Source organism: Hypanus sabinus, chromosome 1, assembly GCF_030144855.1.
Source record: "Hypanus sabinus isolate sHypSab1 chromosome 1, sHypSab1.hap1, whole genome shotgun sequence".
In the NCBI taxonomy this organism is placed as follows: Eukaryota; Metazoa; Chordata; class Chondrichthyes; order Myliobatiformes; family Dasyatidae; genus Hypanus; species Hypanus sabinus.
In genome coordinates this window covers 70602010-70674098 of record NC_082706.1, presented here as the reverse complement: position 1 = coordinate 70674098, position 72089 = coordinate 70602010, and the positions used below count along the sequence as shown (strand labels likewise).

Genomic DNA, 72089 nt, shown 5'->3' with positions numbered 1-72089 from the left:
GGGGGGATTGATGTCGGAAGTGGAGTGGTCCTGGGGGAGAGATGTCAGAAGTGGAGTGGTCCTGGGAGAGAGATGCCGGAAGTGGAGTGGTCCTGGGAGAGAGATGCCGGAAGTGGAGTGGTGCGGGGTGGAGATGCCGGAAGTGGAGTGGTGCGGGGAAGAGATGCTGGAAGTGGAGTGGTGCGGGGTGGAGTTGCCGGAAGTGGAGTGGTCCTGGGAGAGAGATGCCGGAAGTGGAGTGGTGTGGGGGGAGAGATGCAGGAAGTGGAGTGTTGTGGGGGGATTGATGTCGGAAGTGGAGTGGTCCTGGGAGAGAGATGCCGGAAGTGGAGTGGTGCGGGGTGGAGATGCCGGAAGTGGAGTGGTGCGGGGAAGAGATGCTGGAAGTGGAGTGGTGCGGGGTGGAGTTGCCGGAAGTGGAGTGGTCCTGGGAGAGAGATGCCGGAAGTGGAGTGGTGTGGGGGGAGAGATGCAGGAAGTGGAGTGTTGTGGGGGGATTGATGTCGGAAGTGGAGTGGTCCTGGGAGAGAGATGCCGGAAGTGGAGTGGTGTGGGGGGGATTGATGTCGGAAGTGGAGTGGTCCTGGGGGAGAGGTGCTGGAAGTGGAGTGGTGCAAGGTTCTGAGCTGGACTGGTGGTTTTCCCTTCTGTTTTCTGCTGCCACATGTTAGTTCTTGCAGAAACATGGCTCCAGGATAACATCCCAGGTTATCAATCTACAGGCTGTGATACTCAGGGACTTGGGCTATATTATTTTGAGACGGGTTTCTAACTTCTATCTTAATTATGTGTGTTGAATGTGTCTTGTGCTCCGTGAGTGATAGTACTGTGTTTTGCACCTTGTCACCAGAGAAGGTGACTTGGTTCACTTGGCTCGACTCATGTGTATGGTTGAACGACAAACTAAACATGACCTGGCATGGATGCTATGTCTCCTCTTCCCTGATGGGAGTTGGACAGATTGTCCACCAGCACGGTGTGAGAGATCCTTTATGATATTTCTGGTATTTTTCTAGCACCCTTCCTTGATGGTGGACAGGCTGGTGTTGGAGATGTGTTGGGCAGTTTTAACTACGTTGTAGAGCCCACCTGTCTGTATGTACAGTATGTCCATGATGGCCAATAGGCTACTTTCATTGATGCATTGGGCAGCATCGGTTCCACTCTTCTAACTCAAAAGATATTACTTTTTCCTTGTGTAGATTAAAAACAATCCAATATTCATAACTGCTAAATATTTCAAAATGCCCAAAGAAAATTGCAGCAAGTGTTCAAAGTCCCCACAGGATACTATTGAAAACTTGGCTCAGCCACTGTTGGCCTTTTACATTTTGGTGCATCTTTCGAGTTCACTGCCTCAGCAGATGTTGATAAATTCTTGATTATTAAGGGGAGAAGGTGGGAGAATGGAATTGAGAGGCATAGTAAATCAACCGTGGTGGAAAGGTGGAGTAGATTTGATGGGCCAAATAGCCTAATTCTGCTCCTATGTCTCCTGGTCTTAGGTGCCAGTGTTAGGTTTTGGTCCAATTTACTGGCAAATATTCAGCTAAACTGTTGGTTACTTTTATCAGTCTATGGGTTTTTTTTGTAAAGACACAATCTCTCCTGTAAAAGTTAAAATATCACCATAAACCATGTCATCCTGCCCTTAAATTCACTTGGTCCAGACACTGCCATCCTTTTTTTCGATCTCTCTGTTTCCATCTCTGGAGGCAAACTGTTTACCAACTCCTTTTATAAACCTACTGATTCCTACAGCTACCTTGATTATATTTTCTCCAACCTTATCTCTAGTAAAAATGCCATTCCCTTTTCTCAGTTCCTTCATCTCTGCCTCATCTGTCCACAGGCTGAGGCTTTTCCTTCTAGGACATCAGAGATGTCCTCCTTCAAAATATGGGGTTTCCCTTTCTTAACCATTGATGCTGCACTCAACCCCACTTCCCGGACATCCACGCTCACCCCATTTTCCCACTGCCTTAACAGGGATAGAGTTCCTCTTGTCAGCCTCTACTATCCCATGATTCTCTGCATCCAACACATCATTTTCCACAACTTTCACCACCCTCAATGGGACCCTATCACCAAACACATGTCTACCTCCCTCCCTCACTCTCTGTGATTCCCACTCTTCTCCCTCCTGGCACTTATCCCTGCAAAGTGCTACACCCATTCACCACTTAACTCCTCTTCATTCAGTTCATCCAGGCGAGGCAACACTTCACCCGCAAACCTGTGCCTATTGTATCCAGTGATTCTGATGTAGCCTCCTCTTCGTTGGTGAGACCCATCGTAAATTGGGAGATCACTTTGTCAAGTACCTTCTTTCCATCCACCGGAAGTGGAATTTTAATTCCTATTTCCATTCCTGTTTCAACATGTCAGTCCTTGGCCTCCTATTTTGCCACAATGAGGTCACTTTCAGGTTGGACGAGCAACACCTTATATTTCAGCTGGGTAGCCTCCAACCTGATGGCATGAATGTCATTTCCCCTTCTTCAATTCCCCACTCTGGCCTCACCTGCCTTTAACCTACCCCAGCCCCCTCCCTCTTCCCCTTTCTCCCATGGTTCATTCTCCTTTCCTATCAGATTCCTTCCTCTCCAGCTCTTTACCTTTCCCTATCACCTAGCTTCACCTATCACCTTCTAGCTAGCCACCTCCCCCTCCCCCACCTTTATATTCTGGCACCCTTTCCAGTCCTGAAGAAGGAAGGGTCTTGGCATGAAACATCAACTGTTTACTCATTTCCATAGGTGCTGCCTGACCTGTTGAGTTCCTTATCCACCTTTAGCTGTACCTTGTCTAACTTGAATTTTATATCCATAAGTCCTTGAAAGTGACGTCACAGTTGGATAAGGTCATAAAGAGAGCCTTTGGTACATTGGCCTTCATAAACCGAAATATTGATTACAAGAGTTGGGATATTATATTGAAGTTGCACAAGACATTGATGAGACCTAACTTAGAGCATTATCTACAGTTCTGTTCACATACCTACAGGAAATATATCAATAAGATTGAATGAGTACAGGGACAATTTTTAAGGATGTTGCGGGGACATGAAGACCAGTTAAAGGGAAAAGGACCAGTTACAGGGAAGGTTTGAATTGGTTAGAAATTTATTCCCTGGAGCATGGAAGAATGAGAAGAGACTTGATGGAAGTTTGCAGAATTAAGAGGGTATTGCAGGGTAAATGCAAACAAACTTTTTACATTGAGGTTGGGTGAGACTAGAATTAGAGGTCTGTTTTAAGGGTGAAAGGTGAAATGTTTAAGGGGAACATGAGGGAGATCTTCTTCATTCAGAGGGTGGTGAGACTAGAATGAGCTGCCAACAGAAGTGGCGGATGTGGGTTCAATTACAACATATAACAGAAGTTTGGATAGGTCCATGGATAGAAGGAGTATGGAGGACTATGGTTTAGGTCCAGGTCAATGGGATTAGGCAGAAAATAATTCAGCACGGACTAGAAGGGCCGAAAGTCCAGTTTCTGTGCTGAAGTGTTCTAAGATTCTATGATTCTTTTGGATGATGTGAGTTTGCAGTCATGCCTTCCTAGTCACAGCTCAGCCCTGTCATCATATTACAGTCTCTGCAAACCTTTTCCGAGCAGCTGGCAACCTGTTCATCCAGTCGCGCTGCTGTGTTTTGCAACACCATTTCACAGATGAAATGACGAGGGAAGCTTTGTGCTCTCAGCTTGTCGTGCGTATATCTCTCTTCTGTTTCGAATGTATTCTGAAAACTGGCAGGTAGATAAGTTGCATTCATTATGTAATAATCATTGCAAACTATCCCATACAGGAAACTACATGTTGACATTTCTGGATATTCACAATCAATTGGCTCACTTTCATATCACCCTTTTCCCTCTAACCATACAATTTAGGTCTGTACTTGCAGTAGTGAAGAATAATCTGTTAAAAAAACACTTTTATTTTTAAAATTCTTCATTCATTAGTTTATACTTCCAACTATTGAGTTTCTAAGCAACACACGTGGGCGGCTTTAACACCTACATCATAACAGGAAGAAAATAATCCAATGAATCTAAATATGGGAATTTATTTGATTTAATTTCATGAGGACAGCTGTTATAAATGGATGTAGTCTTGAACTGTTATGACTATTTCTATAGACACAAGACTGATGAAGGATCTTGGCCCACAATGTTAACTCTTTATTCCTATCCATAGATTTGTCCATATGAAGGGTCTTGGCCTGAACCATTGACTGTTTATTCTACTTCACAGATGCTGCCTGAATTGCTGAGTTCATGCAGCATTTTGTATGTGTGTGTGCGTGTGAGTTACTCACTGTTTGTATAGAGTTGTGCTTCTTTTAAATTACAGCAAAAATTATGTTTTCATTATATAAGTCACCATTTTGAATAAAAGAGCTTTAATCCAAAGTGTACAGTTTATAGGTACGATGATGAAAAATTCAGAGTCAGAATCAGGTTTAATATCACTGAGATATGTTGACAAGACTTTGCCTTAGCAGTACAATGCAATACATAATAATAGAGAATAAAAACTGTGAATTACAGAAGGTAAATATATATATATATATATATATATATATATATATAATTGCTAAATCAAATAAGTAGTGCTAAAATAGAAATAAGAAAGTAGTGAAGTAGTGTTCATGTGTTCAATGTCAATTCAGAAAGCGAATGGCAGAGGATAAGAAGCAATTCCTGGATTGTTCAGTGTTTCCCTTCAGGCTCCTGTACCTTCTTCCTGATGACAGCAATAAGAAGAGGGCATGAACTGGGTGATGAGGTTCCTTAATTATGGATGCCAACTATTTGACACATCGCTCCTTGAAGATGTCCTGGATGCTACAGAGGCTAGTCTTCATGACAGAGCTGACTAAATTTACATCTCTCTGCAGCTTACTTCAATCCTGTGCAGTAGCCACCACCATCACCCCGCCCACCCCATACCTGACAGTGGTGCAGCCAGCTAGAATTCTCTCCAGGGTACATCTGTAGAAAATTTTGAGTGTTTCTGGAGACATACCAAACCTTCTCAAACTCCTAATGAAATATAGCCACTGTTGTGCCTTCTTTGTAACTGAATCGATATATTGGGACCAGGTTAGATCCTCAGAGATATTGACAGCCAGGAATTTGAAATTGCTCAGCCTTTCCACTTCATTTCAAATATATTGATATGTCATTAGAATTGAAATATCTTATTTAGCATTAAAATAGTTTCAAAATGGATTTTGTTCACATGAGAAAAAGCCTTTATTTTGCATGTTTCTCCTATGGTTTTCATCAATAATATGGCTGAGGTGTTTTATGTTTCAGAAAAGTCATAGCAACTCATTTATTGAACACCAAATTTGAACACAAAATGTGCTAAAAACCCTTTACGTAATAACATAATCACATCACATCAGCCTCTCAAAGTGAAACCCCAACTCAATTTCAGTGGTTGCGAATTGTGTACATTTCTCCCAAATACGTTACCTGACACAGGCCTTCCAGAATTCACTAAAACCAGCCTGTCCAGAGCTCAGATGAGCCACCTGGCATGGGTCCTGTATTCCATTGGTGGTGGAACAGCAGATGCCTCTGGCTCATCCAGAGATGTGTTGTCACACTCATGCCATGATGGCAGGGGCATGGTAGCGGAGTCCTCCAAATCTTGTTGGGCCTGTTTAAGGCAATCAACTGAAACACACTCAGGTTTACCCTTCTTATCTATGATAAAAGTCTTTTCTCTCCATTCCAAAACACAGAATGGGCCATTGTAAAGGGACCTAAGAAAATATTGGTGAGCATTATGGCAGACGAAAGCAAACGAGGTAGAATGTAGGTCAACAAGAACCCAAGAGTGTTGCACACCATAATGGGAAGCAGGAATAGATGAAAAAGAACTGAATTTACTGAGGATGGTGGAATGCTGTTGAGAGGCCGACCAAGTGGTCCTGGCATCAGGGATGAAATCACCAGGCACTCATAATGGCTGCCCATATACCCTCAGCCGTGGATGACCGCAGGTCCTCCTTTGGATCAATTCTAAACCCCAGCAGGACAAATGGGAGATGATTGTGCCAACACCCATCCATCAGGGATGCCCTCAGAGCAGCCTTTAAGGAGCGAAGAAACCACTCACTTAGGCCTTTGGGCTGCAGGTATGATGTAGCCTAACACTGAGGTATGATCCATCACAGACCAGATATCTGATATGAATTGGGGAGCATGATCAGAGGAAATATCAGATGGGGTACCAAACCAAGCAAGCCAGTTGCTGATCAATGCCCGAGCCACATCTGCAGCCGTCGTCGATGCTAGAGGGATAACCTCTGGTCACCTGGTGATACAGTCCACCATGATAAGGAGGTATGTGAAACCATAGTGGGGACCAGCAAGTTCCACATTGACATGGTCAAACCATTGTTCAGGGACCTCAAAAGGTGCCAATGGCACCTGAACATGATGATTAATTTTTGCCCGCTGGCACCCTACAAAGGCTGCAGTCCAATCATGCATGTCCTTTCTGAGGCCATGCCACACGAACTTTAGTGCAACCAATTTCTGTGAGGCCTTCCGGCATGGATGCAAGCCATGTATGGAGTCAAAACAGTCTACCTCCATTTTGTGGGTACTATGGGGCGAGGGCAACCAGTTGAGACATTGCACAGGAGAGAAACCTTAGCTTCCCCAAAGATAATATCAGTCAATCACAGGAATGTGACTGCTGATCTGTAAGCCTGAACCTCTGGGTCAGTAACTTGGTCGGCAGCCATGCCAGCCTCAACAGCTGGCTGTGAGAGGCAATCAGCCACAGCACTATGTTTCCCTTTGATAAATGGTATATCAGTTCTGAACTCTGGTAGGTAGGCCCAGTGCATTGCAGCCATACAGACGAAGGGTCTGATATTTTGGCCATCTATCATGTGCACGAGGGGTTTGTGGTCAACAAACGCTGTGAAATGGCAGCTCTTAAGAAAAAAACAAAAATGGCAGACAGCCAGATAGAGACCAAGAGCTCACGGTCAAACGTGCTGTGCATCCTTTCGGGGGAGATGGATCTGCTGGCTGAAGAAGGCGAGCGGCTGCCACACATCTCCAACCAACTGTTCGGGCACAGCGCCCACTGCATCATCTGAAGCGTCAGTCATAATGGTAATAGGTACACTGGGGAGCAGATGGGTCGCATCGGAAAGAGCTTGTCTGCTATCATCAAATGCCCTGGTCATGTCCGTGACCAGTCAAGCTCTTAATTAGGGATATTGCCTTTAAGTGCACTATGCAGGAGAAGCAGTGTTCAAAGCAGACTCACTACTCTAACAGCCATGGAACTGTTGAACAACGCTACTACATAGAAATATTTGCTGTTATTGGTGGAGATTTCTCACAGGGTAAACTGGGCCTCAACTTATACGAACCAAGCGATGGCATTTTGCTCCCAAAACTCTGGCAGTTTCAAAGTGACTGCAATAACTCCGGAATCATCCTCGAGCATTGAGGTCAACAATGTAGGATTTCACAAATAAAATGGCGGAGGCTGTTTATGTTTTAGAAAAGCTGTAGCAACTGATTTATTGAATACAAAAAAAAACTGAACAAAAGCCACTGAAAACCATTTAAGTCATCACGTCCGACCAACCTCTTAAAGTGAAACCTGGGCAGCAGCGGTATCTGCATGGAAGAAAAAGTTGGGAATCTACTTCTGTATCTTGCCACGAAGCCCTGTGGACAATTACAATACCCTTAGGGTTGTCATGAGTTGCCGATAACTCAACCACACTCGACAACAACATTACACTACACTCCAGCCCAGCCAAAGAAATACTTTTCAAAGTGTATTCTCTGTTGTGAGAAACAACTAACAGATTGTGTATAGATGTATTAATATTAATATTTACACAAATATTAATATAATCACAGAAAATAGCATTGGGTATTGCCAGCGTAGCCATTAGCTCATTGATGATCCATAGAAGGTGAAAGATGTTTAAAGATTAAATTGAAACATACAGTGAAATGTGTCATTTGCAACAATGACCAACACAGTCCAAGGATTGTGCTTGGAGGGAGCCCACAAGTGGCACCACAACTCACTAAACCTAACCCATATGTCTTTGGAATGTGGGAGGAAACCAGAGCACTAAGAGGAAACCCATACAGTCATGAGGAGAATGTACAGACTTCTTTCTTTCAGACAGTGGCTGGAATCAACCCCAACTGGTGCTTTAAGACATTGTGCTAGCCACTTCACTAATAAGATTAATCCTGTTTCCTACATCTGCACATCCAGACTTTCCTACCTTTTGATCACTAGACTGCATTTTGGGAAGTCTGAATATTTGGCTGTTCTCTTCCTACCCCCATGCAGGCAGATACTAAAAACATGATCCGATACAGTCAGAAGCTAAAAATTCTCTTTAACTCTTGCCTTGTCATTCTGAGACATCCGCATGCTTTAATTATACTGGTACCTAAGAAAATGTGGTAACCTGCCTCAATGATTTTCACTTACATCTATAATGATGAATTGTTTTGAGAGATTGGTGATGAAACCTATCAATTTCTGCCTGAGAAGTGACTTAAATCTACTCCAGTCTGATTATTGTCACAACAGGTCCATAGCCGATGCCATTTCATTGACTCTTCATTCAGCCTGGAACATCTGGAAAGTGAAGATGCGTACACCAGGATGCTCTTCATTGACTACAGCTCAGCATTGAATGCTATCATCTCCCAAAACTAATCAATAAGCTTCAAGACCTTGGCAACTGGATCCTCGATTTCTTCACTTGCAGACCCCAGTTCAAATTGGCAACATCTCCCCCATTATCTCCAAATGCACAAGCCCACCAAAAGACTGTATGCTTAGCAATCTGCTCTTTTCACTTTCTACCTATGGCTGAGAGGCTAAGCACAGCTCCAATTCCATATTTATGTTTGCTGACAACACCACATTTGGCTGGTGACAAATCAGAATATAGCAGGGAGATTGAATGGTTCCATCATGGTATCTGAGTGGTGTCAAACTCAGTTGCAAAAGGAGGAGGGTTGGGCATGAGGCAAGTAGCCCTAGAGCTACAGAAACATGTACAGAAGCTCTAGAGACCTTATCTCTGTGAGAGGAAAGATGTTCACCTAGAAGGCATGTTGTGGGGTGAAAGCAGAAGCCATGGGGCTGATTACATTTCAGCCCAAGACACGGGAATCTGGTGAGCTGCTGTCAGTGACCTATGCTCCAGTACAGGTGACAGACTTAAGAAGAAGAAGAAAGTGCCATAACAACAACCTCTCACTCAATGTCAGCAAGGCCAAGAATCTGATTATTGATTTCAGGAGGAAACCAAAGGTCTGTAAGTCAGTCCTCATCAGGGGATCAGAGGTGGAGAGGGTTAGCAACTTTAACTTCCTCTGTGTTATTATTTTGGTGGAACTGTCTTGGGCCCAGATCATAAGTACAATTACGAAGAAAGCACAGCAGCACCTCTAATTTCTTAGAAGTTTGTGAAGATTTGACATGTTATCTAAAATTTTGACAAACTTCTATAGATGTGTGGTAGAGAGTATATTGACTGGTTGCATCATGGGCTGGTATGGAAACACCAATGCCCTTGAATGGAAAAGCCTATAAAAATTTGTGGATTCAGCCCAGCTCAAACAGACTACAGGGAGTTAGGAAGGAAGTTGAGAACCAGGATTGGAAAGGTAGTAATCTCAGGATTGCTGCCTGTGCCACGTGACAGTGAGTATAGGAATAGAATGAGGCAGAGGATAAACATGTGGCTGAGGGATTGGAGCAGGTGGCAGGGATTCAGATTTCTGGATCATTGGGATCTCTTTTAGGGCAGGTGTGACCTGTACAAAAACCGCCTCTTCCACAGAAAGCTATTGCAGGCTAGCAGCATCCATCATCAGCGACCCCCACCATGCAGGCCATGATACCTCCTTGCTACTGCCATCAGAAAGAAGGTATAGAAGCCGCAGCACACTCACCACCAGGTTCACAACTGTTATTACCCACAAGCATCAGGCCCAGAGGGCATAACTTTGATGAACTTCACTCACTGCATTACTGAACTGCTCCAACAATTTTCAAGGAATTTTCATCTCAAGTTCTCAATATTTATTGCTTATTTGTTTGTTTATTTATTCCTTCCTTTTGTATTTGCATAGTTTGTTGTTTTGATTTTGCACACTTGTTATTTGTCAGTCCTGTTGGGTGCAGTCTTTCATTGATTCTATCGTGTTTCTTATATTTACTGTGAATGCTTGCACGAAAAAGAATCTTAGGGTTGTATATGGCGAATATAAGTTTTTGATAATAAATTTACATTGAACTTTTTAATGGTGAGGTTTTACTCTTCTACCATCTAATAACTGACATCCTGCTCGTCCTTGGGTGAAAAAATCTTTCTTCTACTCATCCTTCCTCCAAATTCTTTCAACTTTTGTACCTGTGAATTGAGCTCACTGATACAGGAAATATTTTATTCATGGTTACCTTATCTAGGTATCTCATATTCCTGTACCACTTAATTAATTCTCTTCCATTCTAAATAAACAATTCTACACAGCCATATCAATCTTTATAACTAATATATTCCCTAGCAACATCCTTGTAAATCCCCTCTAAATCCTCTCGAGTGTTATCATATCTTTCCTGCAATGTGGTATAATAGGTCACTCATACTGCCTGCTCTTCTGCACCTTAACTAGGTTACCTGGATAGTTAAGACTTTTCTATGCCTTAACTAGGTTATCTGGATTTTCGAATCATGCAGCTTCAACATCTGTAGGAATCTATTCTGGGCCCAACATATTGATATAATTATGAAGCAGGTATGTCAACAGCTATACTTCACTAGGAGTTTGAGGAGATTTGGTATGTCTCAAAGACTTCAGCAAATTTCTACAGATGTACTGTGGAGAGCTGACTGATTGCATCACTGCCTGATATGGAGGGGCACAGGATTGAAGAAAGCTGCAGAGGGTTGTAAACACAGCCAGTTCCATCATGGACATTAGACACCCCACATCGCAGACATCTTCAAAAGGTGATGCCTCAAAAAAGTAGTTACCATTGCTATGGACCCCCACTACCCAGGACATGCCCTCTTCTCATTACTACAACAGAGAAAAGGTACAGGAGGCTGAAGACACACATTCTACGTTTTAGCAGCAGCTTCTTCCTCTCCACCATCAGTTTTCTGGACAGACAATGATCCCATTAACACTACCTATTTTTAGAAACATAGGAATATAGAAAACTTGCAGTATAATACAGGCCCTTCGGCCCACAAAGTTGTGCCAAACATGTCCCTACCTTAGAAATTACGTGGCTTACCCATAGCCCTCTATTTTTCTAAGCACCATGTAACTATCCAAAAGTCTCTTAAAAGATCTTATCATATCCGCCTCCATCAATGTTGCTGGCAGCCCATTCCACGCACTCACCACTCTCTGAGTAAAAAACTTACCCCTGACATCTCCTCTGTACCTACTCCCCAGCACCTTAAACCTGTGTCCTCTTGTGGCAACCATTTCAGCCCTGGGAAAAAGCCTCAGACTATCCATACGATCGATGCCTCTCATCATCTTATACACCTCTATCAGGTCACCTCTCATCCTCCATCGCTCCAAGGAGAAAAGACCGAGTTCACTCAACCTATTCTCATAAGGCATGCTGCCCAATCCAGGCAACATCCTTGTAAATCTCCTCTGCACCCTTTCTATGGCTTCCATATCCCTCCTGTAGTGAGGCGACCAGAACTGAGCACAGTACTCCAAGTGAGGTCTGACCAGGGTCCTATATAGCTGCAACATTACCTCTCGGCTCCTAAATTTAATTCCACAATTGATGAAGTCCAAAACACCATACGCCTTCTTAACCACAGAGTCAACCTGAGCAGCTGCTTTGAGCATCCTATGGACTTGGACCCCAAGATCCCTCTGATTCTCCGCACTGCCAAGGGTCTTAACATTAATACTATATTCTGCCATCATATTTGACCTACAGGAATGAACCACTTCACACTTTTGCTCCCTTTTTACGTTACTTAATTTAAAAAGTTCAAAGTTCAAAGCAAATTTATTATCAAAGTACATATATGTCATCTTATACAACCCTAAGATTCAGTTTCTTGTGGACATACTCAACAAATCTATAGAATATTAACTGTAACAGAATCAATGAAAGACCACCCATTTAGGGCATTCAACCTGATGTAGAAGACATCAAATGGTACAATTGCAAATATAACTAAATAAATATCAAGACCATGAGATGATGAGTCCTTGAAAGTGAGTCCATTTGTTGTGGGAACATTTTAATAATAGGCAAGTGAAGTTGAGTTATTGCCTTTGTTCAAGAGCCTGATGATTGAGGGGTAATAACTGTTCCTGAACCTGACAGAACGATAGAAAACTATCCCACATAAACAGGCTTTTTGGCCCTTCTTGGCTGTGCTGAACCATTCTTCTGCCTAGTCCCACTGACCTGAACCTGGTCCATATTCCTCCATACACCTCTCATCCATGTACCTGTCCAAGTTTTTCTTAAATGTTAAAAGAGAGCCCGCATTCACCACTTCAACTGACAGCTCATTCCACACTCACACTACTCTCTGTGCAAAGCAGCTCCCCCTAATGTTCCCTTTAAACTTTTCCCTTTTCACCCTTAACCTATGTCCTCTGGTTTTTTTCTCCCCTAGCCTCAGTGGAAACAGCCTGCTTGCATCCACTCTATCTATACCCATCATAATTTTATATACCTCTATCAAATCTCCCCTCATTCCTCTATGCTCCAGGGAATAAAGTCCTAACATATTCAAGCTTTCTCTGTAACTCAGTTTCTCAAGTCCTTGTAAACCTTGTCAACATCCTTGTAAACCTTCTCTGCACTCTTCCAACCTTATTAATATCCTTCCTGTAATTAAGTGACCAAAACTGCACACAATACTCCAAATTTGGCCTGTCCAATGCCTTACACAACCTCACCAGAACATTCCAACACTTATACTCAATACATTGATTTATAAAGGCCATGTATCAAAAGATCTCTTTACAACCCTATCTACTTGTGATGCCACTTTTAGGGAATTTTGTATCTGTATTCCCAGATCCCTCTGATCTACTGCACTCCTCAGTGTCCTACCATTTACCTTGTATGTTCTACCTTGGTTTGTCCTTCCAAAGTGCAATACCTCACACTTGTCTGCTTTAAACTCCATCTGCCATTTGTCATCCCATTTTTCCAGCTGATCCAAATCCCTCTGCAAGCTTTGAAAACCTTCCTCACTGTCCACTACACCTCCAATCTTTGTATCATCAGCAAATTTGCTGATCCAATTTACCACATTATCATCCAGATCATTGATATAGATGACAAATAACAATGGACCAAGCACTGATCACACCACTAGTCACAGGCCTCCACTCAGAGAAGCAATCCTCCACTACCATTCTCTGACTTCTCCCATTGAGCCAATGTCGAATCCAATTTACTACCTCACCATGTATACCTAGTGACTGAATCCTCCTAACTAACCTCCCATGCGGGACCTTGTCAAAGGCCTTACTGAAGTCCATGTATACAACATCCACTGCCTTCCCTTCATCCACATTCCTGGTTACCTCCTCGAAAAACTCCAATAGATTGGTTAAACATGACCTACCATGCACAAAGCCATGCTGACTTTCCCTAATAAAGTCCCTGTCCATCCAAATACTTGTAGAACCTATCTCTTAGTACTCCTTCCAATAATTTACCTACTATTGACGTCAAACTTACTGGTACAATAATTTACCCGATTACTTTTAGAGCCTTTTTTAAACAACGGAACAACATGAGCTATCCTCCAATCCTCCGGCACCTCAAGTGGATACCAACATTTTAAATACATCTGCCAGGGCCCCTGCAATTTCAAGGTCTGGGGGAATACTCTGTCAGGTCCTGGGGATTTATCTACTCTGATTTGCCTCAAGACAGCAAGGACCTCCTCCTCTTTAATCTGTATAGGTTGCATGATCTCACTGTTTGTTTGCCTTATTTCCATAGACTCCTTGCCAGTTTCCTTAATAAATACAGATGCAAAAAACCCATTTAAGATCTCCCCCATTTCTTTTGGTTCCATACACAGCTGACCACTCTGATCTTCAAGAGGACCAATTTTATCCCTTTTGCTCTTAATATACCTGTAGAAGCTCTTTGGATTATCCTTCACCTTGACTGCCAAAGCTACCTCATGTCTTCTTTCAGCCCTCCTGATTTCTTTCTTAAGTATTTTCTTGCACTTTTTACACTCCTCAAGCACCTTATTTGCTCCTTGTTGCCTATACCTGTCAAACATCGCTCTCTTCTTCTTTATCAGATTTCCAATATACCTCCATATCCAAGTTTCCTTATTCTTATTCACTTTGCCTTTAATCCTGACAGGAACATACAAACTCTGCACTCTCAGAATTTCTCCTTTGAAGGCTTCCCACTTACCAATCACATCCTTGCCAGAGAACAAGCTGTCCCAATCCACACTTTTTAGATCTTTTCTCATTTCTTCAAATTTGGCCTTTTTCCAGTTTAGAACCTCAATCCGAGGACCAGATCTATCTTTATCCATGACCAAATTGAAACTAATGGCTTTATGATCACTAGACCCAAAGTGGTCCAGACGTTTAACAGTATGGGAGTCCCAATCAATATGTGGATAATTAAAATCTTCTACTATCACAACTTTATGTTTTCTGCAGTTGTCTGCTACTTCTCTGCAGATTTGCTCCTACAATTTTCGCTGACTATTGGGTTGTCTATAATACAATCCCATTAGTGTGGTCATACCTTTCCTGTTTCTAAGCTCCACCCATATGGCCTTGGTAGACAAGCCCTCTAATCTGACCTGCCTGAGCACTGCTGGAACATTTTCCCTGACTAGCAATGCCACCCCCCCCCCCCCCCCCACCACCCTTCATCTCTCTGCCTCTATCACGACTGAAACATCAGAACCCTGGAACATTAAGCTGCCAGTCCTGCCCCTCCTGTAGCCAAGGTTTCACTAATGGCTATAATGTCGTTATTCCATGTGTCAATCTATGCCCTCAGCTCATCTGCCTTCCCCACAATACTCCTCGCATTGAAATAGACACACCTCAGAAGATTATTACCACCACACACAACCCTTCTATTTCTGACTTTGCATGAAACTTTAACATCATTTATTTTCACCCCGCTCCGCTATCTGCTCTGGCACTCTGGCTCCCATCCCCCTACAAATCTAGTTTAAACCCCACCCCCCCCCATAGCACTAGCAAACCTCCCTGCAAGGATATTGGTCCCCTTGTAGTTCAGGTGTAACCCGTCTCTCTTGTACAGGTCACACCTGTCCCAGAAGAGGTCCCAATGATCCTAAAATCTGAAACCCTGCCCCCAACAACAATTCCTCAGCCACATGTTCATCCTCCAGAGCATCCTATTCTTAACCTCACTGCCCTTGAAGTCCTGATTTTAACTTCCTACCAAGCTCTCCATACTTATTCTTCAGGACCTCCTCACTCTTTCTTCCTACGTCATTGGTATCGATGTGTACCATGACATCTGGCTGATCACCCTCCCACTTCAGAATGCTGTGCACGTGATCAGAGACATCCCTGACCCTGGCACCCGGGAGGCAACAAACCATCCGGGAGTCTCTGTCACAACCACAGAACCTCCTGTCTGTACCTCTAACTATCGAGCCCCCTGTCACTACCGCTCTCCTCTTCTTCCCCCCCCCCCTTCTGCACTGCAGAACTAGACTCAGTGCCAGAGTTTCAGCTGCCGCAGCTTGTCCCAGGTAAGTCAACCCCCCCCCCCCAACAGTATCCAAATCAGTATACTTGTTGTTGAGGGGAATGGCCGCAGGGGAGCCCTGCTTTGCCTGCCCTTTCCCCTTCCCTCGCCTGACGGTAACCCAATCACCTGTGCCCTGCTCCTTTGGTGTAGCTACCTCCCTGAAACTACTATCAATAAACTCATCATTCTCCCGAATGATCCGGAGGTCATCCAGCTCCTGCTTCAGTTCCCTAACACGGTTTGTTAGGAGCTGCAGCTGGATGCACTTCTTGCAGGTGTCGATGTCAGGGACACCGGAAGTCTCCCTGACTTCCCACATCCTGCAAGAGGAGCATTCCAACATCCTGCCTGGCATTCTCTCTAAACTTACTAGTTAACAAAGATGGTGCGAGTCCTGATGTTCCTGTACCTTCTTCTGATGGTAGCAGTGAGAAGAGAGCATATCCTGGGTGGTGGAGGTCTCAGATGATGGATGATGCTTTCCTGTGGCAATGTTTCTTGTAGATGTGCTCACTGGTAGGAAGGACTTTACCTGTCAGAGACTGTGCTGTATCCACTAATCTTTGTAAAATTTTCTTACTGGGCATTGGTGTTCCCATACCAGGCTGTGATGCAAGCAGTCAATATGCTCTCCACTACACATGTATAGAAATTTGTCAATGTTTTAGATGTCATGCTGAACCTATGCAAATTCCTAAGGAAGTAGAGTCACTGCTGTACCTTCTTCATAATTGCACTTACGTGCTGGGCCCAGGACAGGTCGTTTGAAATAGTAATACCTAGGAACTTAAAGTTGCTGACCCTCTCCACCTCTGATCTTCCAATGAGGACTGGCTCATTGACCTCTGGTTTATGATATATATTTTTTATTGTGATTTATAGTGATATTTTATGTATGCATTGTACAAATACCACGAAACAAATTTTGCATCTTATGGCAGTGATAATAAACCTGATTCTGATTCTGAGTCTGAAATTGTGGCTCTGGCAAACATAGGGTAGTTGTTCCCACCCTTCCTTGAAATAACATCATGTTGATTTCACCTAGGACTGCTGAGACAGACTTGTTAGTATATCTCACCTGAAAGATGTACGTTAGTGGCATTACATGTTGCTAAAAATATAGCCATCAACATCCAAGCTGACAATGAAATTATAGCATGTTGTTTTTTTCCTTTGCTCTACCAATCTTTACCTTTAAGGGGCTAATTTTTATGATCTTAAATTTTAAAGATGTTAAATGTTAAGGCTTGTACGTGAGATATGACCACTTTGAACTCAAGCAAAGACATAATGAAGATTTTAAAGATTCTCATTTCTTTTTACCCTCTTTCCATGCAAAATCATTTCTACTCAGTACTACTGGGTGGCCAGGTTCAACTTTCAATCCTCCAAACCATGAGGACAGTAATCTGGAACACACAAATTATAAACTGGATAATCCAACACAGATTTGGAATAGAACCTCAGTTCTTCCTGTGACTTAATCAAAATTTGAAGTAAGTTTATTACACCGGACAACAAAGACCTTGCTTTCTGAATACTCTTGGGTGTTTCTTGTGGATTTTGGGTTGCTGAAAATCACCATTAAAAAGTTAATTTGTTTCTCCAAATCCATACGTGATACAAGTAGTCTGAAATTATATTTGTGTTCAGTTCAACCAGTCTATCATAAAATATTAAAAAATTTCTGAGGAAACAGCACTGTCAAAAAAATTTGTTGTCCAGTGTTACCACAGTCTATATACTGTATGTCACCATATACTACCTTGAGATTTATTTTCTTGCAGGCATTCACAGCAGGACAAAGACATAAATAGAATTGACAAAATACTACACAGAACCAAAGATTGACAAACAACCAATGTGCAAAAGAAGACAAACTGTGCAAATAAAATAATAAATAAGTGTAAACATAATACTGAGAACATGAGTTGTAGAGTCCTTGAAAGTGAGTCTGTAGGTTGGGGATTGCCAATATTGACAGTCACTTGCCCATGGACCTACTGAGAACACTCAACAGTACCACTTTAAATAAATGGATCTGTGTCATCTTTGTTATTTCGTAATTTCTAGTGAATGCCAAGCAGAATTGTTAACTGCATTAGATTGCAGTGGGAAAGGTGATGCAATTGGAATGACTCATTGTTGGAACTACTTGAGACCAATCTGTTAATTATTGAAGCTTTGCTACAAACAGCATTAAAAGTAAAACTCTTCTATGTTATGAATGTGGATCAACCAGTATTTAGGATGATTCTTCATTCTGGAGTCTTCTGCATACCACTGGGGTGAATAGATACTAGGGCACATTCTCAAAAGTAAACATACAAGACACAATGACTCTCATTTTTTTTGATGTTGGCCCATTCCTGCATTGCATATAACTCCTGAGTATCACATCAAGTTGATTGAACACAGTTTATTAAGAAAATTTAAGCAGTGTTCTGATTTTGAGGTTTAATCAGAATCAGAATCAGGTTTAATAACAAAGGCATAAAAATAGTATAAAGGACAACAGGAAAAAATATATATAAAATTAATTTAAACAAAGTACAAAATGAGAGCAAAAAATAGTGACACACACAAAATGCTGGAGGAACTCAGCAGACTAGGCCCAAAACGACGACTGTACTCTTTTCCATACATGCTGCCTGACCTGTTGCATTTTGTGTGTTTTGCTTGGATTTCCAGCATCTGCAGATTTTCTCTTGTTTGCAAGAAACAGTGAAGTAGGGTTCATTAATTTGATGGTGGAGGGGAAAAAGCTGTTTCGGAAACATTGAGTGTGGGTCCTTAGGCTCCTGGGCTTTGTCCCTGATGGTAGTAATGAGAAGAGGACATGTCTTGAGTGACTAAGTCTTTTATATTTATTTATAATTTATAATTTTATAATTATTTTTTGTCTTTACCACATCTCCACAATCTGACACTTTCTTGTACTATTGCTTGCTGGAATTTCACCTAACTACCATTCTGTACATGTACACAGTGAGGTATTTTTTCGCAAGCAGAATTGTACCCAATGCCAATCTCATTCCATAAGTGTGCACTTGTGAGTTTAAGTGAGTTTCACTGAACTGTAATTCATTTCATCTGCACTTGTCTGGGATCAGAATCAGTTGTAGATCCTTCCACTGCTCGTTTAAGTAACATTTTACTTTAGTCAGAAATCCCTGAAATAGCCTGCTGCTTTTATATAAGTAATCTAGTATATGACATGAGTGACATACTGCTCCCTCAGAGGGTTTTCCAGGAGGGTTTGAGTGAAGAAGGGGTAATAGGGAAGCCAGAATGAAGAATGGAACAAGAAAGAAGGGTGAGGGGGTGAAATTACAGGAAGTTAAATTGATGTTCATGCCACCAGGCTGGAGGCTACCCAGATGGAATATGAGGTGTTGCTCCTCCAACCTGACAGTGGCATCATCATGGCAGTAGAGGAGGCTAAAAACCCATATGTTGGAATGAGAATGAGAAGTTGAATTAACACGTGTGGCTACTGGAGAGTTCCCACCTTTTGTGGTGGATGGGATAAAGAATAAATTCAACAAAGGTGCCTCCAATCAACATAGGGGATGAATGGGGGATGGAGGTAAATTGGGAAGAGGTATGAGGGTAACAAGACCAAAAGGTATGGCTTTGGTCAATCTGGCATTAGGTTAGAGTTGACAAAATGACGAAATGGTGCTATGAGGTCAAAGTTTGATGGAAAATTGTCAGCCTACCTTCTGAGGGTGACCTAGTGCCCAGAGACAGTGGATACAGAGAATCAAAGGTTAACCCTGTGAGGCATAGATGATGATAAATTGAAAACACTGCAGCGAACAAAGGGAATGGGTAGCAGTCATGGTTGTCTCCCACCAATCACGTCACTGTTAAACACACAATGTGTATAACTACCATTACATACCAAATCAAAGGACTGTGGCCAAAAAAAGTAGGAAGTCCAGTTGATTCAGCATGTGATCAATCTAGTACGGTAGATTTTTACTAGAGCAGCATAATTTGCATTCCACAACATAACATCAAAAGATCATTCTTGGAGCAGTAGGAATCAAAACTTGACATAGAACATAACAGGCCTGTACAGATCCTTCCGAGCCAACCTTTTAACTTACTCTAAGATCAATTTACCACTTCCCTCCTGTGTAGCCCTCCATTTTTCTACCATTCATGTGCCTACAGCTGTCTTAAATGCCCCTAATGTATCTGTCTCTACATCACCGCTGGCAGGACATTCCACAAACACAATACCCTCTATGCAAAAAAATGTAACACCCCTGCTACACTTTCTTCCATCATTTTAAAAATATATCCACCTCATTTTAGCCATCTTGTCCTGGCTATACACTCGATCAACTTGTGCACCCCCCTATCAAGTCAGCTCTCCTCCTCCTTTGTCCAAAGAGAAAAGCCCTAGTCCACTTAACCCATTCTCATAAGACATGCTGTCTAATCTAGGCAGCTTACTGGTAAATCTCCTTTGAACATTTTTTCTATAACGAGGAGACCAGAACTGAACACAATATTCCAAGTGTAGTCTGGCCAGAGCTTTCCAGAACAGCAACCTTACCTCGCGGCTCTTGAACTCAATCCATGATTAATGAAGGTCAACACAATCAACTTGTCAGCACAATTCCCAGTTACTTATTCTATTTCTACAGAGGTTTGTGATCCTTATGAAAATTGCAGGCAATTAGGAGATGGGAGGTATTTGGCCTTCTGCTTGCCTGGTGGAATTCTCCAATCATTAGCTTTAGCTGTCAGTAATGTAGGTTCTCACCAAATGTACTTGCATTCCACATCGCTCAGAAACTCAGCATCCTGTTATAAGATAAAGCGGAACATCAGTTCTGCTTCATAAATCTTTGTAAAGGTTTAAATCACTCAACAGAACGAAGAACATGGTTATAACCCAGACATCTTTCTTACAAGAGCAGGAATAACTTATCAAAAAATAACTTGTTGACAAAATTGTGGGATGCATTAATCAGAATCTGAATTAATATCACTGGCATACTTGGTGAAATTTGTTGCATTGTGCCAGCAGTACAGTGCAATACATAAAAATAAATAAAAACAAGTACAGTAAGAATTATAATAAGAAATATATCTAATTAGAGAGTGCAATCTCTACTACTAAGGGATGAGCTCTAAGGTAGCTCAGAGGGAAGGGGGAGAGGAGGCAGCTGTAGTGGGAGGGGATTCTTTGGTTACAAGTACAAACAGGAGGTTCTGTGGATGAGAACCAGCTTCCTGGGTGGTTTATTCCCTCCCGGATGTCAGGGTCAGAGAGATCTCGGATCGAGTCTAGTGGGAGGCTAAGCACCCACAGGTCCTTGTCCATGTTGGTGTCAATGACCTTGGTAAGAAGGGTGACGAGGTATTGCAAAATGAGTTCAGGGAGTTAGATGCTAAGTTAAAGGATAGGACCTACAGAGCAAGGACATGCCATATGGTGAAGCTAGATATAGGAAGATCATACAGTTTAACAGTGTTGATGCGTGGCCAAGTGGTTAAGGCGTTGGTCTAGTGATCTGAAGATCGCTAGTTCGAGCCTCAGCTAAGGCAGCGTGTTGTACCCTTGAGCAAGGCACTTAACCACACATTGCTCTGCAACAACACGGCCCTTGTATCAGACCTTGCCCTTCCCTTGGACAACATCGGTGGTGTGGAGAGGGGAGACTTGCAGCATTGGCAACTGCAGGTCTCCCTTGCAAACCTGCCGAGGCCTGCGCCCTGGAAACTTTCCAAGGCACAAATCCATGGTCTCTTGAAACTAAAAGATGCCAATTATTACAGTTTAACAGTCTAAGGAGATGGTGCAAGGCAGGGCTTCAGGTTTTTGGATTATTGGGCTCTCTTCCACAGAAGGTGGAACCCGTACAGAAGGGACAGTTTGCACCTGAACTGGAGGTGTACTAATACCCTTGCAGGAAGGGGGAAGGCTTGTTAATACTGCATGGGTGCATGGGGGAAGGGGATGGAGAGATTTAAACTCCAGTTGTAGGTGGATGGGAAACAGAGTGGCAGAGCAGATAGTGAGGAAAGAAGCTACTAAGCCTACATAAAAAGTCAAGAATCGAAAGGCAAAAAAAATTGAACGTATTCTCCAAAATGTTCGACCTCTAGGAAGGGCTGGGGTTTCCGTTCACTGAAACTTCAGTCCGGTGACTATCTTGTTTAAGGATGGGATAACATTAGTCAAATATTTTATTTCATGAATTAACTTCAATCTTTGCATTTATTTTAATTTTCAAGTGTCTTTATAAAATAATTTCAGCTTAAATATCTGCATTTAAATTTATTTATCTATTTAAGTTTAATGTACACACTCATCAGAAATACTGCGACTTAAACAAAAGACTACAAACAGTATGTGCTTCAAAGGTCCGGACCTATAATCTGTAAAATTCGCCACTTCTTTTTGATGTTACCTAAATTACCTTTGGCTAAATTATCCTGATACAGTATCTGGTTCGGTGTCAGATCTTGTTGATGATCAGAGCACAACGATTAAAATAGCTGCGTTAAATTTTAGGGTCTTGGATTACTTCAAATCCAACTTTCTCCATTTTTGCACCAGTCTGCTTTGTTTTCTCACGGGTAAAACACGACCTGGTTACTTTGAAATGCTATTGCACAACGCCTCAAGAAAAATACATTTGCCCGTTGCAATGACCTGGTATAAGTGCCGTTGGAGTGTCATTTAACGTGGCTCTACGTCAAGAGAGTTGCCTAGACTGGAACCTTGCGTCATTCAAGACAACCCATGTGATGGTCATGATTGTGTTGTGAAAGGAGAGAATTTACCGTAATGTATGTAAGGTTACGCTCAGAAATAATGGAGGGAAAACTTACAAATCACTTTGTTAGTAGGTTGGATCGTGAAATGAATAGAAAAAGTATTTTTGTTTCTCAGGTAATATAGAAAATCTTGATCTGTTTCGAAATTTGTTTTGCCCGTGTATAGAGGGATAAGAAGCAAAGAAATCGATACGCCGCTTCAACAAGGAATCTGTCGCGGGCGGTGCCAGACTGCGTAGAACAGGTAAAAGTATCTGTGTTTTTGCCGCTCTCTATTGCTGGGTGACTCTCATCCAGAGGGTGATGTTGCAATCCTGCAGACTGTTATATTCAGACACACTGTGAGCCAGCCTGCATTCCTCTGAGGCATTCTCTCTCTCTCTTTTCCACCTCCCTCCAAATTACTGTAACTTTTTGCTGAACAGAGCAACTTTGATTCCAGTTGCAACCCCTGCCGGTTACAAGCACGGAGACCGGTTAAAGTTTGCAATGCGCCCCTTCACCCCGACCGGTTACCCTGAGGTAATTCGTCCGTGAACCACCTGCACACAAGTGCTGAGGTTATTTTGTTTTTGCACAGAACACCCGCGACCTTGCTTTGGAAACAAGCGCCACTGCCTGCTGCCGGAGAAACGAGCGAGACATTTCATCCCGGTACCGGGGACAGTGGATTGGATGTATTTTTGATTTTTTTCCTGCAGAAGCGGCCGGGCAAACTGTTTCAAGGATCTCTCCTTGCTGCATCAACCACCCTAGAGGAAGGGTGTTCGCCATCAAGGAATGAAAGAGACATCCCTACAAGTTGCGTCCACCGTCCTCCTTGCGCATCGCGGAGTACAATCTTGTTGCAAACCACAGTGAAATTAAAAAAATCCACCCGCTCTTCCCTGCTTCGGCTTTTTTTTTGTTTAGATCTCCAGCTCCCTTTGATGAGTTTAAACGTGCACAGGGCGAGCCCCATCCCAATCCTCCGCAATGGCAGATGGAGACCGAAGCGACTGGAGGCCGAAGAGCCGGCTCCTAAGTGCCCGCGGCTGAGCGACTCTTCCCCGGACGCTGCCTACTTCTCCGGCCCGGGATCCCCCAGCCCGATTCCAAGCAGCCCCTGCAGCAGCCAGGCGTGGGCTCGGATAGGAAACTACCTCTTGCTACAAAACCCCGAGAAGGACAATGTCTTCAGGGCAATCGGGAGCCACACCGGGAAGGAATTTGTGTGCAAGGTATGGAACAAAAAACACTCCAAAAAAGTCACGACTGTTTTATATTTAGATGGGGGATGCCTTTTTCAGAACATAATTTTAATAACTTCTCTTCCTCTCCTGCCTTGTGTGTTTAACTCCCCGGCGCTGCGTAAATTAGTTGAGAGTTTGTACCCAACTTGAGGCGTTTTACTATCTGACGGATGCGGGTTAGTGTATTTAAGCAGCGCATGGCGGTGCCGCCATCTAGAGGGCAGCAATGAGGTTTCCTGAATGAGATATTAAAGGACATTTTATATGAACAGGCCCTTCGGCCCACAATTTCCATGCTGACCATAAATCATAGGGGCAAAATTAAGCCATTCGGCCCATAGAGTCCGCTCTAACTTTCAGTCAGGGTTGATTTGTTGTCCCTGTCAACCCAATTCTCTTGCGTTCTCCCAGTAACCTTTGACACCTTGTCTAATAATTTCCATGCCTGTCCAGCCAATCCCACCTGTCCTTCCCCTGCCAGTTTCTGTGGCTTTTTTTTTGTTTTGCACCCCTAGTTTCCCCTTTGCAAACACAGGAGGCTCTACAATCTATAGCAGTACACACAAAATACTAGAGGAACTCAGCAGGTCGAGCGGCGTCTATGAAGGGGAATAAACAGTCGACGTTTCGGACCGAGATCGTTCATAGATAGAGTAATTATAGAGTACCTTTCTCAGGGTTGAAATGTCTAATACCAGAGGGCATGCATTGAAAGTAGGTTCAAGGGGAATGTGAGGGCTAAGTATTTTACTCAGAGAGTGGTGGATACCTGGAATGTGCTGCCTGGCAATGGTGGTCGAGGGAAATACATGAGAGGGTTTTAAGAAATATTTGGATAGGCACACCGATGTCAGGGAGATGGAGGGTTATGGACATTGGGCAGGTAGGAGGTAGGTCTTTGTTATTTTATTGTTCGTTTTAGCTGATTCAGCAAAACATCGTGGGCCGAAGGGCCTGTTTTGTTCTGTACTGTTCTATCTGCCTTCGGCATTTTGTGTGTGTGTGTGTGTGTGTGTGTTGCGAAGCAGTTAAAAGCAGCTTTTTCCTTACCACTCACCACCTGTTCTGAATTATTAACTCCAACTGCTGGAAATAGTCAGCATTTGTGTGAACGGTGGCCCAGCGATGACCTTTTGGATCAGATCAAAGTTCCGCACAGATATCATCAACATCTATCAAATCAGATTTTAGCGGATAAGCACTAATTTGCTTTTGTGTTAACGTGTTAATTTGCCTAAACTCGGGATTTTGCGACTTGCTCGATAAAATAAAGGTTAAAACACCTTTCCATTCGCATAAATAGCAAAAGCGTTGAGTGTTTTATTTAGAAATAAGACGTTGTTTTGCATCCACAGGTTTTTGACATTAGGCAATACCAGGATGAAATCGGACCGTATCTGCAGATGTCACTCCACGACAACATCACTGCGATCGAGGAAGTAATCCTCGGGGAACGGCAGTGCTACGTGTTGCTGGAGAGGGGCCATGGCGATATGCACTCGTACATGCGGAACCGCAAGCGCCTGGGCGAGGAGGAAGCGGCGCGTCTCTTTCACCAGATCGTCTCGGCGGTGGCCCATTGCCACGATTCCGGCATCGTCCTGCGAGACCTCAAACTCAGGAAATTCGTCTTTGTTGATGAGCAGAGGTGCGTTCAAAACGGGTGCATCCAACACCGAAAACAAAAGCGATTGCATTCACTTTAATCCCAGCTCTGAGCGGCTGGTTCTGTTGCTGGGCTAGTAATCTTAACAAAATTTGATTCTTAAAAAAAAACACAAAAGCTATCCACAGTAACGCTATGAAAATATCACATTTTGCCAAAACAAAGTCCGTAAGAGAATCTGTTATCCTTGCGTCTATCGTGCTCCACCTAACCGCCCTCTTCAAACGAACCGAGGGCAACGAGCGGTGGCGGGTCTTTCATAAAATGTGGAACACGCAGTCAGTGAATAAATTATTTTAAAATCCCTTGGAAGTCACCATAATCTTTTACACAGAATGAAAAAAGCACGTCATAACCCTCAGATTACACTTGTGCTGAATGCTTAGATAAACTGAATGTGGTTTCTTTAATAGGTTGTGTGTGCTGTATCTGTAATGTAACCGACATGGTTAATCTGACTCCTTTTTGAAATTTTAATGCCATGTTAGTACAACTTCTAGACGTGACTGGCAAAATAATTGACTTCTTAAGCATAGGGTATTATTCCAAAGGATCAAAGAATGCCCGCAAGAAAATGAGTATAAAGTGACAAATAAGGTTTGGAGTTTTATAAACCAGAGTTAATTAATAAGCACGGTCAGAAGATGATTATTAAATCACCTGTTAAATAAAAAGACTACATTTCCAAAATAGTAATCAGTAACCGTTTTATGAATTTGTAAATGCTTCAGTGAATCTCCAGGTGTTTAGACAATATTTCTGTGCTCCTGTTAGATCAAGGAAAGTTGTACAGCTCTACTAAATGCTCAGTATAGAATCTCAGGATGGTTTAACACACACAAGATACTGAATGAATAGTTTCTACTAGGGGAATATCTATATGGGAATAGGTTAATACTTCCCTAAAGTTCTTCTGGTGTTCTCAGGCAATAAGCCATAAAATAGTTACATCTTGCAATGATTTACGTATAGATTTATTCCTTTAGAGATGTAGAACACCACAACACAGAAACAGGCCCTTATGCCTATCTAGTTCATACCAAACTATTATCCTGCCTGGTCCCATTGACTCATACCCGGACCATAGTCCTCCATACCCCTCCCATCCAGGTGCCTATCCAAATTTCTCTTAAATGTTGAAATCAGACCTGCATCCACTTGTTCTACTGGTTTTAAAATAATTTTAATTTTTTTTTAGTGAATGGTAATTGTATTCTATATATTTGCAACAATAGAGACAAAACTCAATGGGTCTCTCAATATTTCAAAACTATTGTTTATTTTAGATGAATAAAGCATATTGCACAAGGTTATCAAACATTTATAGACTGGACTTGGGCAAGTGCAGGTTTACAGAAATACTATTATCTCCAGCCTTTTTAAATGAGTAAATTATTAATAGAAATAATAAACATTTAAAATTGTGGCTAATGATGCATGCAGCTTTGATAGATGTTTAAGCACCGGTTTGCAGCAACATTTTTAAGGGGGCCATTCCCAAAAGCTATGGTGATTAAAGATTTGATTGCATGTTCCCATTTCAGATCTTCCCTCAGCATTTACAAACGAAAGCAAAATAGCTACTTAAACTGCAGAAAAGGTCTTGTTTATCTCAGATATAAACCACAGTATTTGCCTAAGCAAAATTACCCTCTTTATGTGACTAACAAAACAATTTGGCCTGAGTTATAATTATTGTACGGTGAGGTAAGTGAATTCCAATTCTATTTTAGTTTGTTTATTTCACAGTTGAGGTTAGACTGTAACATGCTGCTAGCATGGGACAGTTAGGTGAATTGTGCAGTGCCTTTTAGAGGAAGCTTAATAAGCTCACGAATGTGGGACAGTTTGGTGGTAGAGTTTGATGAAGTGGGGTGGGTGAAGGTTTATGTGGTGTGTAAGAACATACCAGAAGCAGAGTCTTCCAGCTCACCCTGCCACTCACTACCATTATGGCTTCAAGGGTCTTGGCCTGAAATGTCGACTGTTTATTCCTCTTCAGAGACGCTTCCTGACCTGCTGAGTTCCTCCAGTATTTTGTGTGTGTGCTATTCTGGATTTTCAGCATCTTGCAAATTCCTTGAATTTATGTTCTCTTCTACACCCAGCTCCTATAAACTTTTAAATGTTTATCTCTCTCGCCACCTTAACTATGTGTATGTTCTCCAGCGATAGAGAATTGAGAGACTCCGTACTCCAGGAGAAGTAATTTCTATGCATCACACTTCACAGTTTTGAATAACTAGCCTATATTTTTGTAGCTAAACCCCCTTGTCTGTAACTCAGCCAGTAATGTTTCGCTGCTGTAGGTTGTATATAATTCACAAGTGAGAATCTACATTATCAGGTATTAAGGTTAACAGCAGTATTTATATAGCACATTAGTTAGAAAGATGTGAATTACCGCAACCAGCAAGGTGCATGCTATATTTTCCCCCTTCATCATGTGCTACAGATTTGGCATCACAGGGTGGGTGGTGTTGCAATGTAAGGTAGTCTCATTGTCAAAGCAGGTGCTGATTGTTGATTCAATGTCATAAGGGACCATAATATATACACACACACAGACATGCACAGATGCACGCACACAGATACGACACACACACAGACATACACACACACATACAGACTCACAGACACACACACACACACTCTCATAGACACACACATAAACACATATGATGAAGGGTTTTGGCCTGAAACATTGTCTCTACCTCCTCCCATAGATGCTGTCTGGCCTGCTGAGTTCTCCCAGCATTTTGTGTTTTTATTTCATACACACATATGCTCACTCATAGACTCACATACAGACTCACACACACACACACACACACACACACACACACACACACACTCTTGGACACACACAGATGCGCGCACACACACACACGTCATGTTTTCCATTTACAAAACACAAGAGCTGAACATTCTGCCCTTTCCACAGATTCCAGCTTCAAATGTAGGGCACATCCCTTCAATCACCCGATTGATCTGCTCTTCAATAGCTGCAAGTGCTAAGCACAGCATCAGTCTAATTGTACTTGTTATAAATATATGGCCTTTTAGCTCCAAAGCTTTTACTCTATTAAAAATATGTATTTTTAATTGCACTAAGCAACATGTGAAATCTGCATTTAAATGTTCACACATTCAAATTTTACAAGGCTGTTTTATTTAGAATATCATCAACACTGATCAAACAGCTTTCAGCAGCTTTACAAAATCAAATTACTGCAGAACTTTGAAAAGGGAAGACAAGAGATTCTGTCCAAAGTGTTCACTGAGTAAATGTGAGGGGATGAATTATTCGGTAAGCATGAGTGTGTATGCATGCAACACATCTGTGTTGTGTGTTTGTGTGATTGGAATGGGGCAGTGGTATTTCACTAAAGAGTGTCTGGTTTTCACATCCATTCTTGCCTTGTACTGTTTTTAAGCACAGTGCTGATTATTTGTCTGCCATTCCCACAGGAGCTGGCTGAGGCTGGAAAACTTGGATGATGCTCATATCCTGAAGGGAAAGGATGACTCCCTGTCTGATAAGCATGGATGTCCGGCTTACGTAAGCCCAGAGATACTGAACACGAGTGGATGTTATTCTGGGAAGGCAGCGGACATCTGGAGTCTCGGCATCATGCTCTACACCCTCCTGTTGGGACGCTATCCTTTCCACGATTCTGACCCCATTGCCCTTTTCAATAAGATCCGGCGCGGGCACTTCTGTATCCCGGACAGCGTCTCACCCAAAGCCAAGTGTCTGATCCGTAGCCTGCTGCGGCGTGAGCCCCTGGAGCGACTGACAGCTAGTGAGATCCTTATGCACCCTTGGTTCCAGGCCGCCTCTCGGCAAGCCCCTGCTGATCAGGACTATCCCACTTCTGACCAGACTGTTCCTAAGCCTGCGACCGACTGACAGGAAGGCTCTGTTGACACCAAAGTGAGGAATTTCTATATCGACAGGAAGAGAGTCAAGACTCTAAGGTTGTCCACCCAAATCTTTTATTATTGAATGTTGTTCCATTCACCTAACGTGTAGAACAAACATCATCTGAGTGGGCATTTAACTCTCTGTGTGCAACTTACCACAACAGCAGTTGTTTAGTTGGATCCCAATGTAACGCCAGTGTATATTAGAATAAACAGGCAGCATTTGCGGGGAGAGGAACTGAGATACCCTTTTAACTCTAACTTTTGTTAGAACTCTTTTGGAATCCTTGGTGCAGTTGAAATTCATATCCTCATATCAATTCCTAAACTATTTATTCATTTAAAGATATATTTAAAAGGCAACCAATACAGGCATTTAACTTATTACCTGTTCAACATTGAAAAGGCTGTGAATTTCATTAATTTGTATGTGATTGTTTTTTGTAATATGTCCTTTCTCTCCTCTGTGGACTGGCCTGCTATTTGGGAAGACTGGTGGATTCATTCATGGCTGTTTTCTAAGAGTCAGGCTGTTGAAGGGATTTCATAAGAGTTCAGAGCGGTGCCAGCTCTTTTTAACCTGCATGGGCCATTCTGTCCCAGTGACAACGCTGAAACTTGGTGGGCCATCCGGGAGTACGTGCCAACCCACTGAGGGCATTGAAGCTTGGCAATGTGAACTAGTACCCTTAGGGTGCTCTTAAGCTATGCACTGTACAGTGACCAATTTGATATCATGTGAACCTTCTGATAAATGGAAGTTAGTTATTTAAATGTCGTAAAAATAGGGATCAGCTGATGTATTTATGGGTATGTGGTCCTGAACTGAGACAGCTGCTTCTGTTGGTAGGTAGGTGACTATAAATGTCCTCAGGTATTGATGGGTGGGAGCTGACGAGTGTGTGAGGGAGAATTGATCACAGGGAGGTAAGGCACCAATGAGGGGAGTGAGCATAAACTCCATTTGATTGGCCTCACAAAGTGGAAAGCTTTGGAACAAGGGCTGGGACTCTTCCAGATGCTGAGGACCAAATAAGCTGACCTTGCTGAGAAGTTTCCCGTGAGTTGGAAAGGTATCAAGTAATCTGCTGATACTTTACCCCTGGGCATTCAAAAACCATAGAAAGATTTGCAAAATTAAAAATATCAAAATATACTTAATTAAAAACATCTTAGTATACTAGCAAGTATTTATGAACTTTAATACTTCACTACAAACCACATTTGGAACTTCTCTCCAGCACGACAGCCACTGGGCTCAATGGCATCTTGAATAGGAAGTGTGAGGTCAGATGTGCCAGCGTCTGACTTCCTGCCTTTAGTCAGGCAGATGTGGTGGGCTGAGGCGAAATGAGCCCAGAAATGCTGATAGAACCTCCCAGTACTTGTGCTTTCTTTTATGTAGTCATTTAGCCCTGTTCATTCTATGACTGACTGCATTAACCATCACATTACATGTAAGTTTGATATAACGCAGTCAATGAATCGTCCCTCTTTTTAGTAAAACATTCTTCCTATCAGCTTCCGATAATGGCACAACCCTATAATTCCTCCTTCTCATCATGTACCACAAATAGTGTTGCTGCTCAAGATGATTTTGGAGTAACCTGAAATTTACCATTTTGACAACTGGTCAATCTCAAATGGTAATATTGACCAATAGGATTAAACAGTTGCTGCGTGTGTACATATAAAGCATGTTCAATCTTTTCAGGTAGTGTACACAAGTGCTTGGAGTTCTTGAACAATTGTGGCATAGTTACATAATGCACTCCGAGTTTTCGATATTGTTAAATTCAGGGTATGGAAACTTTCAAGAAGCAAATAGGAAAACCCTTCAACTTTACTAGCCCTTTTTGATGTAGAACATCTACTTTGAATTAATATGGTGATGCTGTTTTAAGATACAGCCAGTCTTTAAAAGAAGGTATAAGTGAAAGAGATCTGTACCATTCTTCAAGTGTAAACATTAATTTTGACATGAATGAAGCAAATAATTTTGAGAAGAGTCAAAATACTTCATTGTCGCTTGGCTTTTTGATCTTGACTGTTTCAGAATGTGATATGGATACCATGAGAATACATTAGTCATTGTGAAGTATTTGCCCGATTTTGCCCTCTCCCTAGTTTCCTTGCAGAACTTAAAAGAGGACCTTTAAGAGCAAATTTGTGGAAGGGTACATATGTTAATACAGTTACAAAACCTTATAGGACAATTTACATTAAAAAGCACTGATGTTACTCCTGCACTCATTACTTGAGAACCTCTTGAGAGCTTAGGCAAACTGTAAACATATCTCAGCTTTTAGTTTTTTTATCATTGTGAAACATCACTTAAGACGATTGTGTTGAACTTTAAAATGTTATACAGATATCCATACACTCTCTCACTTGATGACCATGATCAATTTTTGCTTTGTCCCTTTTGTTGTGTTCGTAATCTCAAAGATTGTTTTTCTTCAATCTGTTAAAGAGCTCGTTAACTAGCTCTTCAATAAAGTCATCACATGTAGGGGTGAAACCAAAGCAGCAAGATCAGGCTAGAGTTGAATGTTGCAACCTTCATTAACTGCTGTGTATATTTTGTTTATACCTCATGTACAGTGTCCATATAATTGGTGTCTTGTCATTTCTGTTCCATATTGTTAGAAAATATTGTGCTGATGTGTGCAAAGCAACTGTGTCAATGTGAGTCCTTGCAAGCAATACTTGTCAGATAATAATCATGAGGTTAGTTTAACGGACATTGAAATATTTCTATTTCTCTGGTGTGCTCATGGTTACAGCTTATCGTATCTATGATACAGCTTTGAAAAATATTACTACTGGCAAATACGAAACAATACTGGCAGTGATGTCCTCCTGATGAATACTAGACACTATTTTAGAAATGTAAACTATGTAAATATGTACAATTCTCAAAGAACAGTAATAAAGTCAAAAATACCTGAATAAATCATGTCTTGTGTGCTATGTTAATGGAAGTCCAATGTTTGATAGGTGGTAGATTGTATATTTAGCAGTCAGCACTGCTGTGAAGAGGGCATATTCTAGGTGGTGAATGATGGATGCTGCCTTCTTGAGTTGTTACTGTTGAAGGTGTCCTTGATGGTGAGGAGGCTAGTGCCCATGATTGAATGGCTGAAATTTCAACCCTCTGCAGCTTGTTCTGATCCTATGCTGTGGCCCCTCTATATCAGACGGTGATATAGCCAGTTACATTGCTCTCTATCGTACACCTGTAGAAATCTGCTAGAGTCTTTGATGGCATTTCAAACCTCCTCAAACTCCTAATGAAATATGGCCACTGGCATACCTTCTTCATAATTGCATCAACATATTGGGCCTGGGATGTACTTCAGAGATGTTGACACCCAGGAACTTGAAACTGCTGACTCTTAACGAGGACTGGTGTGTGTTTCCTCGACTTCCTCTTCCTAAAGGCTGCACCTATTTACTTGGTCTTACTAAGATTCAGTGTGAGATTGTTGATGTAACACCTCTCAACCAGACTATTTGAAATTGTATGAAATTTCTCCTGTTCACCTGATGCAGAGATACTGAGATAAGTAAATTATGCTCTGTAATGATTTTGAAAGGGGCACCATCTTTGAATTGATGTACTTACAATTATGCTTTGAGTTACCATGCTACATGGAATGGTGTTTTCACCTGGTGACTAACCTGTCCAAAGAGGAACTGACATGGATGCCAGAAACACTACAGATTACGCTGGCATTCTGCTGTGTCCCTTCAACACCAGCTCCCAGCTCCCGGATTTAACACTTCTTGTTACAACACAGAACTGAAGAGGGTTGGAAACTCCATGGTTCTTTGTGTTTCCTGCTGTCAGCTAAGTGCCAAAATAGTCTTAAATACATTGTTGAAGCTCTACTGAATATCAAAAGGACATGGAGAGGATGTTTCTTATTGTGAGGGAGTTAGGATCAGGGAGCACAGCCTCAGAATAGAAGAAAGTCCCTTTAACACAAGGATGAGGAGGAATTTCTCTAGCCAGAAGGTGATTATTCTGTGGAATTCACTGCTACAGAAGGCTGTGGAGGCCAAGCCTTTGCGTATATTTAAAGCAGAGGTTGGTAGATTCTTGATTAGCAATTGCAATTAACAATGGTCAATGGTTATAGGTAGAAGGCAGGAGAATGCGTAAGATTTACTAGAATGTTACCTGGGTTTCAGCACCCAAGTTACAGGGAAAGATTGAACAAGTTAGGTCTTCATTCTTTGGAGCGTAGAAAGTTGTGGGGGGGGGGGTGACTTGATAGAGGTATTTAAAATTTTGAGAGGGATAGATAGAGTTGATGTGGATAGGCTTTTTCCATTGAGAGTAGGGGAGATTCAAACAAGAGGACATGAGTTGAGAGTTAAGGGGTAAAAGTTTAATGGTAACACGAGGGGGAATTTCTTTACTCGGAGAGCGGTAGCTGTGTGGAACGTGATTCCAGTAGAAGTGGTAGAGGCTGGTTTGGTACTGTCATTTAAAGTAAAATTGGATAGGTATATGGACAGGAAAGGAATGGAGGGTTATGGGCTGAGTGCAGGTAGGTGGGACTAGGTGAGATTAAGCGTTTGGCACGGACTAGAAGGGCCGAGATGGCCTGTTTCCATGCTGTAATCGTTATATGGTTATATGGAATGGGGTTGAGAGAGAAAATAAATCTGTCATGATGGAGTGGGAAGGTAGATTCAATGGACCAAGTGGCCTAATTCTGTTCCTATGTCTTATGGTCTGGGGTGCTAGCACACGTTTTATTTCTCCTTCCATTAATAATGTTCTCTGGTATGATTCTAAGGGCTTCTTATTCTGTTGTGCATTAATTGAGCACTTGTCTGTTAAAAAGAATTCTATTTTCATTTACATTGTTGCTAACTACAAGCCAGACACTTACTTACCTGATAGACTCATGTAGCTGAAACTTTGACTCATTCTCACTCTTTAATCTAGGGCACTAAGGCAAGCTTAGACTTTGACTTCTTCGGCACGGGGATGATGGTGGCAGCCTTGAAGCACATTGGAACGGTGGCGCTGCTCAGGGAGATGTTGAAGATGTCAATGAGAACATCTGCTAGCTGGTCTGCACATCCTCTGAGCACTCTACCAGGGATGTTGTCTGGTCCAGCAGCCTTCCGTGGGTTGACCCTGCACAGAGTTCTTCTCACATCTGCCACGGTGAGACACAGCACCTGGTCATTTGGAGGAGGGGTGGACTACCTCGCCGCCTCGTCATTTTCCACCTCAAAATGAGCGTAGAAGTTATTCAGCGCATCTGGGAGGGAGGCATCACCCGCACAGTCAGGTGATGTTGTCCTATAGTTGGTGATGTCCTGGATGCCCTTCCATATGCGCCACGTGTCACCACTGTCCTGGAAGTGGCTGTGGATTCGCTGGGCATGTGCACGCTTTGCCCCTCTGATGGCCCGGGACAGTTTGGCCCTCGCCGTTGTTAGAGCTGCCTTGTTGCCTGCTCAGAAGGCGGAGTCACGGGTCCTCAGCAGCACACGCACCTCCGCGGTCATCCATGGCTTCTGATTAGCGCGGGTAGTGATGGTCTTGGACACAGTGATGTTGTTGATGCCCTTGCCAATGTAGCTAGTCACTGATGCCATATACTCCTCTATTGGTAGAGTCGCCATCGGTTGCAGCCTCCCTGAACATGTGCCAGTCAGTGTGCTCAAAGCAGTCTTGAAGAGCAGAGATGGCTCCTGCTGACCAGGTTTTCACCTGCTTCTGAACTGGTCTGGAGCGCCTGACGAGCGGTCTGTATGTTGGGATTAGCGTAACAGAGATGTGGTCTGAGTAACTGAGGTGGGGATTAAGCCACTGAGGTTGATTTAGAGTTCTGAAGAATAAATTCTCGTCTCTGTCTCAACATGGGAATTTGTCAATCCTTCACACCTGGGTGCTGTCATCTGTCAGCACACACAGAGACACAGAAAGAATCAAGAAAAAATAATAAATAAATAAATAAATAGATAGATAGATAGATAGATAGATATATAAGTAGAATGAGAGGATGAGTTATAGAATCCTTGAAAGTGAGTCCGCAGGTTGTGTTTCACTGATCAGTTGAGAGTTGAAGTGAGTGAGCCTATTGGTTGAAGGGTAATAACTGTTCCTGAACCTGATAGTGTGGGACCTGAGGCTCCTGTACCTCCTGTCTGATGACAGCAGTGAGAGTGGTCTTGATGATGGATACCGCTTTCTTGTGTTAGCGCTCTTTGTTGGTTATTATTAGGGCAGCTTTTGCAACTGTTAGCATGAAACCCGTGCCGTGACATAGCTTGCACTTCAAAGCTTGTGGCAATTTCTGCTGGAACTCCAACAGTTACAGATCCGAGCATGACACAGACGCTTCTGTAGATACTGTCCAGTCATCATCCACACATGAAAGATGACCCTTGTACAGAAATTCCAGGATATATATTTGGTTCTGGTAACAGATATCCATCTAGCAAGCTCATAATCTCTCTCTTATAACTGTTGGCATGCAACAAAAACAGAAAATTCTACTGAAGTCAACAAATATGTTGTCTCAGTTTCATCAACTAATATGTTGCCTCAGTAAATTTGCCCTTAATCAGGAGCAACAAATACAAAATGCTGGAGGAACTCAGCAAGTTAAGCAGCATTTATGGAAGGGAATAAAGTGCTGACAGTGTGTAAAAGCCTGTGCTGTATAAATTCTGATGAAGGGTCTCGGCGTGAAACATAGGCTCTTTATTCCTCTCAGTAGATGCTGAATGACCTGCTGAGTTCCTTCAGTATTTTGTGTATGCTGTTCTAGATTTCCAGCATCTGTAGAACCTCCTGTGTATTTGCCCTTAATGCCAATTTCAATATAGAAGTCTACACAGAAGGTCCAGCAAAACTTTACAGTCTACCTTTAGCATAAATAAATGGTTGATCCTATGCCTCAGTCATAACCTCCTGTTGGTTCCAATATCTCAGCTTTGAAAGTACTTAGAGAATGAGCGTGTCAACATGCTTAAACGTTTCCCACATCTGCAGTGACATGGATTCTTTCCTGACTTCTAGTGTTACCTGTGTGGAGTTTGGACAATTTCCCCATGGTTTCCTCTGGACCCTGGCATTCTTGCACACTCAATAGACATGTATATATAACAAAGTGTATAGAACCCTTTGACCCACAATGTTGTGCTGGCCTTTAAACCGCAGTAAGACCAATCTTAGTGTCTTTATTTCTATTAATTTTTTTATTGTTCCTAATATATCTATTTCTACCACCACTTCTTGGCAGGGTGTTCCATGCACCCAGCACTCTGTGCAAAATCCCTGACATTCATCTATACTTTCCTCCAATTACCTGAATATTTTGCCCCCTCATATTAGTCATTTCTGCCCTGAGAAAAAGCCTCTGGCTAGCCACACAATCTATGTGTTTTATCATCTTACACACCTCTATCAAGTCACCTCTCATCCTTCACTCCAAAGCGAAAGTCTCTAGCTCACTCGACTCATCTTCCTAAGTCATGCTCCCTGATCCAGATAGCATCCTGGTAAATCTCCTCTGCATCCTCTCTAAAACTTCTACATCCTTCCTATAATGAGGCAACCAGACTGAACACAGTATTTCAAGTGTAGTCTAATCATGCTTTATAGGATAACAACATTTTGAACTCAATCCCCCAATTAATGAAGGCCAGCACATCATATATCTTCTTAACCACCCTATCAATTTATTGGCAATTTTGAGCGATCTATGGATGTGGACCCCAAGATCCCTCTGTTCCTCCACACTGCCAAGAATCTTCCCATTAACTGTACTCTGTCCTCAAGTTCCACCTTCCAACGTGAATCACTTCACACTTTTCTGGGTTGAACTCCATCTGCCTGGGTGTCTCGGGTTCAATCCTGGCCTCCACTGTTACCTGTGTGGAGTTTGCTCGTTCTCCTTGTACTCCTCTGTACTCAGGCACTCTTGTACGTCAAATAGATGGATTGCTGGTTTAATTGGCCATTGTAGGTGAGTGATAAAATCTGGGTAAAGATGAGGGAATTAAAAATGGAAACACGTGGAAATCTGCAGATGCTGGAAATTCAAACAACACACACAAAATGCTGGTGGAACGCAGCAGGCCAGGCAGCATCTATAGGAAGAAGTACAGGCAACGTTTCGGGCCAAGACCCTTCATCAGAGGAGTGATTCCATTCATCAATGGGTTTCTATACTCTTCATTTAATTCTGTGAAATTAATTTCAAGATTTCCAGGTTTTTATTGGATCACTTGGTTATTCCAGAATGCAGTTTGTTATATTCAAGGTTGGTGTGAGGATTGGAGTAGAGAGAAAAATCTTGATACCTGGTCCAAATGGACCTTCTATAGTCAATCAAGTAAACCTTACCCCGGTGAATTCATTAAACCAGTTCATCACTGAGTTAATAGTCTGCACCTTAGACAATTTATAGTTGACATTTGTCACAATTCACAGAAAGTAACAAAGTCATAAAAAGACAGAAACACGAGAGATTTTGCAGCTGCTGGAAGTCCAGAGTAACACACACAAACTGCTGGAGGAACTCAGCAGGCCATGGAGGAGAATAACCAGTTGACAGACGAAGCCATTCAGTTCCTGAGATTTTTCTGCCATTGTATAAGATTATGGCTGATCTTGTCCCACCTAGATTTCCCTCATGGATACCTATATGAATCTCCTGTACTTATCCCCATTTCCTGTGATTTGCTTACTATCTACAGTACAAATCAAACATCAGTTCAATCTCAACATTCTGCTGAATTCCAGCAAGATCTCTCCAACCCTTTAAAGGAGAGCAGTCAGATCACCTCATCCAAAGAAAACTGAGCCAAAAACAAAGGAGTTAAAGCCCTGGGAAGGATCAGATGTGGCTCCTTGTGTTCTTCACTGAGAGTCACTTTCCTCAGACTGACACTGAATCTCTCTCAGAACAATTGCTTTGGATCATTAGCAAGCAGCTGACTGTATCTCTGATTCATTCTTCAGTTCCTGCATCATTTCATTAATCATAAAAGCTTAAAATATTGAACAGCAAACAGTAATTAAAATTTTGGTATTTTGTACTGAAAGACATCAGTTAGCCAAATTTTTAGACGGGGTGAAAGGGAATTGAAGTGTGAAAGTTTTGGGTCAAGCAGAATTCAGCAACACTGTTTTTCACTGGTTCAGATTGATGCAATAAATATCTAAAAAAATGTTATGTAAAAACAAAAATGTGTATTTATGTAACATTTCATGCATGCTTTGGATGGCTCAAAATGCTTTACAACAAATAAAATGTAGTCACTGCTATAAAGTAGGGGAATGCAGTCAAAATTATACATACAATATGATCTCAGACACTGCAATGTGCTGACATCTTCCAATTTGTTTCTCCCCACTGATGTCTTACCTCCATTTAGGGTCCAAGCAGTCCTTCCAGGTGAGGCTTCACGCTTCACCTGCAAGTCTGTCAGGGTCATCTGCTGTATCTGGTGCTCCATATGTGGCGTCCACTACACCAATGAGACCCAGTGCAGACAGGAGGACCACCTTGTCAAGCACCTTTGCTTCGTCAGCAACAAGCAGAATTTCCCTGTGGACAACGTCTCCTATCAGATTCCTTCTTCAGCCCTTTAGCTTTTCAACTTGTCACCTCCCAGTTTCTCACTTCATCCTGCCCTCTCCCCCCCACCCACCCACTTTCCCGCTCACCTTTACTCACTTATTACCTGCCAGTTGGTGCCCCTTCCCCTCCCCTCCCCCACCTTCTTATTCTGGCTTCTTTCACTCTCTTTTCCAGTCCTGATGAAGAGCTTCGGTCCAAAATGTAGGTTCTTTTTTCCTCTCCATAGATCCTGCTTCACCTGCTGAGTTCCTCCAGAGTTTGCGTAAGCTGGAGGAACTCAGCAGGTCGGGCAGCATCCGTGGAAATGAGCAGTCAACGCTTCGGGCTGAGACCCTTCATCAGGACTGAAGAGGGAGGAGGCAGGGGCCCCATAAAGAAGGTGGGGGGAGGGTGGGAATGAGAAGGCTGGTAGGTGCCAGGTGAAAAACCTATCAGAGGAAAGATCAAGGGGTGGGGAAGGGGAAGCAGGGAGGAGATAGGCAGGAAAGGTGAAGAAGGTATGTAAGGGGAAAGCACTATTGGTAGAAGGTAGAAGAAGGTAGAATCATGAGAGAGGTGATAAGCAGCTGGAAGAGGAGGCAGAGTGAAAGTGGGATAGGGGAAGGGAAGGGGAGGGAATTACCGGAAGTTGGAGAATTCGATAATCATACCAAGGGGCTGGAGACTATCCAGATGGTATATGAGTGTTGCTCCTCCAACCAGAGTTTGGCCTCACCATATCCGAATGGGAATGTGAAGGAGAATTGAAGAGGGTGGCAGCTGGGAGATCCTGTCTGTTGTGGCGGACAGAGTGGAGGTGCTCGACAAAGCGGTCCTCCAATCTGCGTCGGGTCTCACCGATGTAGAGGAGGCCACACCGGGAGCACCGGATGCAATAGATGCTCCCAACAGACTCACAAGTGAAGTGTTGCCTTACCTGGAAGTACTGTTTGGGGCCCTGAATGGTGGTAAGAGAGGAGGTGTAGGGACAGGTGTAGCACTTATGCTTGCAGGGATAAGTGCCAGGTGGGAGATCTGTGGGGAGGGACGTGTGGACCAGGCAGTCACGGAGGGAATGATCCCTGCGAAAAGCAGAGAGGGGTAGAGAGGGAAAGATGTGCTTAGAGGTGGGGAGTTCCTCCAGAGTTCTGTATGTGTGACAACTTCCAATTGTTTTGTAGATTAAGGGACGAATGTTTGCCTGGGCAATAGAGATAATATCCTTGGTGCCCTTCAGAGCATTGCAAAGGGATATTTTACATCTGTGCTGAGGGATCTTAGTTTATCACCTCAGTCAAAGCATAGAGCTGTTGACGATGTAAGATTCTCTCAGTGCTGTACCGTGGAACCAAGCTACAGATTCAAATGGAAGTGTGTCACATCTGAAGGTTAATGGCTAATAATGCCAACAAAAAAAAACAGGTCAGAAGTTATTGGAAATGCAAGGAGCACTATGCAGAGTTCCAGTCTTGAGGTGTTTTCTCCGTCGGGTAGGAATTCGGCAAGAAGACGTTTGTGGTCAGATTGGATTTAGTGACAGAAATGTGGATGAGTTAGAGGTCAGGTCTGAATCTAGGCCTCTGCTCAGTGCTCGAAGGCCAGTGACATGGATATGCGGCAAAGGACATCCAGAGTCTGGACCTTCACACTGCGCTAGAAGGTCAGTCATTATGGACATGTGGCAGAGGACATCCATGGATTTCAGGCTGCCCAAGATTGTTGGGTCATACAGATATCCGTGGATGTTGAGCTTTCCCAGGATTAGATGTCTGGTCAGTCAAGCCTGGAAGTCAAGTCCTGATGTTCTGTGTACCATCGTTGGCTATTTTGAGAGCTGATACTGAAAATCAAAGCCCAAATGTCCGTAAGGGAAAGGTGGGAGTCATCACTTAGAAGATGTACAGCGGGGTCCATTGGTAACTGTACCCCCATTAGTTCTGTAAGAGTACTGATAACCTTCCCCCACAAACCAAAAACCCCTGGACATTCCCATACAACATGTATAAAAGAGCCAACGTTTCTGTGGGGCAAAATGGGCAATATGGGTCAGGAACCAGTCCCATTTGATGTCTAATTCTCAGTGTTAGATATGCTCTATAACAAAATCTCAAATGTATATACCGGTGATTTGGGGACAACACACATTCACTGAGATTGTCCCCTCTGGTCTTAGACTCCTCCACCACAGAAAACAAACTCTCCACATCCACTCTATTGAGGCCTTAAAATATTTGGTAGATTCAGGTCCATATTTGGACCAAGGCTGTGAAGAAGTCTGGGATATTTAGTTCCATACAGGACACCAGTAAACACATTATTGATGATGTGAGATCTTGATGCATTTGTAATCCAGAGTTTCTTCAGAAATTAAGAATGCATAGAATCTTTTGCTCACAGTCATTTTATCAAGTGTTACAAGAGAAGAAAGTAAACAAGAGAGAGCTGAGAGAACAAAGACAAGACAAAGAAAAAGCAGTATTAGAGACTCAGACTAGAGATTACAAAATTCTATTGATACCAATTAACCTATAAAATAGCCAGAATCAAATAAAGTGACACCTGCTAACATTGCATTTGCCATTTTAAATACTGACTCAACCTTCAAGTTAACCTTTAGGGAATCCTGCACAAGGACTTCCAAGTCCTTTTGCACCTCTGATTTTTGAATTTTCTCCCCATTTAGAAAATAGCCTATGCCTTTATTCATTCTACCAAAGTGCATGACCAAACACTTTCTGACACTATATTTTATTTGCCATTTCTTTGTCCATTCTCCCAAGCTGTCCAAGTCCTTCTGCAGACTCCCTGCTTTTTCCACATCACCTGCTCTTCCACTTTGTATCATTTGCAAACGTGGTCACAAAGCCATCAATTTCATCATCCAAATTGGTGACACATAACATGAAAAGAAGTGGTCCCGATACCAACTCATACAAAACGACACTTGTCACTAGCACTAACCCTGAACCAATCCCCTTTATTCTGGATCTTTGCCTCCTGTTAGTCAAACAATCTTCTATTTGAGAAGGAGAAGGAGAGACTATGTTCCAATGTATTGGTATTTCAGTGGCATAAAGGAAATTACAATGGCATGAGAGGGGAACTGGACAAAGTTGACTGGAAAGGGACACTAGCAGGAAGGACTGCAGAGCAGCAATGGCTGGAATTTCTGCGAAAACTAAGGGAAGTGCAAGACAGATATATTCCAAATAAGAAGAAATTTTCAAATGGAAGAAGGACACTACAATGGCTGACAAGTGAAGTCAGAGCCAAAGTAAAAGCAAAGGAGAGGACATAGAAGGAAGCCAAAGCTGGTGGGAAGATAGAGGATTGGGAAGCTTTTAAAAGCTTGCAGAAGGAAACTAAGATGGCTTTTAGGAAAGAAAAGATGAATTAGAAAAGGAAGCTGGCAACTAATATCAAAGAAGATACTAAAAGCTTTTTTAAGTATATAAAGGGTGGAAAAAGAGTTGAAGGTAGATATAGGAGCAATAGAAAATGACACTGGAGATATTGTAATGAGAGACACAGAAATGGTAGAGGAACTAAATGCATATTTTACATCAGTCTTCACACTGGAAGACATCTGCAGTGTCAGGGAAGAGCGTCAGACAAGTGAAGTTTGTGCAGTGAAAATTACGACTGAGATGTTGCTCAGGAAGCTTAATGGTCTGAGGTTGGATAAATCTCCCAGATATGATGGAGTGCACCCTCGGGTTCTGAAGAAAGTAGCTGGAGAGATTGTGGAGGCATTAAAAATGATCTTTCCAGGATCAATAGATTCTGGCATTGTACCGGATGACTAGAAAATTGCAAATGTTACTCCACTATTTAAGAAGGGTGGGAGGCAGCAGAAAGGAAACTATAGACCTGTCAGCCTGTCATCAGTGGTTGGGAATTTGTTGGAATCGATTGTTAGGGATGAGATTACGGAGTACCTGGAGGCATGTGACAAGATAGGCCAAAGCCAGCATGGTTTCCAGAAAGGAAAATCTTGTCTGACAAACCTACTGCAGTGTCTCGAGGAAATTACAAGCAGAGTAGACAAAGGAGATGCAGTGGATGTGGTGTACTTGGATTTTCGGAAGGCCTTTGACAAGGTGCCACACATTAGATTGCTTAGCAAGATAAAAAAAAAACAATGGAATTACAGGGAAGTTACTAGCATGGGTGGAGCATTGGCATTGGCAGAAAACACAGAGTGGGAATAAAGGCATCCTATTCTGGCTGGCTGCCGGTTACCAGTGGAGTTCCACAGGGGTCAGAGTCCGGACTGCTGCATTTTACAATGTATGTCAATAATTTGGACTATGGGATTGATGGATTTGTGGCTAAATTTGCCAATGATACAAAGATAGGTGGAGGAGTGGATAGTTTTGAGGAAAAAGAAAGCCTTCAGAGAGACTTAGATAGTTTAGGAGAATGGGCAAAGAAGTGGCAAATGAAATACAATGTTGGAAAATGTATGGTCATGCACTTTGTTGGAATAAATATATGGGCTGACTATTAATTAGATGGGGAAAGAATTCAAAATGCAGAGATGCAAAGGGACTTGGGAGTCCTTGTGCAAGATACCCTAAAGGTTAACCTCCAGGTTGAGTCGGTGGTGAAGAAGACGAATGCAATGTTGGCATTCATTTGTAGATGTATAGAATATAAGAGCAGGGATGTGATGTTGAGGCTCTATAAGGCACTCGTGAGACCACGCTTGGAGTATTGTGTATAACTTTGATTTCATTTTTCAATCTTTTTTATTGATTTTCAAATAAAGAATATACAAATCGAAAGAGGAGTTTAACAAGTAGATAATATAAAAGATATATAAACAGCAATAGTAAAAACAGAAAGTATATAATATCAGAATCAAATAGGTAATATATTATGCTGTTATATATACAATGGTCAGAAAGAAATTACAACTCCTCATAGCAATCATAAAATAAAAGATTGGAAATTTTATTGATAGAGAAAAAAAAACCCACTAACTAAACTGAAACAAAAAAAGAGAAAGAGAAAAAAAGAGGAAAGATTGGGCAGTCCAATTGAGGATAAACTTAAAAAAAAAAGAGAGAGAGAAAAAAACACATCCTTCCAGTCATCTCTGAACCTTCATGGACAAGGATATTTTCCAAAGACAATAAAGAAAAATAAATAAATAAAGGTAAATTAAATCATGTGAAAATATTGAATAAAGGGTCGCCAGACTTGTTCAAAATCAAAGGATGTATCAAATGTCTGGATTCTAATTTTCTCCAAGCTTAGACATGACATAATGGAGGAGAGCCAATAGAAAACAGTAGGTGGATTCTTTCCAACGTAGCAAAATAGCTCTCCTAGCCAGTAAAGTTGAAAAAGCTATCACATGTTGGGCGGAAGCAGACACTTTCCTCTGGAAAAATCCCAAAAATTGCTGTGAGTGGATTAGGTTGAACATCCATATTTATAATTTTAGATAATATTCTAAACACATCCCTCCAAAAATTACTTAAACTTACACATGACCAAAACATATGAGTTAGAGTAGCCGCTTCTGTGTTACATCTGTCACAAATAGGGCTTGTATTAGGAAAAATATGCACCAATTTATCTTTGGACATATAGGCCCTATGTACTATCTTAAACTGAATTAAGATGTGACGTGTGCAGATAGATGAATTATTGACTAAATAATAAATTTTACTCCATTGATTATCTGAAAGTGAATGTTGAAGTTCTACTTCCCAGGTACGTTGAACCCTATCATTAGGTGACAAGTGAGCATTCATTAACTGTTTATAAATGATAGCTATTAATCATTTTTGAAAAGGTTTAAACTGAAAAATAACATAAGCCAAATTTAAAGAGCAAGCCAAGGGGTAATTTGGTAAAAAAATCACGTAAAAAAATTCCTAACCAGTAAATACCTGAAAAAATGTGTATTAGAGATATCATATTTATCCATTAACTGTGAAAAAGACTTGTAAAAAAAATCTTAAAAAGTTTTTATTCCCTTAATTTTCCATGTTAGAAAAGCTTTATCCCAAGTTGATGGTTTAAAAAAGAAATTAGAATAAATATTACTAGAAAGTAAAAAATCATTTAATTCAAAAAATCTACCAAATTGAAACCAAATTTTTAAAGTATGTTTAACAATAGGGTTAAGAGCTTGTCTACCTATTCTGGAGAGCGAAAAGGGAAGAGGAGCTCCTAATAAAGAAGTTAACGAAAACCCCTTTACTGAATTTTCCTCCAGTTGTATCCATAAAGGGCGATCTTGGTCATATCATAAATCCAAAAAGTAATATAGTAAATATTAACTGCCCAATAATAAAATCTAAAGTTTGGTAAAGCCAGTCCTCCATCTTTTTTTGATCTTTGCAATAAAAGTTTATTCACTCTAGAGCTTTTATTATTCCAAACATAAGACAAAATCAGAGAGTCTATTTTATCAAAAAATGTTTTTGGAACAAAAGAGGGAACTGCTTGAAATATATAAAAAAATTTCGGTAGAATAACCATTTTTATAGCATTTATTCGACCCATCAATGACATTGAAATAGGTGACCATTTAGAAAGTGCCTGTTGAGTATATTCAACTAAAGGGAAGAAATTATATCTATATAGGTCTTTAAAATTTTTTGTAATTTTGATACCAAGGTAAGTAAAATGTTTTTTGGCAATATTAAAAGGTATTTGATCATAATATTCAAGATAATTATTAATAGGAAATAATTCACTTTTATGTAAATTAAGTTTATATCCAGAAAAATTACCGAATTCCATAAGTATAGATAACATAGAAGGATTAGATTTCTTAGGACTTGAAATGTAAACTAATAAATCATCCGCGTATAATGAAACTTTATGTAATTTATCCCCTCTCCTAATACCCTACACAGAATTAGAATTCTAAGAGCAATAGCAAGAGGTTCCAAAGCCAAATTAAATAATAAAGGGCTAAAGGGACAGCCCTGACGGGTACCTCTATATAATCTAAAGTAAGGAGGCTTTTGATAATTAGTTAGAACCACAACTACTGGGGCATGATAGATCAGTTTAATCCAGGAAATAAATCCTGGACCTCTTCAAAACCTGAAATAGATAAAGCCACTCCACCCTATCAAAAGCTTTCTCTGCATCCAAAGATACAATACATTCAGATTCTTTGACTGAGGGGGAATAAATTATATTTAATAATCTTTGAATATTAAAATGTGAGTACCTATTTTTAATAAATCCTGTTTGATCGTTTAAGATAACATTAGCCAAGATAGTCTCAAGCCTATTTGCTAGAATCTTAGAGAGAATTTTAAAATCTACATCCAGTAAAGAAATAGGTCTATAGGATACACATTCCAGTGGGTCTTTTCCTTTTTTTGTAATCAATGAAATTAGTGCTTCATAAAAAGTTTTAGGAAGGTTCCCAGAGGATGTAGAATTGGTGAAGATGTGGTATAAGCATTTCATGAAAGGTCTTATAAAATTCTACCGTATAACCATCAGGTCCCGGAGCTTTACCTAATTGCATAGAGAATATAGCCTTGGCTATCTCCTCTTGTTTAATAGGTGCATCTAACATATCAGTATCTTGAATCGAAATTTGAGGTATATTTAACCTTTGCAAAAATCTATTCATAATAATATTACTATCAGAGAATTCAGATTAATAAAGATTAGAATAAAAGTCCATAAATATCTTATTAATTTCATAAGGATCTAAAGTTTCTGTTCTATCTGGTCGGCGAATTTTTAAAAATCTGTCTTCTGACCATCCCAACCTTTAACTGACCCGCTAAAAGCTTAGCAGATTATTCCCCATGTATATAAAATAAACTTTTAGATTAAAAAATTTGCTGTTCAATGGGAAAGGTCAGAAGCAAATCATACTGTGATTGAAGTTGGACCCTTTCTTTATATAGGTCTTCAGTAGGTTTAACTGAATACGCTTTATCTATCTGTTTAATTTTATTGATAAGCACTGACAATTCTGCTTTAGTTTTCTTTCTCAAGGCTGCTGAATATGAGACTATCTGCCCCCTAAGAAAAGATTTCAAGGTGTCCCATATAACCAGATTTGACATTCCCTCAGTTGTATTAAATTCAAAAAATATAGAAATTTGCTCCTTAATAAAATTAACAAAAGCTGGATCCTGTAACAAAACGGGGCTCAATCTCCACTGTGAAAATTTCAAAAATCTATCTGAAAACTTAAGGGTTAACTTTAAAGGTGCGTGATCTGAGAGCGCACTGATGTCATACACACACTCAACAATGGAATTTAACAGACGTGTATCTAAAAAAAGTAATCAATTCGAGAATATTTGTGATGGACGTGTGAGGAAAAAGAGAAATCTTTATCATTGGGGTGTTTATATCTCCAAATATCGACAATATTCTAATAAAAGAGTTAATATAAGCTGCCGCTTTATTAGGAATTGACAGATTGGTTGATGACCTGTCAATCGCCGGATTTAAGCAACAATTAAAGTCACCACCCATGATCAGCTTACATTCATTGAGATTTGGTAACTGAAAAAAGTTTCTTAAAAAAATCAGAATTATCTACATTAGGTGCGTATACACACACCAGAGCTACCTTTTGCTCACATAATAAACCGGTAACAATTAAATATCTTCCAATTAAATCAGTAGTAGTATTAAGGTGTACAAAAGGGATTTTGGGACTAAGAAATATAGAAACGCCTCTTGTTTTACTATCTGACAGCAAGTGAAATAAAAGCCCTTTCCAAAAGCGAAAAAATCTATCCTCATCCTGTTTTTGTATATGATTTTCTTGCGCAAAAATAATATCAGCATTAAGTGTTTTTAATTTCTTAAAAATCTTTTTATGCTTAATGGGATGATTAACACCGTTCCAATTCCAAGATATTATATTAATTGTATTAACATCCATGTTTAAAATTGAGTTTTGTATTACATAAAGTACAGATTAAACCAAAAAATATTGCCTATTGAATAATCGGTGTAACTTTAATATTTTATTCAGTAGGCTTAACTTTAAAGTTTTTGATATACTCCCTTCCCTCCTGAGGAGAGTAGATTCTCAATGGTTGAGATTTTTCAGGAAAAATTATCAGCTTTACTGGAAAGCGAAGGGAGGGATTTAAATCTAATTTATACATTTCACTCATAACTTCTCGGTATTTCTTTCGGCAAAAATTTCGGGAGGATAATCTTCAACTGTACGGATCTGTGTTGAATTAAAGAGTAATTTCCGTTTCTTTCTGGCTTCTTGAATAATAGCTTCTTTAGTTGTATAATAATGCAAAGAAAGTACAATTGCTCGAGGACGTAATTCGGTAGAATGCCAAGAGAATGGAATTCTGTGAGCTCTGTCGATTAAGGGGCTAGTTTCGAGGGTCTCATTGAAAAGTGAGAACAGCATATCTGAAAAGAATTTTAACAGATCGCCAGCTTCAGTATTTTCAGGCAGTCCCAGAATACGCAGATTCCTCTGATGCCCTCTACTATCTAAATCAGCCATTCTTTTCTTCATTTTAGATTGTTCTGAGGTAATTTCATTGATTTTCTTTTCCATCGAAGATATCTTCATTTCTTGTTCTTTAATAGTTTGCTTGAATAAATCATGCTCACTCTCGATTTGGGTTGTAGTCTGCTGAAGTGTTTGAAGTTGCGAGTCTTGAATCGTAGAAATAACTTTTTCGAGCTTCCCGTTTGAACCGGTCAGCTTATCAATTTTAATATTAAGCAATCCGAATTCCGACTTCATGTCTTGTATTGAAGAAAATATTCCCGTTAGTATAACAGATTCTTCCGTTTTCTTGGTTTGTTCTATTTCATGGAAAGTCTTGCCGCTTCTCAATTTGTTACCAGAACGACTTTTTCCGGCCATTGTAATTAAGTCATAATTCCTTTAGTAGAAATAATAAATCCTTCAGTAGAAGAAGTAAGTCATCAAAGCTAAAAGGGATCTGTTAGTGGGATATAAAATATATTATAAGAGAAATAGCCGCTAGAAATGCTCCATATGCTGCAAAATGAAGATTCCATAACTTTGAGCTCCTTATTTCAGAAAAGATATACTGACATTGGAGAGGGTTCAGTGAAGATTCACGAGAATGATTCCAGGAATGAAAGGGTTACCGTATGAGGAACATCTGGCAGCTCTTGGGCTGTATTCCCTGGAGTTCAGGAGAATGAGGGATGATCTCATAGAAACATTCTGAATGTTAAAAGGCCTTAACAGATTAGATATGGCAAAGTTATTTCCCATGGTAGAGGATTCTAGGACAAAAGGGCACGAATTTAGGTTTGAAGGACGTCTATTTAGAGCAGAGATGTGGAGAAATTACTTCAGTCAGAGGGTGGTAAATCTGCGGAATTTGTTGCCATGAGCGGCTGTGGAGGCCAAATAATTGGGTGCATTTAAGGCAGAGATAGATAGGTTCTTGATTAGCCAGGGTATCAAAGGATATGGGAAGAAGGCAGGGGAGAGGGGATGACTTGAAGAATTGCATCAGCCCATGATTGAATTGCAGAGCAGATGCGATGGGCTGAATGGCCTACTTCTGCTCCTGTATCTTATGGTCTTATGGTCTTATCCATAGCGACTTTCCAGTAATACCATGGACTCTCACCTTGTTAAGCAGCCTCATGTGTAGCACCTTGTCAAAGGCCTTCTGAAAATCCAAGTAAGCAACATCCTCTGACTCGTCTTTGTCTATCTTATCTGTTATTTCCTCAAAGAATTCCAACAGATTTGTCAGGCAAGGTTCCCTCTTAAGAAAACCATTCTGACTATGACTTATTTTATCATGTGCCTTCAAGTATCCTGAGACCTCATCCTTAATAATCGATTCCAACATCTTCTGAACCACTGAGGTCAGACTACCTGGCCTATCGTTTCCTTTCTTCTGCCTCTCTCCCTTCTTGATGAGTAGAGTGACATTTGCAATTATCCACTCTTCTGGAACCTTTCCAAAATCTAGTGATTCTTGAAAGATCATTGCTAATGCCCCCACAATTTCTTCAGTGTCCTCTTTCAGACCAATGGGGTGTAGTCTATCTGGTCCAGGTGACTGATCTACCTTCAGTCAGCTTCCCAAGCACCTGTTTTTAGTAATAGCAATGACACTCACTTTTCCCCCTGACACTCTTGAATTTCTGCCACACTGCCAGTGACATCCATGGTGATGTCATATTTATTATGTTTGTCTACCATTTCCTTTTCCCCCATTACTACCTCTCCAGTCTTACTTTCCAGTGGTCCAATATCCACTCTTGCCTCTCTTTTGCTGTTTATATATCTACTGTTTGACAGCCTCTTTTTCATTATTGGGTATTTTACTTCCATATTTTATTTTTTCTCTCCCTTTTCATTCCTTATGGTTTTTTTAGCTGCCTTCTGTTGGCTTTTACATGCTTTCTATAACTTCTCAATAATTTTTGTTATATTATTTAACCTGTCCTTTGCTTTTATGCCGTATTTGACTTCCCTTGTCCGCCACAGTGGAACCATTCTCCCTTTAGAATACTATTTCATCTTTGGGATGAATCTATCCTGTGTCTTCTGAATTGCCTCTGGAAGCTTTGCTGTTCTTTTGTCATACATGCTTGTATCCCCTTCGAAGCAACTTTAGCAAGCTCCTCTCTCCTCCCTCTGTAATTCCATTTACTCCACTGTGGTACCAATACATCTGACTTTACTCTCTCCTTCTCAAACTGTAGGGTATAGTCTATTAACTGGATTATTTCTATCTGAAGAATTTCTGTTATTTTGAGTATAAAGGTATAAAGACACCATTTTTGTCTTCTTTTCATTGAATCTCTGCTTTGCTTCTCAGCTCTTCACTTAGTTTCAAGTGCTCTGTATCTTTGTTTAAACTTTAAAATTAAAAATCAATGACTCAAGATGCCTCGTTCATTCCAGATCTCCAAAATGAACCCAGGGATCGAGAATAACCAAGATCTGACTACAGTAAGGCAACATCAAGTGCTGAGAACAGAAGTCCAGCTTGCTCACCATCTTTAGCAATCACATTAGAGCTTTCAATACTGTCTCTTGTAAGGGTGTATGGAAGATCATGGCAAGACGTGGTTGCCCAAAAAGTTTATTGCAATTGTCTGACAGTCATATGATGGTGATGCTCAGAGTAAAAGATAATGAAGGGTCTTCAGAGCCATTTCCAATCACTAGTGGGGACAAACAAGGCTGTGTACTCCCATACGGTTTAGTATGATGTTCTTTAAAATAATAGTGAAAGCCTACCCTGAGAGTTAGGTGGAATCAGTTTCAGATACAGGACTGACGATGCTCTTTTAACCTAAGGAGACTGTCAGTTGTAACCAATGTATAAGAAACCACTGCAAACGACTTGTTCTTTCCTGATGCATTATTTCAGGAATAAGGATACTCTGTGCAAGCATTTTCTCCTTTGCACCACTGATCTTTCGTTATAATATTGTAATGTAGTAATTTTTTACATCTTGCTCTGCACTGCTATAGTGAAAACAACAAACTTCAGTGACAATGAATCTCATTCTGAACCTGATTCCGAAGCCCAGAAGCTGATTTATGCAGTAAAGCTTGGACACATCTGTCAGTACCTGCAACAACCTTCCAGTAAAGGCTCACACTTATATTTTCTTACTTTCATTTTTGGGGACAGGATGGGCAGCGAAAGGTCAAGTTAGGTTTTAGGTCCTGGGATATGGGGGAGTTAGAGGTCGGACCCGAATTTAGGCCTCCACTCTGTGCTCTGACTTCAAAGGTCAGCATTGTTGATGTGTGTTAAAGGATATCCGTGGTCAGATGTCAGGTTGGGAGACCCAGCGAGGACAAGGGCTGGTGGTCCCCCCCTCCCCCCCAGGTCAACAAGTCATCGTTAGGTTCTGATATCAGAATCCCATGTGGACTGGTGGCATGGAACTTTAATTACTTTTCCACAGCAATAATGTCCTTAGCAGCAATGTCTTAAGCTCTGGAATTCCCTCTCTAAAACTCTTCGTCATGTAGTCCAGTATTTCCCAATATAGTTTTGCCTAGTTAGGTTAGTTAGACTCCTGGGAATCTCCTTTCAAACCCAGGTACCTAATCTCGACAGTGTCATCAAGAGGGCCAACCTAACTCTTTTAGAATAATCTTTCTTTTATAAGCTTAACTCTTAACTGAACAAGGAACATAGAAATTACAGCATAGTACAGGTCTTTTGGCTCACAATGTTGAGCTGATCTTATAACTTACTCTGAAATCAATCTAATCCTTTGCACTTACATAGTCCTCCATTTTTTAAATCGTTATCCACATACTGGTGAAAATGCTGATGTTAGTGGGTCCTCCAAAACAACCGAGGAGGAACCCTATTGCAAGTATTGTTAATTTAATGAAAACATGAGAAGCACTGAATCACCATTTTCAAAATATAGGGGCAGTACTAACCTAAAGGCTGAACATATCTGTAGTGGATTTTATTGCAGAGAATACAAAGTTATGATCTGATGATTACATAGGCTGAAATAGCTGTGAACAATCAACAAGCCGTGCAGCATCAGTGGAAAAAGAAACAAGCACAGAATATCAACCTTACAGTCATAGAGTACGACAACACAGAAACAAGCCCTACAGCCCATCTAGCCTGTGCCAAACTGTAATTCTATCTAGTCTTATCAACCTACACTTCAACCATCATCCTTCATACTCCTCCCATCCATGTACTTATCCAAACTTCTCTTAAATGCTGAAATTGAACCTGCATCCACCACAGGTCATTCCACACTTGCACCACCCTCTAAGTGAAGTAGTTCCCCCTCATATTTCCTTTAAAGATTTCACCTTTCACATTTAACCCATGACCTCTAGTTCTAGTCTCACCCAAACTCAGTGGAAGAAGCCTGCTTGTATTCTCCCTCTCTACATCCCTCTTAATTCTGTATACCATGATCAAATTTCCTGTCAGTCTCCTATTCTCCAGGAAATAACCTATTTAAACTTACCCTATAACTCAGGCCTTCAAGGCCAAGCAACATGCTTGTAAATTTTCTCTGTACTCTTTCAATCTTATTAGTATTGTTCATCTAGGTAGGTGACTAGAGCTGCACACAATACACCAAATTAGGCCTCAACTATGCCTCCTCTCATTCTCCTGCACTCTACTTAATTTTCTCTTTCCATAGATGCTGCCTTACCTGCTGAACCTTTCTGGCAGTTTCTGATTTAATTCAGATTTTCTGCTTCTGCAGTATTTGGATTTTATTATAGCTGATGAATTGCCCTGTGCAAGATTCAAATCAAAATCACAGTGAGCCATGGGCTAATTTTATGCAGTTTTTCTATGAGACATGCAACAGAGTCAGAGATGTCATGAAATAAAATCCGTGGGAAAGTAAAGTGCTGGACTGCTGTTGGGAAATGAACACATTTTTCAGACAGAGCAAGAAAAGAAGCCACAACTTTCTGTTCCCCACTCTCAAGCTCCCTAAAACGTTGTCACAAGAGGATCATGACACAGTATTTGTGGCTACTTCAAGCAAGTACTTTTGATTCCAATTCAAAACCAATTCCATTGCTGGGTTGTCACCAGATCATGAACCTTCCATCTATTCCTACAATCATTCTCATTCATCACTTTGTTCTTTACGGCTGGTCTAGTCTTTCGGACTTTGTCTTCTTTAGGGGAGATTGGCCTAATCCAGTAATTTTTGGGAATTGCGAAATATTCTGGGCCTATGATTCAGATGCAGAGGCTCAGTGTAATGTTACCTACATTTACAAGGTCCACAGCCTCAATAAAGCAACATCTACCATCAAGGACCCCAACTAAGCAGGCCATGCTCTCTTCTTGCTGTTAGCATCAGGCAGGAGTACCAAAGCCTTAGATCCCACACCAGCAGGTTCAGGAACAGTTGTTATCCCTCAACCAGCAGGCTCCCGAACCAATGTTGATAACTTCACTTACATCAACACTGAACTGATCCCACAACCAACAGACTCACTTTCAAGAACTCGGCAACTTATGTTCTCAGTACTATCTATCTATCTATCTATCTATCTATCTATCTATCTATCTATCTATCTATCTATCTATCTATCTATCTATCTATTTATCCATTTATTTATTTATTTATCTATCTATCTATCTATTTATCTATTTATTTATTCATCTATCTATCTATCTATCTATCTATCTATCTATCTATCTATCTATCTATTTATCTATCTATTTATTTATTTATCTATCTATTTATCTATTTATTTATTCATCTATCTATCTATTTATTTATCTATCTATCTATTTATTTATCTATCTATCTATCTATCTATCTATCTATTTATCTATTTATTTATCTATCTATCTATCTATTTATCTATTTATTTATTCATCTATCTATCTATTTATTTATCTATCTATCTATCTATCTATCTATCTATCTATTTATTTATTTATTTATTTATTATTTGAACAGTTTTTCCTCTTTTGCACATTGATAGCTTGTCATAAGACCATAAGACATGGGAGCAGATTTAGGTTATCTGGCCCATCAAGTCTGCTCCACCATTCAATCATAGCTGATCTTTTTTTTAAAATCTCCTCCTCAATCCCAGCTCCTGGCCTTCTTCCCTAACCTTTGATGTTGTGTCCAATCAAAAATCTATCAATCTCTGCCTTAAATACACCCAAATGATGTGGCCTCCACAGCTGCATGTGGCTAGAAATTCCACAAATTCACCACCCTTTGGCTAAAAAATGTCTCCACATCTCTGTTTTGAAAGGGTGCCCCTCCATCCTGAGGCTGTGTCCTAGACTCTCCCACCATGGGAAACATCCTTTCTATTTCTACTCTGTCTAGGCCTTTTAACACTCGGAAGGTTTCAATGAGAACCCCCTCATCCTTCTGAATTCCAGAGCCATCAAACATTCCTCATATGATAACTGTTTTATTCCTAGAATCATCCTTGTGAACCTCCTCTGGACCGTCTCCAATGCCAGCTCATCTTTTCTAAGATAAGGGGCCCAAAACAGTTTACAGTACTCAAGGTGAGGCCTCACTAGTGCCTAGAAGAGTTGTTTTCATATTTCATCTTCTCCCTTCTAATGATTTTTTAGTTGCTGTCTGTAGCTTTTTAAAAGCTTCCCAATCCTCTATCTTCCCACTAATTTTGCTTTGCTGTGTGCCCTTTCTTACGCAAACACAGGGAAATCTGCCCTTTCTTATGCTTGTATAGTTACTTTGAGTTCCCTTGTCAGTCATGTTTGTACTATTTTACCAATTGAGTATTTCTTCATTTTTGGAATACACATGTCCTGCACCTTCCTCATTTTCCCCAGAAAAGCACATCCCTGCCAGCACCTCCTTCCAATTTACTTTGGCTAACTCCTCTCTCATACCACTGTAATTTCCCTTACTCCACTGAAACACTGTTTCATCAGACTTTACTTTCTCCCTATCAAATTTCAAGTTGAACACAATCATATTAAGTGTTCTTTTACTTTAAGCTCCCTACTTGCCTCTGGTTCATTATAAGACACCCAATCCAGTATAGCCAATCCCCTAGTAGGCTCAACGGCAAACTGCTGCAAAAAGCCATCTCTTTGGCATTCAACAAACTCACTCTCTTGAGATCCTTTCCCAACCTGATTATTCCAATCGACCTGCATGTTAAAATCTCCCATGACTACCATACCATTGTCCTTTTGACTCGCCTTTTCTATTTCCTGTGGTCCACCTCCCAGCCATTGTTGGGAGGCCTGTATATAACTGCCATCAACATCCTTTTACCCTTGCAGTTTCTTAACTCAATCCACAAGGATACAACCTCTTCCAATCCTACACATCTTTCTACTGATTTGATGCCATTCTTTACTAGTAGAGCCACACCAACCCCTCTGCCTACCTTCTCTGATATAACCTGTAACCTTGGACATTCAGCTCCCAACTACAACCATCCTTCAGCCATGATTCAGTGATGGCTACATGGTCTTTGGTTATATATAGATTCTGATAAATTCTATTGTATTTCTTTAGTTTCCTAAAAATGTGCGCAAGAAAATGAATCTCCAGGTGGCCACTTTATTACCTCTGTACCAGTGAGTGTATGTTTCTGGTCTTCTACTGCTGTAGAAGATTCGATGTGCTGTGTGTTCAGCACATCAAGGTTCGATGTGCTGTGTGTTCAGTGATGCTCTTCTGCACACCACTGTTGTACTGTGTGGTTATTTGAGTTACTGTCACCTTCTTGTCTGCTGCAGCTAGTCTGGCCATTCACCTTTGATTTCTCTCATAAACAAGGTGTTTTCTGTGGTTTTGAACCTCTTCAACATGTCTGCATGTGTTTATGCATTGAGTTGCTATCACATTAAATATTTGCATCAACAAGCAGGTGTGCCTAATAAAGTGCATCTGAGAGTACTGCATGTACTTTGACTTTGACTGTATTACTCCCTCAGGAATACGCTTAGCAATTTGGCATAACATGGGCAGAATGAAGACTTGACGTGGCTGGAACTGACAGCCCTTTCTGTAGGAAGGGGAAGAAATTCTGACTGATGTGTTTTGACAGATATTGGTGGATTCAACACCTTCTACTACTTCAGGATGTCCCAGAATCCTGTAGAGATACCGATTTACTAGGATGTTACCTGGGTTTCAGCACTTAAGTTACAGAGAAAGGTTGAACAAGTTAGGTCTCTATTCATTGGAGTGTAGAAGGTTGAGGGGGGATTTGATCGAGGTATTTAAAATTTTGAGAGGGATAGATAGAGTTGACGTTAATAGGATGTTTCCATTGAGAGTAGGGGAGATTCAAACGAGAGGACATGATTTGAGAATTAGGGGGCAGAAGTTTAAGGGAAACACGAGGGGGTATTTCTTTACTCAGAGAGTGATAGCTGTGTGGAATGAGCTTCTTGTAGAAGTAGTAGGGGCCTGTTCAGTTGTGTCATTTAAGGTAAAATTGGATAGGTATATGGACAGGAAAGGAGTGGAGGGTTATGGGCTGAGTGCGGGTAGGTGGGACTAGGTGAGATTAAGAGTTTGGCACTGACTAGGAGGGCCGAGATGGCCTGTTTCCGTGCTGTGATTGTTATATGGTTATATGGTTATTAGCTATATTTGTCACACTTATATCAAAGCAAACAGTGAAACTGCAACAAACCAAATCAGCGAGGATTGTTCTGTGCAGCCCACAGGTGTTCCAATGTTTCCAGCATCAACATAGCATGCCACAACTCACTAAGCTTAACTCATACGTCTTTTAGACTGTGGGAGGAAACTGGAGCACCTGGAGGAAACCCACACGGTCAAGGGGAGAATGTACAAGCTCCTTACAGACAGTGGCATGAACTGTTCCCTCATCTTACAGCTGGCACAGTAACTGAGTTATGCTGATCACTACATTATCACGTCACCTTGACTACTGTACAATTAATGAAGCCCCTTGAAGTCTGCATTGGTAGCAGGATTCCACAGAGATTCCCTCTGATAATAATCAATGAAGCACTATTTCATCGACATTGAGCTAGGGGCAGATGTTGTCCTTGACATTATAACTGATTAGTCTTTTAACTGCTCATTAAATACCATTGATGCTGTTGCATCTGTCTGAGGCATTAAATGGGACCTGAAAGACAGCATTCTAAAAGTTGCAGCAATCTCTCTGTAGTGGGCTAACTTGACTAGAGTATGATGTTCTCTAAAGGGGTTCTTAGGAGACTGTGGCAGCCAATTCTGGGATGTTAGGATAGATTCCCTTAATGGAGAATGCCCACGTGTGACTTCGTTTAACGTAGAGAGACTGATGCATGGGCAGCCACCACATGTTCCTAGACAGATCAAGCTTAGAGTCCAGTGGCATGAAGGCCACGATGACTCAGGAACTGTAGCCTTCCTCCGCCTTCACTTTCGTTGTGATGTGTCATCATCTTCTACCAGCTCCACCGTTGAGGTCTTGGTTGGATCACTCTTTGTCTGGAACCTCCTCCTTGATCTTACTGCCATGGGAGACCCAACCAGGAACTAAGCACCAGGCAGCTTGGCTTTCAGTATCTCAGGAATTCAGAAACCTCTCCCCCAGGACAAGGTGACGATCCTTGCGGAAGTAACTGCAGATCCAGTAAACTTTCCGTATTGCTCTGGTGTTGTGCTGAAGTCTCAGGGGTAGGTGTGACTCAGAGATCAGTGTCACTCACTGCATCAGAGTTGATGACAAAGGTTTGATGAAAATATAGAAGATAGAACATTACAAAATAGTACAAGCCCGTCAGCCCACGGTATTGTGCCAGTCTTTAAATTTGCTCCAAGATCAATCTAACCCTTCCCTCTCCCAGAATCCTTCATTAATGCCCATCTAAGGAAGATGTGTAAAATTTCAGATCTGAAGTAGCTCAGTCGGCAGAACATCAGACTGAAGATTTGAAGGCCCCCTGGTTCAGTCCTGGTTTTCAGAGTGTTTTATAAGGCACATGTGGTGCAGTCACAGCACCAGAGACATGGGTTCAATCCTAAACCATGTTACTCTCTGTGTGGAGATTGCGCTTTCTGCCTGTGAACCATGTGGGTTTTCTCCATATGGAAGAACTGCTCCAATTTCCTATCGCTTTCCAAAGTTATGCAGTTGGGATGCTTATTGTACTACTATTTAAGTAGTAGGGAACAGGAAAGGGAGCTGAGGGGAATGTTGAAAGATATATGAAGGAAATAATAAAAAAAGATATTAATGTTAGCAGTTTTGCTGTAAAAATCTATGACTTTATCCATGGACCTGTACTCAGTGGTCAATTTATTAGGTACACCTGTACACCTGCTCATTAATGCAAATATCTAATCAGCCAATCACATGGCAGCAACTCAATGCATAAAAGCATGCAGATGTGGTCAAGAGATTCACTTGTTGTTCAGTCCAAGCAACAGGTACCCGGGTAGGTATTTCTATTACAATAAACTTGAACTTGAACTTGTGGGTACTGAATACTGTCACTGGGCCACAGGAGACACAGGATCAGCCCTTCAACTTGATCCTGAGCACTAGATTGTATCTTATCACTTCCTCTTTTTTTTATTTACCTGCCTTTATTGTCTTAGGAAAGCACCGTACTTCACTGAGATGATAAGCTGAGGATCTGGTCTGCAACCTCAGGTAGACATAATAAAAACTTCCAGTGACACTCTATTGAAGAAATCAGAGGGAGTTATCCTCAATGATCTTGGACCGATTTATCTGTCCCTTAATAAGATTATCATGTGTCCTGCAACAATGGCTACACTTTGAATGTGATGTAATTGATTATAAAATTCTTCAGGAAATTTTGACACATTCTATAGGTGCAACACACACAAAATGCTGGAGGAACTCAGCAGGGGTGAGGAAAATTTATGGAAGGGTATAAATAGTTGCTGTTTTGAGCAGAGACCCTTTATCAGGACTAGAAAGGAAGGGGCAAGAAGCTAGAACAAGAAGGCAATGTCAGGGGAAGGAGTACAGACTGCAGGTAATGGGTGAAGCCTGGTGAGGGGGAAGGTGTGGGGGAGGGGTTGGTGAAGTAAGAAGCTGGGAAGTGATATGTGGAAGAGGTAAAGGGTTGATGAAGAAGGAATTTGATAGGAGAGGTAAGTGAACTATGGAAAAAAGGGAAGGAGGAAGGGCACCAGAGGGAGGTGATGGGCAGGTGAGGAGAAGAGTGAGAGACGAACTGGAATGGGGCATGGAAAAGAGAGAAGAGGGTGGGGATGGGGTGGTCTTTGGGAAATCCTGCATTCCATGGCAGGTAGAGTGAAGGTGCTTGACTAAGTGGTTCCCCCAATCTATGTTGGGTCTCACTGATGTAGAGGAGGCTGCACTGTGACAGAGGATACAATAGATGACCCTGACAGACTCACAGGCGAAGTATTGACTCACCTGGAAGAACTGAATGCTGGTGATGGAGGAGGTGCCGGGGCAGGTGTAGCACTTGAAATATTTGCAAGAATAAGTGCAGGAGGGAGAACAGTGGGAAAGCACGAGTGGACAAGGAAGTCATCTACAGAGAAATCCCTGTAGAAAGCGGAGGGGAGAAAGGAAAGATGTGAGAGTGGTAGGATCCCAATGTAGATGGCGGAAGTTGTGGGGTGATAGATAAGGAGAAGGGGAACCTTATCTTGTGAAGGCAGAGAAACGATGGTTTGAGGGCAACATTAATGGAAACGAAATCTTTTGAAAAAGGTGGACAGTGGGATTTTCTTGGGATGAGAAACCTCAAACTGAACACAGATGTGATGGAGATCGAAGAACTGAGAAAAGCCACGAGAAAAGTCTGCAGATACTGGAAGTCCAAACCAACACACATAAAATGCTGAAGGAACTCAGCAGGTCAGGCAGTATTGATGGAAAGGAATAAACAGTTAATGTTTTGAGCCAAGATCCTTCTTCAGGACTGAGAAGGAAGGGGAGAAAGCCGGAATAAAAAGGTTGGGGGAGTGGAAAGAGGCTAACTGGAAGGTGATAGATAGGTGAAGCCAGGTGAATGGGAAAGGTCTAGGGCTGGAGAAGAAGGAATCTTCTGGGGGAGTCTAGGACAAGAGGGCACAACCTCAGGATACAGGGGCATCCATTTAAAACAAAAATGTGGAGAAATTTCTTTAGTTGGGGGTGGCAAATTTATGGAATTTGTTACCAGATTATTGGGTGTATTTAAGACCAAGATTGATAGGTTCTTGAATGGACACGGCATTAAAAGTTACGGGGAGAAGGCCAGAGAATGGGGCTGAAGAGGGGAGAAAAGGATCAGTCATGATTGAATGGCAGAGCAGACTTGATGGGCCAAATGGCCTAATTCTGCTCCTCTGTCTTATGGTCTTATGGAATCTGATAGGAGAGGAGAGTGGACCATAGCAGAAAGGGAAGGATGTGGGCGGGGGTGGAATTCGTTTACCGAAAGGAGAAATCGATGTTCATGTCATCAGGTTGGAGACGACCAGGACAGAATGTAAAGTGTTGCTCCTGGCATCTGAGGGTGGCCTCATCTTGGCACAAGAGAAGGCCATGAATTGACATGTCAGAATGGAAATGGGAATCAGAATTAAAATGTTTGGCCACCAGGAAGTACTGCTTGTGGCTGATGGTGCGGAGGTTCCTGACGAAGAGTATAGCACTTCCACAAAACAAGTACAAGTCTCACTAGTAAACATTAGGAAAGGAATTGGGAATCTCTTCAACCATATTACTGTAAAATCTGGATTTAACAGAAGGTACCTTGTCTTAAAATTAAGATTTCCTGCAAGGGTGTCATCATAAATTAAAGATAATTTCCTGAACAGTTGAGACTGGAGATCTACAGCCAGAGCTTTACCTTCTTAAGAGCTAAGTACAGATAGGCAGTATACCCCTGCTGGAAGAACTACTTCAAACAATTCTTAATCCTTGTCTTTGACATGAGTGCTCTTTTCTCCACCCCACACAAAGACTAATTAGCCATTACCTTGGATTCATTGGAGGTTGAAAAGGGCATTAGCAACCAAGAACTTTCAAGGCATCATGAATTCTAAACAATTCTTAATCTCCCAGTCTAATTCATAGAATGTTACATGGAGTGACAAGTGATGACACATAAATGAGTTAGTGCTTGCTTAAATCCAAATCATAATCTCTCACTAATCCTTATTTGATTCCAAAAATCACCTTGCATCAGATGTGTTAGCAGTAAGAATAAAGAGAATTGTTAATGTCTGTCTCCTTACAAATGGATATTTGTAGAGCAGAACACCATGCTAATCAGTAAGTAAGTAAATGTATTATCAAAGTATGTATATGTCACCATATACTATTCTGAGATTCATTTTCTTACAGGCATTCACAGTAGAACAAAGAAAAACTACACACAAAGCCTGAAAAACAACCAATGTGCAAAAGATGACACACTGTGCAAATGCAAAAAAAGCCCAGAAAATAATAACAACAAAAATAAACACACACACACACACACACACACACACACACACACACAACAAATATTTAAATACTGAGAACATGAGTCTAGAGAGTTTGAAAGTGAGTCTGTAGTGGAATCAGTTTGGAGTTGAGGTGAGTGAAGTTATCCCCACTGCAATCTGTAGAGAAAGTTATCCCACTAGCTTAACAGCCTGATAATTGAGGGGTAATAACTGTTCCTGAACCTGGTGGTGAGGGACCTGAGGCTCCTGTACCTTCTTCCTGATGGCAACAGTGAGAATAGAGTATGGCCTAGATGGTGGGAGACTTTGATGATTGATATTGCTTTTTTGTGTCTGCACTCCTTGTAGATGTGCTCAATGGTGATAATGGCTTTTCCTGTGATAGCATCGGCTGTACCATTACTTTTTGTAGGCTTTTCTGCCTATAATGGGTAGTATTAAACAGTTTCTCAATTTACTTTAGACAAGGAATGTTCTGCCCATAAAAGTGAACCAATAAACTGTTGACTCATTGATAAAATTCTAAATCAATAAACGATTACAATTCCTTCTAATTGTTTATTGTATGAAGGTTGTGTTTAAGCTTAAGTATAGAATGCAGAACCACTATAATTATCTCTGGATCAGTGGTGGCATGCTGTAATGAATTACAATTGCACAGTAACGGTAAATAAATGAGCCAACACAACTCACTCTCATTCGTTTCTCACTGATAAGAAAACAATGGTTATTAGTTTGCCAATATTCTGTTGGCTACAATTGTGATGTGTTCAAGCACCAGGCCAGAAAGACTGGTTGGATTGCTGACCTGATGTTGAGTGATTACAATTAGACTCTCAATCATAGTAGAGGTTGCTGATCGTGTTAGGGGTGAAAGGTTAAATGTTTAAGGGGAACATAAAGGGGAACTCCTTCACTTAGAGTGCAGTGAGCATGTGGAATGAGTTGCCAGTGGCAGTAGTGGATGTGTGTCTGATTTCAACATTTAAGAGAAATTTGGATATGTACATGGATGGGAGGGATATAGAAGGCTATGGTTCAGGTGCAGGTCGAAGGGACAAGGCAGAATATTAGTTAGGCATGGACGAGATATGCTGAAGAGTCTATTTCTGTGATGTAGTGTTCTATGACTCTATGTTACTAAGCACAATTTACTCTCTAATATCCTGCTCAAAGTTTGATATTCACCAGGACTTCTCTGAACCCTGAAGCACATTAGTGTAGCTGTTAGCGTAACACTTTTACTGTGCCAGCTGTAAGACAGGGGCTTGATTTCCGACTGTCTGTAAGGAGTTTGTACATTCTCCCTATGACTACATGGGTTTTCTCCAGCTGCTCCAGTTTCCTCCCACATTCCAAAAATGTACGGTTAGGGTCACTGAGTTGTGGGCATGCTATGTTGACGCTGGAAGTGTGACGACACTTAGATTTCACGGTATGTTTCAATTTACGTGTGACAAATAGAGCTAATCTTTGATTTCCAATGGTGGTAGATAAAGGGCCGTTTGGGAACAGTGATCATCACATGATAGAATCTAATATCAAACTGATTTATTTATTTCATCTTTATTTAGAGATGCAACATGGTAACAGGCCCTTCCAATCCAATGACCCCATAGCACCCGATCACACAGATGTGATCAATTAACTTATTAACCTGAACATCTTTGGAAAGTGGGAGGAAACAGAAGCACCCGGAGGAAAACTACATGGTCACAGGGAGACTGTGCAGTCTCTTTACAGACAGTGGCAGGAATTGAACCCATGCTGCTGGCACTGTAATAGTGTTGTGCTACCTGTTGTGCTACCGTGCTACCCATTAGGCCCAGCAACTCAGCGTTGGCTGAGTATCCATGTTATTTTCCCTTCTACTATTCCCAGACTGTTACACTCACTTACACATTGTGGGGAATCTATGGTAGATAATGAATCCACCCACCCTGCATGCAGCAGCCAGGGGAAGGTCATATGGTCACAGAGAGAACATGCAAAGTCCACACAGTCAGCATCGATATTGAGAATTGAGCATGGGTCTCTGGATCCATGAAGAAGCATCTCCACTAACTTAGGTTTAAGTTCAAGTTGAAGTTCAATTGTCATTCAACCATACAGATGTATAGAGCCAAATGAAGCAGTGGTCCTCTAGGGCTCAGGTACATACATACAGCACATATAGTAATGACCCAGCACATACTGTCACAGAATTACATTAGCACAAGTTCTTGAGTGGCATGACCTGAAGAAAGGTGGTGCAAGGATGTTGTCCTGGAGCCACGTTTCTGCAAGAACAAGCACGTGGCAGTTCCTCATCTTCCGCAGCCACAGACAAAGGCAATCCAGCTTGACTTCCAGGGAGCGGACACTAGAGAGCAGCCGGCCTGTACAGATTACAGCATGCCTGAGTCACATCTCACATTGTGCTGTCCTATCTGAATCCAGGTTCTTAAAACATTGAAGGTATGAGTATCAAGTTGGCTTTGTAGATTTGGAAAATAGGTTAGATTGCAACAGAAAGGCATTGGCTAAAGTTTGAGGAATTAATACCGAGTTTGTAAGTACAATGTATCCTTCTGAGGTGAAAGGAAAACAGGAAAAGTGCATCTGGCATTATTATAAAGAGAAGTTGTTAGTTTTAGATCAAGGGGAAAAAAAGCCACAGAATATTGGCAAAAGTCTGAGATTGTAAACATCTCAGAATTCAGCAAAGGAGAATCAAAAAGCATTGATAAGGAGAGGGAAAGTAGAAGATAAGAGAATCCTCAGGACAAACATGAGAACCTTCTAGAGAGATGGAAAAAGGAAAATGTTACCTACCGTTAGTGTGAGTTCTTTACAGACAAAGGCTAGAGAAATTACATAGAGCAACGAGGACAAGAAAAGATAGTAAATTAATATTTCATTTCTGACTTAATGAAAGAAAGGGGTATATGTAGCATCTGGTGAGGAGAAGCATTTCTGGTGAAGGGCCTTGTTGTGTCCATTCTGGAGCAGCTCAAATTCAACTTCAAGTTCAAGTTTATTACAATTCAATAGCACACATGTATACTGCCAAATGAAGCAACGTTCCTCCAGACTAAGATGCGCCACACAGTGCAGAAACTCACACTCACATCTATATAAAAAGTTGCTCTAGATAAGCAGCATCCATCACTAGAGGCCCTCACCACTCAGGCCATGCTCTTTTCTTGCTGTTACCATCAGGAAGACTGTGCAAGAGCCTCAGGCCTTGCATCCCTAGGTTCAACAACAATTACTACCCTCAATAATCAGACTCCTGAACAAAAGGGGATGACTACACTCCTTTTACTTCTGGTGTTCCAACAACCAATGGTCTCACTGTAAAGACTCTTTCTCTTGTTCTTTCATGCTTGTTATTTATTTATATCTGCATTTGCACAGCTGGCTGTCGATTGATCCTGCTTTATAGCTTTGCTAAGTATGTCCACAGAAAAAAAATCTCAGGACTGTATGTATGTACTCTGATAATAAATTTTACTTTGAACTTTCAACATGCATAACACATAAAGTGATACTATATACCACCAGTAAATTAACAAATAATAGAAACATAGAAAACCTACAGCACAATACAGGCCCTTCGGCCCACAAAGCAGTGCCGAACATGTCCTTATCTTAGAACTTCCTAGGCTTATCCATATCCCTCTATTTTTCTAAGCTCCATGTAGCCATCCAGGAGTCTCTTAAAAGGCCCTATCATATCCGCCTCCAACACCGTTGTCAGCAGCCCATTCCACGCACTCACCACTCTCTGCAGAAAAAACTTACCTCTGACATCTCCTCTGTACCTACTTCTAAGCACCTTAAAACAATGCCCTCTTGTGCTAGCCATTTCAGCCCTAGGAAAAAGCCTCTGACTATCCACACGATCAATGCCTCGCATCATCTTGTACACCTCTATCAGGTCACCTCTCATCCTCCATCGCTCCAAGGAGAAAAGGCTGAGTTCACTCAACCTATTCTCATAACACATGCTCCCCAATCCAGGCAACATCCTTGTAAATCTCCTTTGCACCCTTTCTATGGTTTCCATGTCCTTCCTGTAGTGAGGTAACCAGAATTGAGCACAGTACTCCAAGTGGGGTCCGACCAGGATCCTATATAACTGCAATATTACCTCTCGGTTCCTAAATTCAATTGCACGATTGATGAAGGCAAATGCACCATACGCCTTCTTAACCACAGAGACAACCTACGTAGCAGCTTTGAGTGTCCTATGGACTCGGACCCCAAGATCCCTCTGATCCTCCACACTGCCAGGAGTCTTACCATTATTGCTATATTCTGCCAATATATTTGACCTACCAAAATGAACTACCTTGCACTTATCTGGGTTGAACTCCATCTGCCACTTCTCAGCCCAGTTTTGCATCCTATCAATGTCCCGTTATAACCTCTGACAGCCCTCCACACTATCCACAACACCCCCAACCTTTGTGTCATCAGCAAATTTACTAACCCATCCCTCCACTTCCTCATCCAGGTCATTTATAAAAATCACAAGAGTAGGGGTCCCAGAACAGATCCCTGAGGCACATCAGAGGTCACCGGCCTCCATGCAGAATATGACCTGTCTACAACAACTCTTTGCCTTCTGTGGGCAAGCCAGTTCTGGATCCCATACCTCCTTACTTTCTCAATAAGTCTTATCAAATGCCTTGCTAAAATCCATATATACTGCATCTACTACTCTACCTTCATCAATGTGTTTAGTTACATCCTCAAAAAATTCAATCAGGCTCATAAGGCATGACCTGCCTTTGACAAAGCCATGCTGACTATTCCTAATCATATTATGCCTCTCCAAATGTTCATAAATCCTGCCTCTCAGGATCTTCGCCATCAACTTATCAAACACTGAAGTAAGACTCACTGGCCTATATTTTCCTACTCCTTTTCTTGAATAAAGGAACAACATCCACAACCCTCCAATCCTCCGGAACCTCTCCCGTCCTCATTGATGATGCAAAGATCATCGCCAGAGGCTCAGCAATCTTCTCCCTCACTTCCCACAGTAGCCTGGGGTACACCCCGTCTGGTTCCGGTGACTTATCCAACTTGTTGCTTTCTAAAAGCTCCAGCACATCATCTTCCTTAATATCTACATGTTCAAGCTTTTCAGTCCACTGTATGTCATCCCTACAATCACCAAGATCCTTTTCCATACTGAATATTGACACTTTTCCGCTGTCACACTTGATTTGTCCTATTCTCTCATGTCTTATCCTTTTGCTTTTCACATACTTGTAGAATGCCTTGGGGTTTTCCTTAATCTTGTCTGCCAAGACTTTCTTATGGCCCTCTCTGGCTCTCCTAATTTCATTCCTAAACTTCTTCCTAATAATCTTCTAGATCTCTATCAGTACCTAGTTTCTTGAACCTTTCATAAGCTCTTCTTTTCTTCTTGACGAGATTTACACCGGCCTTTGTACATCACAAATCTTGTACCCTACCATCCTTTCCATGTCTCATTGCATCATACCTACTCAGAACCTCAGGCACATATCCCCTGAACATTTGCCACATTTCTTACATATGTTTCCCTGAGAACATCTGTTTCCAATTTATGCTTCCAAGTTCCTGTCTGATAGCCTCATATTTCCCTTTACTCTGATTAAACGATTCCCTATCTTGTCTGTTCCTATCCCTCTCCAATGCTGTGGTAAAGGAGATAGAATTGTGATCACTATCTCTAAAATACTCTCCCACTGAGAGACCTGACACCTGACCAGGTTCATTTCCCAATACCAGATCAAGTACAGTCTCTCCTCTTGGAGGCTTATTGACATATTATGTCAAAGGACATTACTGAACACACCTAACAAACCCTACCCCATATAAACCCCTCACTCTAGGGAGATGCCAATCAATATTTGGGAAATTAAAATCTCCCACCACAACAACTGTGTTATTATTACTCCTTTCCAGAATCTGCTCCTCATATGGAGCCCGGGATCCTCTTCAGTTTGCTTATCAGAAGAAGGTGGGAGTGGAGGATGCTATCACGTACTTGCTGCACAAATCCCTCTCTCACCTGGACAGGGTCAGTGGTGCTGTGAGGATTACATTCCTGGACTTCTCTAGTGCCTTTAACACCATCCAGCCCAGGATCTTAAGGCACAAACTAACGGAGATGGGAGTAGACTCACACATGGTGGTTTGGATAACGGACTACTTGACAGACAGACCTCAGTATGTGCGGTTGGGAGACTGTAGGTCTGACACGGTGGTCAGCAGCACAGGAGTGCCGCAGGGGACCGTGCTCTCTCCGGTCTTGTTCACCCTGTACACATCAGACTTCCAATATAACTCGGAGTCCTGCCATGTGCAGAAGTTCGCTGATGACACGGCCATAGTGGGGTGTGTCAGGAATGGTCAGGAGAAAGAGTATAGGAAACTGATACAGGACTTTGTGATATGGTGCAACTCAATCTACCTGCGTCTCAATATCACCAAGACCAAGGAGATGGTGGTGGACTTTAGGAGATCTAGGCCTCATATGGAGCCAGTGATCATTAATGGAGAATGTGTGGAGCAGGTTAAGACCTACAAGTATCTGGGAGTGCAGTTAGACGAGAAGCTAGACTGGACTGCCAACACAGATGCCCTGTGCAGGAAAGCACAGAGTCGACTGTACTTCCTCAGAAGGCTGGCGTCATTCAATGTTTGTAGTGAGATGCTGAAGATGTTCTATCGGTCAGTTGTGGAGAGCGCCCTCTTCTTTGTGGTGGCGTGCTGGGGAGGCAGCATTAAGAAGAGGGACGCCTCACGTCTTAATAAGCTGGTAAGGAAGGCGGGCTCTGTCGTGGGCACAGAACTGGAGAGTATGACATCGGTGGCAGAGCGGAGGGCGCTGAGTAGGCTACGGTCAATCATGGAAAACCCTGAACATCCTCTGCACAGCACCATCCAGAGACAGAGAAGCAGCTTCAGCGGCAGGTTACTGTCAATGCAATGCTCCTCAGACAGGATGAAGAGATCATTACTCCCCAACGCCATTCGGCTCTACAATTCAACCACCAGGGGCAAGACATGTTAAAGTGCCGGGGTTAGGACTGAGCTTAAGTTACCACTCAATGCACTTTAGTAAACTATTTAAGAACTTTTTAAAAGCTATTTATTAATGCTTTTTGGGAGGGTGATTTTAGATGCATATCATATTTATACTGAGTTAAATACTGTATGTAATTAGTTTTGCTACAATAAGTGTATGGGACACTGGAAAAATGTTGAATTTCCCCTTGGGGATGAATAAAGTATCTATCTATCTATCTATCTATGTCCATGTTACTATTGGGTGGTCTATAAAAAACACCCAGTAGAGCTATTGACCCCTTCCTGTTCCTAACTTCCACCCAGAGACTCCGTATACAGTCCCTGCATGGCTTCCTCCTTTTCTGCAGCTGTGACACTATTTCTGATCAACAGTGCCATGCCCCTGCGATTCAAGTGCAACCTGTCCGTTTTGTACAGGTCACACCTGCTCCAAAAGAGGTCCCAATGATCCAGAAATCTGAATCCCTGCCCCCTGCTCCAATCCCTCAGCCACACATTTATCCTCCACCTCATTCTATTCCTATACACACTGTCATGTGGCACAGGCAGCAATTCCGAGATTACTACCTTTGAGGTCCTGCTTCTGAACTTCTTTTATAACTGCCTGTAGTCTGTTTTCAGGACCTCCTCCCTTTTCCTAGTTATGTCATTGGTACCAATATGTTCCACAACCTTTGGCTGTTCTCCTTCCCACTTCAAGATATCGTGACATGATCAGAAACATCATGGACCCAGGCACCTGGAAGGCAAACTACCATCCGCATTTCTTTCCTGCGTCGACAGAATCACCTGTCTGACCCCCTAACTATAGAGGTCCCTATCACTGCTGCCATCCTCTTCCTTTCCCTACCCTTCTGAGCCACAAGGCCAGACTAAGTGCCAGAGGCACAGCCTCTGTTGCTTCCCCCAGGTAGGCCGTTCTCCCCAACAGTATTCAAACAGGAGTTCTTATTGTTCAGGAGGACAGCCACTGGGGTACTCTCTGACACCTGCTTCTTGTCCTTCCCTCTACTGCTTGTTACCAACTTCTCTGTCTCCTGTGGTCCCGAGGTGACTACCTGCCTATAGCTCCTTCCTCTCCATCACCTCCTCACTCCCCCGACCAGATGAAGGTCATCGAGCTGCAGCTCCAGTTCCCTAACGCGGTCTCTAAGGAGCTCTAGCTCAACACACCTGGTGCAGATGTGGCCATCAGAGAGGCTGGGAGTCTCCAAGATCTTCCACATCTGACACCGAGCCTAAAAAACAGGCCTCACACATACTTCCTGTCTTTATTTTAAACAGATAACCTACCTAGTCTTGACCCTTTATCGCCTAAGCCCCATTGAGCCAAAGCCTTCCTACAAATGCATAAGGTACATCTGTGACACAACTTAAAAAGTATGCAATATATGCTTACTATGTGTGTGCCCCCCAGCTATGTGGAGTACTTCACCATGTCTTCAACCTGAGCCTGAGTCTCCAGAGGGTTCCTGTGCTGTGGAAGACGTCCTGCCTCGTCCCTGTGCCGAAGACGCCATGCCCCAGTGGCTCCAATGACTACAGACCGGTGGCATTGACCTCCCACATCATGAAGACCCTGGAGAGACTTGTACTAGAGCAGCTCTGGCCTATTGTTAGGCCACACTTAGATCCCCTCCAGTTTGCCTACCAGCCCCGACTAGGAGTTGAGGATGTCATCGTCTACCTGCTGAACCATGTCTACGCCCACCTGGACAAGCCGGCGAGCACTGTGAGGGTCATGTTTTTTGACTTCTCCAGTGCGTTCAATATCATCCGCCCTGCTCTGCTGGGTGAGAAGCTGACAGTGGTGCAGGTGGATGCTTCCCTGGTGGCATGGATTATTGATTACCTGACTGGCAGACCACAGTACGTGCGCTTGCTACACTGTGTGTCAGACAGAGTGGTCAGCAGCTGTATACAATGTTAACATTCATTTTGAAAGAACTAGAATATAAAAACAAGGGTGTATTGCAGAAGCTTTATAAGGCACTGGTCAGGGAGGGATCTCATTGAAACCTATGAAATATTGAAAGGTCTAGATGGAATGGATTTGGAGAGGATCCTATCTATAGTGGGAGGTACAGCCTCAGAATACAATGACGTCCCTTTAGAACAGAGATGAAGAAGAATTTCTTTAGCCAGAGTGTGGGGAATCTGTGGAATTCATTGACAGACGACTATGGAGGCCAAGTCATTGGGTATATTAAAAACAGAAGTTGGTAAGTCTTGATTTTTAAAGGCATCAAAGGTTATGGGGAAAAGACTTGATAGGCTAAATGGCCTAATTCTGCCCCTATGTCTTATGATATTATGGTCCATTCATTTAGAGTTCTAGTGAGACTACACTAAGAATATGATGACCATTGAAGTGACATTTTGTGTAAGTTCCTTTGCAATCTAATGTCTAAAGTAATAGGGAATTAATAAATAATAGGGAAGTAATAGTAATAGATATGGCCCCACTGCATAGGGAAAGATGTATTTGAATAGTTTAATCACAGGGCTGATTATGCACATTAGCCCTGTACTCTCTTGAGTTTAGAAGAATGAGAAGTGATCTCACTGAAAAAAAAAGAACTGTAATGGGGTTTGACAGAGTTAATATTTCCCCTGTATAGGATATCCAAAATCAAAGTTGGGATTTCGCCATTCAAGACTGACATGAGAAGAAATATCTTTGGCCAGGAAGTGGTGTTCCTGGTGTTCATATTTCTGGTGTTTTTCACTTATTGGTTCTGTATGTTATGTGTGTTTGGAATGGTTATATCTATTAAGTAAGTGCTCTTGCTTGTTTTTCCTGTAATATCATATCCAGGCAGTTATTATGGATTGCCCTGATTGCGATAATGGATTGGTCATAATATAATTTGAGGGACTCTGACTCTAAAACTGGATTAGTCTTGTATTTATAGTGAGGTATGATGACTTCCATGAGTTTGTATTTTAATGCAAGATTTTGGTTAATGATGTTTGCCACTTGATTGTGCCTGGATAAATAATCAGATTGAGTTAAACTTCCTGACCAAGGGGCTCGGCCTGAAACATCGACAATGCTTCTCCTTATAGATGTTGGCTGGCCTG

General features: G+C 41.6%; 1 protein-coding gene and 1 long non-coding RNA gene across 3 annotated transcripts; one reads left to right on the top strand and one right to left on the bottom strand.

Annotated features, from left to right (window-relative positions):
- Window positions 1-17707: 17707 nt before the first annotated feature.
- On the bottom strand, window positions 17708-22546 carry LOC132394516 (uncharacterized). Of its 2 annotated transcripts, none has more exons than XR_009512348.1 (3): window positions 22263-22546; window positions 20390-20640; window positions 17708-18633 (listed from the first exon to the last, which is right to left on the bottom strand). It is a non-coding gene; the product is annotated as an uncharacterized LOC132394516 (long non-coding RNA). The 2 variants fall into 2 exon arrangements; XR_009512349.1 differs by having other exon boundaries at window positions 20600-20640.
- Window positions 22547-22665: 119 nt separating this feature from the next.
- LOC132394506 (tribbles homolog 1-like) lies at window positions 22666-32404 on the top strand. Its single transcript, XM_059970761.1, has 4 exons — window positions 22666-22867; window positions 23204-23843; window positions 25211-25503; window positions 28993-32404. Exons 2-4 carry the CDS (start codon window positions 23553-23555, stop codon window positions 29432-29434), a joined length of 1026 nt encoding a protein of 341 aa, XP_059826744.1. The 5' UTR covers window positions 22666-22867; window positions 23204-23552; the 3' UTR covers window positions 29435-32404.
- Window positions 32405-72089: the final 39685 nt, after the last annotated feature.

Coding starts and splice junctions, on each gene's coding strand:
- LOC132394506 (XM_059970761.1), top strand. CDS start 23,553: ATGAGTTTAAACGTGCACAGGGCGAGCCCCATCCCAATCCTCCGCAAT. Junction 23,844..25,210: donor GGAAGGAATTTGTGTGCAAG/GTATGGAACAAA, acceptor TTGCATCCACAG/GTTTTTGACATTAGGCAATA. Junction 25,504..28,992: donor GTCTTTGTTGATGAGCAGAG/GTGCGTTCAAAA, acceptor CCATTCCCACAG/GAGCTGGCTGAGGCTGGAAA.